Consider the following 69,036-nt stretch of genomic DNA (forward strand, 5'->3'; position numbering starts at 1 on the left):
GTATTTTCCCGGCCTGCCCTGCCACTCTGGAGCCCCTGATGGATGACCTGCAGAGCCTTCTGAAGGGTGGTGGGTGTTGGCTGCCTGCTTGAGGGATGAACTCAGGCCTTGGGCTGCCTCAGGTCACAGAGTTTTGGCTGTGTGGCCTGTCACGGCCCCTGTAACTGCACAACATTACTGCTTTTCTGGGGTAAGGTTGAGAAATGTAGGCTGATGCTTTTCCATGCCCATCCCACTCCCAGAAGGGGCACAGTAGGAAGAGCAGGGGCTTCTGGGTAGGAATCCTGACTTCACTACTTCCTGGCTGTGTGACCTTGATTAAGGGACATTATCTCCCCTGAGTCTCCGCGGCCTTGTCTGTGCAATGGAGCTGGTTACACCTAGAGCACAGAGCCGTTGTGAGGATTGAGTCAGATGATGTAGCTGAAGCCCTTGGACAGCTCCCGGCACTAAATAAGCGATTAGCGTGTGTGAGCCCCTCTACTCCCCGATGTGCTCTTTCCCCCCACCCCCATTCACACTTCTCCCTCAGGGGAAGGGGTGAGAAACTCAATGTCAATGTCACAGAAGTTTATAGGATGGCTCAGTAGCCAAGTGAGACCAGGACTACATTTCCATGGAGCCGAGAATCTCCAGAAAAACAATGAGATTCCTATGATAAAATTCCATAGTACAAGGCGGGAGGAGAGATCTAGGGGCCAGTGTACCTCAAATCCCAACAAATAGGCTATTATTTATCCTACCTAGGCACAAGCCCAGCGCTGATGCCCCCATCCCCGAAAGAGCTCGAATATGTGTCCTCTTGAAGCTTTGGCTGTGAGAACCCAGGCTGCCCTTACAAACCCCTGGGCTCCTCCTCCGGCACCACGGGCCCTCAGTCCCTCACTCTTCCGGGCTCAGTTCATCCCAGGAACCATCAAGTTCTGAGGGATGGTGCTCGGCTCCCCTCCTTCCTGGCCCAGAATAAGAGAAAATGCTCGATAGGGTGAGCAGGTTGCAGGAGGAGGCATAAAGGACTCAATATTATTATCAATAACAGTAGCTCTATGAATATAGAGTTATATATTGTTGATAACTGATAATCATCGCAGTTGCTCAGTGCTGGGTACCAGGAGAAGCTTTCTGTTGCAGCATCTGTAATATTGATGACCCATGCAGGCATTGTTAACTCCCCATTTGAGGAAACAGGCTCAGAGAAGTTCTGAGACCTACCCTCTTGGATCTGGAGAAACAGGCCCATCTTCTTGGAAAGTTACTCCCAGCCAGTTACATGCCTCTCTGTCCTTCAGGCCTCGGGCCATCTGCAGTCCTGAGTCCCCCTCCATCACCTCCCAGTCCCTTGGTCCATCAACTGCTCCTAACTCAAGCAAGACCGCTGGCCGTGCTCTGCGCCCCTCCCCCACTCCCAGTCTCCTTCCATCTGCTTGGCTCTGTTTCTCCCAGGGACCTTTCCGAGTGAACTCTTCTCTGCCGCTCCAGTCAAGACACAGGCATCAGCATCAGACTGACCTGGCCTCCAAGCTTACCATGCTGCCTGCTGGCTGTGCATCCCTGGATAAGTCACTTTGCTTCTCTGAGCACGGTGTCCTCAGCTATGGCGGCCACAGGGTTATTTGGAGGCAAAGCTGAGAGAAGGCTCCTTAGGCTTTCAGCCCCAAATCTGCCTTGAATTCTGTGAGTTGCCCCTGGACCCTTCAGAGAAATTCCCTCTTTTGCTTAAGCTGTCTTGAGTTGGACTTTTACTTGCTACCAAACCAAAGCAGACTGAAAAACCTTTGATTAATAAGCCTCCCATTACTTCCTGGATAAAGCCCAATCTTCTTAGCATGATATCTAAAGTCCTTCGCAATTTGACCTCAGCCTACTTAAAAAAAATAACTTTAAAAACAACTTTGTAGAAATGTTTAAACACAAGACTCCGCCCATTTTAAGTGTACAATTGGATGCTTTTTGACAAATACGTAATCAACCCCACAGTCGAGATACAGAACATTTTCATCACCCCAGCAAGTTCCCTCCTGCTGCTTTCCAGCTCATCTGGCCAGAACCGGGCATCCCCTCAGGCTGAGAATGTGGCCCGGGATGGAAGGTTCTGGAGGAAACAGTTGCCTGCGGTGACTTAGGAGAAAATGTAGCTATCGTGTTATGCACTGAGCCCTCATTAGTAGAATAAATAAAAAAAAAATGACAAGAATGCAAATAATATCATCTTAAATTGAGGTTGGTAAAAGAAATGCTGGTCTGGAAATTACTGGTATTTTGCCTTACAGGAAAAATGACAGTCAGCTTACTAATTCCCACTCTGGTCTGGCCCAGGGGAGGCCTCCCTCAATAAGAGTGCATAGAACAGATGGTGCAGCCCCTGTGGGAAACAGTCTGGCTGTTCCTCAAAACGCTAAACATAGAATTGCCATATGAACCAGCAATTCCATTCCTAGGTGTGGACTCAAAAGAAATGAAAAACGATGTCCACACATAGCAGTATTATCCATTATAACCAAGGAGTGGAAACAACCCAAGTATATATCAACTGATGGATGGATAAACAAAATGTGGTACAGCCATGAAATGGAATGTTATTCAGCTATAACAGAATTATGTAGTAGAGAACTGAACCTTGCTGGTTGTCTAGGGCCGGGCGGTCTTTTAGGTCTTTTGCAACCAGTCGATTGCTGGTTGTCTAGGGCCGGGCGGTGTCGGGGATGGAAGGTGAGTGCTAAAGGGCATGAAGTTTCTTTTGGGGGGGTGATAAAAAGTACCCTAAAATTGATCATGGTTGTCAGTTGCACAGCTCTGTGAATGTACCAGAAACTACTGAATTGTACAGAGTAAATGGGTGAATTTTATGGTATATGAATTATATCTCAATAAAAATTTTACCCCCCAAAAAAGAGTGTGAGTGGAATTGAAGCTCCTAGAAAAGGGAATTTGCTGTGTTCACTGGTGTGTCCCAGTGGCTGCAACCCCTCCAGGAGGACAGGTGCTCAATAAATATTGGGCAATAAATATGCCAAGTGACTCCTGGCACTGAAGCAGGGCCCTGAGGACTCCCAGTCTGGAATTTTCCAGACCACTCCCCTTTGCAAAAACAAGAGCTGTTCTTAGAGCATCTGTACCTCCACTCTGCTTTGGGACCCAGCCAAAAGGCTTAGCCAGATTGCGTTGAGGCCTGTGGCCTAAGAGTGAAGGCAAGACAAAGAGGATGGGAGGGACATCAAGAAGATTGACCTACTGTGTCCCAGGCATGGGATCAGCCCCTCCAGCCTCCCGTGGGTTAGCCCAAATACCCACATCATCGAAGAGATTCCTTGGGACGAAAGATTTGAGTCTGAGGCTCTCAGATCCATGGGCTGTGAGGAGAGAGCCAGGCCTGTCTCCTTTGGAAGGAGTCTCAGGCTTGGAGGAAAGGGTATTGAAGGCTCCAACCAAGCTCAGACAGGAAGAGCCAGGTTCAAGAATTGACTCCCACCATTTCTCTCTGAGACTCTCTGATCCCTCCCCAGATGCTTTGGCCCCATCTGGGGGGTGGCCTGGCCTGCCCTCCCTCATCCCCCTGGGAATGTGTAAGGAAGTGAAATTCACATCCTGATTCTTCATATTCTGTTACTCAGGCAAGATAGTTATCATGTGTTCACTCAACTAACGTCAGGCATCTGTTCTCCTCCACGCATTGGGCAGTGTCCATGGGACAGGGAGTGAGTAAGGCGCTGTTCCCTCTGCTGGAGTTCAGTCTAGCATAAGAGCCAGACATGGGCATCACCTGCCAGAAGACCCCTAAACGCCATCACAGCCGCTTGAGCAGAACAAGAGCCCCAGGAGTCCAGGGCAGGGCAGGGATGGGACCAGAGAGGCCTCACAGAAGAGGAATTGCCAGAATTGGACCCCAGGGGGGATTTTGCTGGGCAGAGGAGCAGAAAACAGCTCATTCCAGACAGAAGGAACAGCACAAGCAAAGGCAAGGTGTGTGTGTGGTGGGGGTGTGTGTGTGAGGGTGCAAGACTGTCCAGGAGGCCACTGGAGTCAAACAGGTAGAGGGCTGGACAGGTACAATGAGGCAGGAACAGCAGGAAATGCGGCTGAAAAAAGTGGATTGAAATGCAAATGGTCAGAACAGGGGAAAGATAAACAAACTGTGATACATCTCACAAAGGAAGAGTACCACTCAGCAAGAGAAGAGAACAAACGGCTGAGATGCTTAACAATACGGAGAAATGTCAAAAACGTGATGCTGAGTGAAAGAAGTCAGACGCAAAAAGAACACACTGTTTGATGCCATTTATATGAATGGCAAAACTAAAATAAAATAGGCAAAACTAATCAATGGAGATCAAAGAAAGAGAAATGGAGCTGGAGGAGTCGGGCTCCTGGACTTCAGACTATACTGCAAAGCTACAGTGGTCAAGACAGTATGGTACTGGCACAGAAACAGAGGTATAGATCAATGGAACAGGATGGAGAGCCCAGAGATAAACCCACGCACATATGGTCACCTTATCTTTTTTTTTTTTTTTTTTCCGGTACGCGGGCCTCGCACTGTTGTGGCCTCTCCTGTTGAGGAGCACAGGTTCCAGACGTGCAGGCTCAGCGGCCATGGCTCACGGGCCCTGCCGCTCTGCCGCATGTGGGATCTTCCCGGACTGGGGCACGAACTCGTGTCCCTTGCATCGGCAGGCGTGGACTCTCAACCACTGCGCCACCAGGGAAGCCCTGGTCACCTTATCTTTGATAAAGGAGGCAAGAATGTACAATGGAGAAAAGACGGCCTCTTCAATGGGTGGTGCTGGGAAAACTGGACAGCTACATGTAGAAGAATGAAATTGGAACACTCCCTAACACCATACACAAAGGTGAACTCAGAATGGATTAAAGACCTAAATGTAAGGCCAGACACTGTCAAACTCTTGGAGGAAAACATAGGCAGAACACTCTATGACATAAATCACAGCAAGGTCCTTTTTGACCCACCTCCTGGAGAAATGGAAATAAAAACAAAAATAAACAAACGGGACCTAATGAAACTTAGAAGATTTTGCACAGCAAAGGAAACCATGGACAAGATGAAAAGACAACCCTCAGAGTGGGAGAAAATATTTGCAGATGAAGCAAGTGACAACGGGTTGATCTCCAGAATTTACAGGCAGCTCATGCAGCTCAATGTCAAGGAAACAAACAACCCAATCCAGGAATGGGCAGAGGACCTAGAGAGACATTTCTCCAAGGAGGATATGCAGATTGCCAACAAGCACACGGGGGAATGCTCAACATCGTTAATCGTTAGAGAGGTGCGAATCAAAACTACCGTGCGATGTCATCTCGCACCGGTCGGAATGGTCATCGTCGAGGAAGCTGCAGGTGGTGAGTGCTGGAGAGGGTGTGGAGAAAAGGGAATCCTCATACACTGTTGGTGGGAATTTAAAAAATAATAATAATTTTTTTAAGTTTATTTTTTCACGTTTAATGTGAAAATGAAGATCTCATGAAGTTTACATATCACAGTATTAGGCATCATATAATATCAATTTTGATAGCTATAGTTACATCATCTAAAAATTACATGACGATTGGTGGCACGTTATGTGCTTTTCAAAACTGCAGTAAAACAGAAATAACGTGAATGCAAATACATATTACCAAGGACCTAGGGATCGCACTTAAATGACTGGATGGCAAACTTTACATGTTAGCAAGGTAAAAAGAAATTGCTAAATCTTTTCTTCCCCCTGTATTGAAATAATGAGTCTTAGATGACCAAATAACAAGATCCAAGATACCTTAAATCAAAATATTTACCAAAAGTTCAATAATGTTTTAGAGCAAACAAAAAACAAAAAGGTGAAATTAAGGAGATCATTTGTATTCTAAATTTAATTTTTTCTGTTCTTAGTTCCAAGCATTTCAAAGACTCTTTAAATAATACTTTTAAACTCCTAGTTAAAATAAAATGAGGTGAGGTAATATTTAATTAAAGCAACAAGTTATACCAGTTACGTAAAAATGTCTTCCTGTTAATTTCAGAGATATTTTGTACCATTCAACAAGGAAGAATCTTGAACAATTATCTCAAGATAATGCTGTGTCATCCGCGGAGCAGTGGCGAGATGCGGTCGTGCGAGACTCCTGAGGCCCGTGCAGGGAGAGGGGAACGAGAAGGAGGTTTTTTTTTTTTTTTTTTTTTTTGCGGTACACGGGCCTCTCACTGTTGCGGCCTCTCCCGTTGCGGAGCACAGGCTCCGGACGCGCAGGCTCAACGGCCATGGCTCATGGGCCCAGCCACTCCGCGGCATATGGGATCCTACCGGACCGGGGCACGAACCCGTGTCCCCTGCATCGGCAGGCGGACTTTCAACCACTGCGCCACCAGGGAAGCCCGAAGGGGGTGTTTTGACTGAAGTTTTGCTGGCAGGGAACTCCCTCCTGTCCTGTGATCCCCAGACCCATGAGGAGAAGGAGGACAGCTCCCTTATCGTGGTATCACAAACTAACAAATGCCTAATGTGTCCCTTTCCCAGCTCCCCCCTCCAAATGGGGGTGCCTCTAAGAGGGATGTTAGCCTCAAGTCAGACCCAGGAGAAGCAGGAAGGAATTTGGCGTTGACTTAATAAAAGTGTCTGATGAATAGATAAATGACAAGGACCGACTCTATAGGGAACTATGTTCAATATCTTGTAATAACCTATAATAGAAAAGAATATGTATATAGGGCTTCCCTGGTGGCACAATGGTTGAGAGTCCGCCTGCCGATGCAGGGGACACGGGTTCGTGCCCTGGTCCGGGAAGATCCCACATGCCGCAGAGCGGCTGGGCCCGTGAGCCATGGCCGCTGAGCCTGCGCGTCCGGAGCCTGTGCTCCACAACGGGAGAGGCCACAGCAGTGAGAGGCCCGCGTACTGCCAAAAAAAAAAAAGAATATATATATAACTGAATCACTTTGCTGTACACCAGAAACTAACAGAATATTGTAAATCAACTGTACCTCGATTAAAGAAAAGAAAGAAAAAAAATGTCTGATGCAACATTATATACATATATATAACTTAAAATTCATAAAAAGAAGCATCTTTCATCATGCGGGTCAGCTGTTTTTCCACGTCCCTGTGTAAGGAGAGGGCCGTCTCTCCCCTGAGTGAGGGGACGGAGCTGACTCCTCTTGAGGGCATCAGCTCTGCCCCTGCTCTCAGAGGCTGTGCCAGGGGCAGCGAGGACCAGAGACCCTGGAGCCCCCAGCTGGGTGTGGCCAGGGGCCAGTCATGGACCTCTCTGGGCCTCCTCATCCTCAGACACCAAATGGAAGCCCCCTTCGCAGGGTGGGCACTAGAGAGCACAGATGGGGCCATCAGTTCTTGGCGGCCTCTTCTCTTCCCTTCGGTCTGGGGGCACATTTATCTGCTCTCCTCTGGGTTCCCTCAGTTCTTCCTGCTGCCCTGAGTCCATAGCTACCTTCTCAGGCAAGAGGCCTTGGAGGTCGTCTCTGCATCCAGCTGCCCGGCAGTCCTCACCTGTCCACGCCCCAGCCCTAGTCTAATGACCAAGGGCCTCAGGCCACATCTCCTGCTGACGATCCCTTACATGCACCTATTGCCAGCCTTGGCTGTAAGTTGGAATCCCCTGGGGAGCTTTTCAAACTTCTTTTGCGTGGCCCCGCACCCAGAGCCTGCACCCGTGTTAACCAGTACCCACTTGATGACAGGCGCTGCGCTAGGTGCTGGAGTTACAGCGGTTAATAAGATACATTCACCGTCTTCAAAGAACTTCACAGGTGTGGAAATAGGTATTTATTTAGTGGAATAATGAACATTTCAAGAAATATCTATCAAAAGGTTACCTCTTGGATATCCCTGTTGGCAAGAAGGTTTTTATCTCCTTTATGAGCAGAGCGGAAAGCGGTCTCCTGAGATACACAGATTGATGGAGTTGGAAGGGAATTTAGTTAACTAGTCCCTGTGCCCCAACCTCCCATTTTACAGATGAGGAAACCAAGGCCAAGAGGCTGAGTTTTCTGTGTGGGAGGAGGAAAGCAGTCTCCGAAAGCCAGAAGGCTCTTGCATTGTGGCATCCCCCGCCAGGTGCTCTTGAGAGCTGCTAAGCTGTTCTCAATCCAGTATCTGATGCCAAGTGAATAAAAGATTTAGGGCGCATTAGTAAAAGTATTTTAATCAAGTCTAGATACATTCAAGATTAGATTAAGCTGTGATGGATAACAGCTAAAGACTAGCAAGAAAGGTTACAAATTGTTTCTAGGTATTTATTTCTTTTAAGGCTGAGGATTATATGCATAAACTTAATCTAAGTCAAATTTACATGTTATTTAAGTTCAGCTGTTTTTGTGAGTTATCATATTTTTGTAAGTTGAAGAATAATTGATGGAAAACTAAGCAAATCTCTTTACTAACCAAACCTACTAAGCCTGGCTCTGCCACTAGCTTGCTGGGTGATCCTGGGCAAGTCATTGAACTTCTCTGGCTTTCAGTTTCTTCATTCATAAAATGAAGCTAATAATAGTAGCTATGAAGTGAGGTGCAGCATGTGTAGCAGAGCCCGAGGCCAGATGACCTTGGGTCAAATCCCAACTCTACCACTTAGGGTAATGCCTCTGCACTCAGTTTCTTCATCTGTAAAATGAGGTGATAGTATTCCCCGCCTCAACATGCAGTTATGAGGCTCAAATAAATTAATACATGTGAAGAGACTGGAACTGCGCCTGGCAGTGTGCTTACAAATGGTGGCTCTGGTGGGGATGATGTTTAGAGCTCAGAGCATCAGCCCACAACGGTAGGATAAAAATTTAAACTACGAGCAAGGTCTCTGAAAATCGAAGAATGCAAATCTAACCAGTGGGGTGAACTGTGACTAAACAGATGCTCTAGACTCAGGGGAAAGAAAAGATGTCCTGCATTTATCCTAACCCCAGCCTCCTTTCACTCCTTCATCTTTGACCCTCCCCCATTCCTGCCCTGTCCAGGGTCTATAGGGGCACTCAAAGGCACTGTTGGCTTGTGGGAGTCTCCAGCAATGGATACTGGGTTTTTGGGTTCGCTAGCAGGACTTCCTCCCACTCCCAGGGTCTGCACTGCCTTTTGCGAGCTCATCCCCACTCTAGTGATAAGCTACTTATTCCTGGGCCCCTTACATGGTCCCCACAGCAAAGCCCTTGGCACCTTGGTTGGGCACTGGAGGAAGAGGATAAGAGAGGTGTGTGGCACAGATAGGGCTCGGCAAGATGCCACTAATGGGTGTGTGGGCAGCAGGAAGAGGACATGCTTTCTGTACCAGATACCTGGGGCTTCAGAAGCCCTGGGGTGGACCACCGCCTTCCCCAGGAGGACCTGAGGCCAGTTATGGGTACATCAGATAGCCAGAGACAGAGACTAACCACCCACTGCCCAGCTGGCACCTAGTGAGAGCCTACTCAGACCTACTCCCAGGAAGGAACCACATTTATGGGGCACTTTCTGTGTGCCCGGCACTGTGGCAGCCACTCTCTGTCCTCTCCCAAGGCGGAGGCTGTTATCCCTATGATGATGAGAGAATTGAGGCTCAGAGATGTTATGTAACTGGCCGAGGACACGTACACCACGTGGCGGAGCCAGGATGTCAGCACAGAACTGTCTAGTTCCAGAACATCCCACCCCATGGGGTTGTGGCAGAGTAAAGCAAGGAGGCACAGCAAAGTGTGAGTGTTGGGCCGGGTGGGGAGTGGAGAGGAGGGCCAGGAGGCTGCTTTCGGGGGAGGTTTTGCACCTCCAGACCAGCAGTCTAACGTGGGTGCAGGGCAGGTTGGTGTGTGTCTGGTGGTGGTGGTGGTGATGGTGGAGGACGTTTCAGGCTGTCTTGAGGTTGTGACGGGAGCAAGTGGTCAGGACACTCGGTCCTCCAGGGAGGGTTTGGTTTGGTCCTGGAGAGGAGGCAAAGCTACCTGTCTAGATGCCCTGTTGAGACTGGGATTGAAGAGAGGGTAGGGGCGCAGCTTTTTCTTTAGAAATTTGGTTTCCAAAGTGGGGAATGCACCTAGGGGTGCATCAGATGATCCTTTAGGGTGTGGTAAGAAAATATTGGAACTTCTATTCATAGTTTAAAAAATAATCATGAAAAATTTTTGGTGCGTGAATGATTTTTAATATACATATTAGTTCAATAGCATAAATATAATACATAAACATAAATATACATACAGTGACGGTTCCAAACTTTATTTATTTTTTTACTGAGAGCTATACAGCCAATAGAAAAGGCTTCCAGAACAAGACTGGCGATTTGCAGGGGTCGGGGAAAGAGATCGGAGTGGGTGGGAGTAGAAACAGAGACTGGGGATAGCTGTTGGCGGCCCCTGCTGGTCATCACCGGAAGTGCAACATCACTCAATACAGTACCCTTCAGAAAATCCACTCCGAGTTTTCTTTCTTTCTGTGCCTTGAATCCCAAAGCCTTGGAATGAATATCCACCAGAGGAAAACCTTGATTTTAGGGGAAGCAGAGACACTGCCTGCACCATTGTGACCTCTGGGGCGGGGGCAGGGAGGAAGACAGAGCTAAATACAGAGCCCAGAGGGAGAGGACTCTTTCCCCTCACTCCCCCCATGCCCCCCACCCAACTCCCCCACTCTCCCTTACTCCCCCCACCCCCCCATCCCTCGGCCAGAGGGGCAGCCCCTAACTGCCATGGGATGCATTGTGGACCCCTCAAACCTGCTTCCCGCCCCAGCAATTCTATTTCCCACTAGTAGCGCCCTCATTCCTTTGGGGCCCTGCTTAGAACACTTATTGCACCTCTGTTATGACATTCAGTTATACAGCCAGAAAGTGATTTTTGTGTCTGACACCACCCCTCCCCGATCTCCACCTTCAGGAATCACTGATGCTGGCGCTGAAGCTGGTATCTGACTCACTATCACTGAAGCTGGCACCCTATCTAGAACAGAATAAGAGCGTCCTACTCTGTATCAGGAAATGTTTCTCCCTTCTCTGTAACCTCATGGGGCTGTTGTGAGAATCGAACAATATATCAATTGTAAGATTCTGAACAGATGTGAGGAGCTGGCATTCTATAAGGCCCTTATAAGAGAGATGCTTGTTGACTGACTAATGGGGGGAGGCAGCTTGTAAGGGTAATGAATTGGGCTCCACCTTCCTAGAGGGCCAAAATCTGGGATCCCACCTTGTCCTGGTGACCTTGAGTGAAACTGAAAGTTTGCTGTGTGTTGCTATGGGGTAATAGTCACGTGACTGAGAAGAAGTAATTAATATTTTGGAGAGATTCAAGATCCTTCCACTTCCCAACCAAACGCAAATAGCCAAGTGATTCACTGCCCAGAGGTGGACAGGTGAGAGTGGACAGTAGCCTTCATAATGGGAAAGGGACTTCTTCCTGAATTGAATTAGGAGGATCTTCTGGCTTGAAGGCAGAAGAGAGGGCTGGAAGCATCGTGCTCCAGCAAGCTCTTTGGTTGGAGACAGAAGCCTGCAATTCCAGCCCCCGCCATCTGGGGTCGCTAACCAACGTTCTTCTCCTTCCTCAGTAACAAGGGCAGAGAGCACCAAAAAACATCAGGGTTTTCAGTCGAGTTTGGCCTGGTTCTGTGCCTCTTCCTTTTACCGATATTCAAACCTATGCTCTCCGGAGCTCAGGGGCGAGTTGAGTCTCCTGGACCCGGGGATCAGTCCTATTCTTCCAGGATGGATTTCCAAGTCAAACCCACTTCTGAGTTTTCCAAGCAAGTTTCCAGGATGAAGTTCATTTCTGATCTTAGGAGCCCTGCATGTTCTAGAGGGCAGCTGGAGGGGTTGGGGGATACTGCGGCCAGAGTAGTACCGCGGCTGGCCCTGAATGCTCCGCGCACTTAGCGAAGGGTGGTCTTGGGGCTGAGCCTCCTGTATTCCAAGGCCAGAACTAAGTGCAGGTCTAGGGTGGAGCCAGAAGCCGGGCGAAGGCGAGCAACTGGATTTAAGTCTTTCTTTATTTCTTGAGATGGCACTCTGAGCAAGGGTTACCTCGTTCTGTACTCCGTAGACAGAGGTGTGGACCAGCTCTCCGGTCCAGGCTTGAAATAGGGTCTCGACGTTTCCCCCTTTTTTTTGCGAATTCGCCGAGAGGATCTGGGATCCAGGTAGCCACCACTGAATCCTTAAAAGTTGCCCCTGAGCCCGAGGCCCTACGGGGGTGCGTCTCTTGCTCTTTGGGGGTTTCCCTAAACTCCTCCTGCTCCCTTATCCAGTTGGGAAGCAGGATAATGAGGAAAGGTGAGGCACGCTTGGAACTGGAACGCGGGTCTAAGCTGAGAGAAGGGGGCGGGTAATCTTTCACCATCGCCCTTTTAAGGGATCGCTGGGCGCCGAGAGTAGGTACAGGTCCCAGTCCTTGCTTCCCCGAGTAGAAGGCAAGTTGGGGAGGAGGGTAGATCCTGGACTGTGCAGTGTCTCCCAGACCACCACCTCCCGGCCTACCCACTAGCTGCTCGGAAAGGCTACTTTCCTCGGAGTGGTCCCGCGGCATCCATATCCCCCTCCCCTCCTCTCTCGGTCTCCGCCCCTTCGCGCAGAGAAGGCCTCGCCGCTTTAAGACCGGGGGTTGCGATTGACAAGCAATAAACGCGGAGCGCCGGGCTGCGCTGGAGCAACCCCGAGCTAGGGGCCTCTCGGGGCGCAGGTAGGCGCCCCCCAGCCCCCGAGCCAGCACCCACCCGAGGGCCCTCTTCGTCCTGGCACGGCACTTGTGGCCCTTTCTCTGCGTCCCACCTCCCCTGGCCTCTTCCCTCAGGCCAGTCCCCTCCCTCTCACCCTCCCGCCCCCACCCCCCTTTCTCGGGTGCTCCTAGAGAGAGACCAAACCCCGCTGCCCATTTTTGCTGGCCCCCGCCCCCGCGGCGAGGGCTCCTAAGTGACGTCAGGCACAGAGCTGGTGGGCTGTGAGGGGCCTGGGCGTCCGGGCGGCTTCTCTGGGGGCCGTGCGGATTCTGGGGACTTCGGAGCCAGGCATTACGTAAGAACCGCGCTGTTAGCTCTTCCGGGGTTGGGGGCGCAAGACAGAGGTTGCGTTGGTCCCCTTGGCTCCCCCGCCACCTTGGGAGGCCAACACCATAATCTTTCCTGGGAGGGTGTCCTGGGAAGGGGGTGTGATGCTTCTTCGCTTCCCAGGTTGTAGAGGGGGCGGGTCTGGGTCGGGGGCCAAGGCTAGGATCTGGAGACCTGGGAAGGGATCGGTGCCAGGAGCGAGCAGCCAGGGCCAGAAAGTTAGGTCAACTAAGGTGGGGGGGCGGGGGGAGAGTGAGGACGGGGTGGGGGTGGGGGCGCAGCCATTCAGTGACCTCATCCCCTAGTCTCCGGCGGGCGTGCAAGCAAAGAGCCTACTTTGATGGCTCGCAACACACCCCCCTCCTCCCAGGTCCTAGCGCCCAGCGTTTTCGGGCTGGGCTCTTGGAGCGGGGTGGGGCGGGGGACGGGGGCGCTCTGATAGTCGGTGCTTGCAGACCCGCCCGGCCACCGAGACCCAGTCTGTCTACCCCTCCCCACGACCTGTCGGTCTTCAAAGTGCCTTTGTCAGACCTTTCTCCTCTCCATCTCTTTGTACGGGTATTGACGGAGCTTGGAGGAAAGCTCCCCCTTTCTCGGTGGGCCCACATCATCTACCGACCCTGGTTAGTGTGGATAGCCTGGACGTAGGGGTGAGAGGGCTCCTGGGCCCAAGGTTTTGGAAGCTGAGGTGCGGGTTCCCAGATGCCTGGGCTCCGGACCTTGGCTCAGAGCCAGGCTGGCTTGCCTGGCACTGCTGTTCTCCTGTGGGCACAGCCGGGCCCCGCCCTCTCGGAGGCTTGGGTGGGGGGAGGGCAGAGCTAGCCGATGCCGTGGGAACCGACTCCCCAGAGGGAAAACCCAGGCAGGCTAGGCAAGACTTCTGGGGACAGGATCCTCCCTGCCTCTTCCCACCTTCCACCCTCGGGGGAAGGAGGACATCGGGAGTTCTCTTTGCCAGCAACCGTCAGGGAGATTAGCTCCAGCCAGGAGAGGGCTGCAGGTTCCAGGTCCTTGGGACCTGGGAGGGGGCAGGAAGGGAGCCCTCCTCGATACTGTGTAGGAATAGGACAGCAGGGTTTGGCGCCCGGCGCACTAGCTGGTACAGTGGATCCTGGGCATTGCTCCCAGCCTGGGTGCTAGCCTGACAGGGGGTGCCCTTCCTCTCCCCGAAAGCTCCTTTCTTCCTTGTTCTCAGGGGCAGATGCAGGAGGAAGGGGAGCCATCCTTCCACTTTTGTAATTTCTGCTACTTGAGCTCAGATGACCAGCTCAGGCCTGGGAAGGTGATAGGAGGAGAGAAGATTTTATTAAAATCAGGTAGTGGTCCCTCTAGGGACCTTTTGGTGGGGGAGGTGAAGTTGTGGCTCCCCCACCCCCAGGGCCCAGTAGCATTCAGTCCTAAAGTGGGCACTGCCAGCTGCTTCCCTGCACTCCCCCACCCCTGCTGTGAGCCACCGCCTCCTGTTGTCAAGGCAACCAGGAATTAGGGTTTTCTCCAGCAGCACAGGCCCAGGAAGGCAAAGTGGGGAAGAATGGTGGGTTACCCACCTGCACCCTCCCCTGGAGAATGAGAGATCCAACCCCAGCTTGGGGAGGACCTGGGATGGGAACTGGGTCTGTAAACTCCATGGCTGGTTCTGCCCAGAGCCCCTGCTCTCCTTGTCCCAGCTCCAGCTAAGAAGGGGCAGGGGGAGAAAGAGGAAACAAGAGAGGCCTTGGGGATGAATGACATCATTTCTGTCAGACAGATGGACAAACGTCTGTGGAGCATTTACACCGCGCTAGTCTGGGATCCAGAGGCAAAATAAAACTGATGCGGTTCTTGACCCATGGAGCTTCAAGTCAGGGAACACCCATCTTTCCTGCTTTTGACTCAAACTGGACTTTTTCCCACCCTTTCTCTCTCTCAAAAAAAAAAAAAAAAAAAACAGACAGATGGTAGGCAGAAACAATTTTTTTGAGTCATAAAACCTGGGTTTTCATTGTAGCTCTCTTTATTAGCTTTGTGACCTTGGGCAAATCAACTAACCTCTCTGATCCTCTGTCTCCTCCTCCTTGGAGAAATGGGCATGTAATATCTGCTCTTCCTGCCTCCCAGGACTGTGGGATCATTTAGTGTCAGGGCAATGCCCTCTCCCCTACCTCGCTGGGTGATCCTGAGGGCGAGGCCCTTCCTAATAACTTCCCTTGCTTTGCCCTCATGCCTTCTCAACCTTCTGTCTCCCCTCCTCCAGGAGAGCCATTTCAGAGCCCTTGCTGATTGCACCATGCCAGTTGCCGCCACCAACTCTGAGTCTGGTAAGAAGGGAGTGGGGATGTCAGTTTATATCAGTGGTTCAGAGGGTGGGGAGCAGCAATCAGGCCCTCGCACAGCTCCCCTGGAAGAACAAACTACCCCTGCCGCAGCTGCTCCACCCAGCTGCTTGGCCATTTCTTTGGCAACTTCTATCACCCTGCTGCACCCGCCCCAGGGTGGGGCTGGAGACACAGCACAACTCACCTCCAGGGAGGCCAGGGGAATGCATGCTCTGGAGAAGTCCACGGTGCAGTGCCCACCAGATGGGTAGAGTGGACTGTCACGTGCTAAGATGGGAGTGTGTGTGTGCTGGGGCACAGGAAGCTGTGCGTGGAGAATGCCAGGTCAGGAAGCCTTGACTTAGTTCTATAGGAGGTTTTAGGGCAAGGGTGTGGGTCACCCAGACCAGCTAGGAAGCCTCAGGAACAAGCTGCTTAAATTCCTGGAGCCTGCGTCTCTTCTTCTGTAAAGAGGTGTAAAGGCTATGACAGAGAACGCACATTAAGAATATTCACAGTTGGGGCTTCCCTGGTGGCGCAGTGGTTGAGAGTCCGCCTGCCGATGCGGGGGACATGGGTTCGTGCCCTGGTCCGGGAAGATCCCACATGCTGCGGAGCGGCTGGGCCCGTGAGCCATGGCCGCTGAGCCTGCACGTCCGGGGCCTGTGCTCCACAACGGGAGAGGCCACAACAGTGAGAGGCCCGCATACCGCAAAAAAAATAAAAAATAAAAAATAAAAAAAAAAAAAAAAAAAAAAAAGAATATTCACAGTTATTATGCTGTGCTGCTGAGTTGTTAACCTGTGGCCCTGAGCCAGTCACCTCCCTTTTAGGACCTAGGTTTCCCCATCTGGAAGATGAAGTGTTGGGACAATATCGGTGTTTTTAACTTGTATGGGTCCTGAATCCCATTGAGAATCTGATGAAAGCCGAGGGTCTTCATCATAAACAAAGTCTTCTATGCACAAAATCTGCATTCTACTCCAGGGCTTCAGGGATGCCCCCTTAAGTGCATTCAGAGACCCACCAGGTGAAGTGCCCTGTGCTAGAGGCTTTCTAAGGGCCCTAATAATTGTAAACTGCTCTTGTATTGCTCTGATTTCTCTCCTCTGACAAACTGAACTAGGAAAGTGAAGGGTGCTGTGAGTGGGCCAGAGCCTAATCTGTGACACCCTTGTCCCCCAGGAAGGGCCTGTTCTCCATGCAGTGGCGGGACTGTACCAACGTCCCCCAGCTTCTGCAGTCTTGGAGGGCTCAGTGCCTCCCCCTGCTGCTCCAGCCTCCCTGGGCCCCTGTGTAAGCTGCTTAGGGGTTAATTAAGCCCATCCCTGAGCCTGTGATTAAAGGCCTCTCAATCTGGGACTGTCCAGTAAACCCATTAATAGTGCCTGGGAGGGGTGTAGAGGGAGGGGAAGGCCCAGGATTTAGTTTCCCTGCTGCAGGCCTCTTGATAAGCCCTGGTGGGGTGGGGGACAGGGCAGGGAGTTGAGCCCGGTGGGGGGGGTGAGGGCCTGCTTCCTCTGAGGACTCCTGGGGCACCTGCTGCCTTGGGTGTTGTGCCACGGGCTGCTTTGCCTTTCCATATTCAAAGGAAGAAGGATAGGAGCAAGCTGCATTAACCTCTTGGAGCCTGTGTCTGTAAAGAGGTGATGGGAGACTCAAAGCATAGGAGTCTCGTCTTTCCCTCAGGTGGCCCTCTGTGCCTGCCCTGGGGCTGGACTTGGCTCCTGGCCTCGAAAATCTAATGGTGGGTTCTGCCCCTCCTCATTTGGAGGTCATTACACTTCCCATGGGCCTGACAGACAGCTGCGCCCATGCCTCTAAGGTCAGGTCCATCCTCCCCGTCCCCTCTGCCTTCCCCCAGAGGTCCTTGCCTTGGGCTCTGCAGACAGTGAAGCTAGCAGGGTCTTTCTACCCTTATCTACGTGTCAATATGGCCACTATCATTGTGGAGAGAGGGAGATGGTGTGGGTGTATTCCTCTAGCAGAGAGACCCCAACTCTATTCCTAGTAAGGTGGAGGAGTCCTTTTCCTGAGGGTTGGAGATACACGGGTGTTGGCATGGGCTAAGAGTTTAGACAGCTTACCGCTGGGCTCCAGTCCATCAGCTCTGCCCTCTCTTCCCCCTTCAGCTGGTTCCCTCCTTTCTTTGAATCAAGGCTAGGATGTGGGGCTTTCAGTTGGAGCTGTCCCTTTAAATCTCTGGGTTAGTGTCCTAGTGTGTAATCCTGCTTGCTGCCATGGCAACCATGGGTGTGCTGTGACCTGGTGTCACTCCTCAGGGAATGGCAGTCTGGTGGCGGCGGCAGCGCCTAGTGGTGGCCTCATGGGTACAGGGTCTCAGAGGAATGAATGGTGGCTCTGGGCTGGGGTAACTTTCAAATCGCCATCCACCCCCTCCCCCCCGGACCCCCTGGTCTCTGCAGCGTGAATGCTCCCTCACCTTTTCCCTTCCCCAACCCCAAGATGCCTGACTTGCCCACGGGCATCACCCCCTTAAGCAAGGGGGAGCGCAACTGGGAGATGGGGAGGGAGAAGCTGCTGCTGAGATGTGGGGTCAGAGGGCTTGGGGCGCCCTTCCCTGCCCACAGTGGTGTCACCCCTTTCCCTCCTTCTTCTCCCCCTCACCGCTTCATGGCTAGCAGCTGGGGGAGGCATTTGGGGCTTGAGGTATTTGTCCCATGCCAGAGTGTTGCCACAGCCTCCTGGCGGAGGACCGAGAGTCGTTCTTGGTGGCTTCCTTAGATCCGGAGGGGGTCATTGTAAAGGAAACTGGGCTTGGAGAGGGGACTGAGAGGAGAGGTCGGAAGGCTCAGGAGGAGGTGGCATGGGGTGTAATAGAGGAGGGACTTGCAGGAGGCGGGGCGGGAACAAGATGGGGCCAAGTCCCCACCCACCTTGGGTTTCTCACTGCAGGGCTGGGAGGGGAGGGTCTCTGAGCACCGCTCCCGTCCTGAAGGGGCTGCATGCTTAACCCCTTCCCCCTGCAAACCTTCTCTCAGCCGCTTCCTTCCCTTTTAGTGGTAGGTACTAAAACTGGGGGATCCTGCCACCCGTGGGACAAGGACCCTCCCACCGCCCCTTCCCCGCCTCTCTGCTACAGTCGGGGCTTTGGCCAATCAGCAAGGCGGTCAGACAGCTGAGCCTTGCTATTGGCTGACCCTGCAGCGGGCGCTCTCTGAGTCCCGCCTCCTCCAGCGCTGCCAGCCTCTGACTGGGAAGGCGGCGGCGGCGTGGAGGCTACTCCGGGAACCCTGGGCCGGGTCGGGGGCAGCCATGGCCGGCAGCCCGGGCTGCGGGGCCTCTTTGGAGGGTATATCCCTGGGCTCCTCTGAGGAGGCCGAGCTCCGGAGGGAAGGTAGGGAAAGGCGGGGTGGCGAGGCTGGGGGCTGGTCCTGCGGGCTTTGGGGCATCTGGAGAGAGTCCCTAGGAGCGGGCTCTCTGGGAGCCTAAGGGTCTGGGGGCGCGGCCCTCCGGGAGCGCTGGCCTGGGCTGAGGGCACCAACTACCCTGGCTCAGTCCTCCCGATGGCTGGCAGGCTGGGGAATCTCTGTGTGAGGATGACTGGAGAGGGAGGGTCCCAGGATATCCTGGCAGAGCGGGAAGGGTCCCTGCCCTGGCCTCTTTCTGAGCCCACTGAGGGCCTTGCAGGTGTCTGACCAATGCCAAGCCCAGGCCTGAGCAGAAGGGGTCTGGAGGGCAGGTGTGGGTGTCTTTTCTGGAGAAGGTGGGAAGGATGAGGGGGAAGAGGTTGGGAGGCCAAGAGTCCCCGGACAGTAGCTGCCAGCCCCAGTCTCAAAGCCTCCTGCGCCCCACCCCCATTCCGTCCTGGAGGAGGGGGGCACTGCCGAGAGCCGTGAGAGTTGCCAGGGACTGTACCCACCACCCCTCCTCCTCCCCGGTTTGGGTGCTGTTATGCGGACGTAGGCATGGGTAGCAGGGTGGCAGAGTAATGATACCCCCTGCCCATCTCTGCCCCCAGCTGGGCACACTCTGCCTCTCCCTTCCTTCCCCCAGAACCTGCCACGGCCAGGAGCTCCCACCTCTGCTGGTGAGGGAAGACAGCCCCCACCTCAGACCTCAGCAGTGGCCCAGCTTCAGGTGTTCTCACGCCCTTGCTTATGTCCCATCCCAGGCTGAGGGTTTGCTGATCCCTGGGATGACTTGGTCTGCCCTCTGCCCTTGGGTTTCCACAACCATCCCAAGCCCCAGGGTGCCTGTTTCCCCAGCTCCTACCAGTGTTCTGGGCCTCAGCCCTGGCTTCCTATGACCTGTATTAAGTTCGGGGTCATTGTCTTTCAGAGCTGAAGGGCCTGTAGATACCAACCAGTTTAATCCACCCATTTTACAGGAAGGAAAGACTGAGGCCTGTGAGGGACAGTGACTAGTGCAAAATCACTCTGAATTAGTGGCGCAGCTGGTACTGGATACTGGGTAGGCCCTGACCTCCTGCATGGCTGCCTGCTTGACTTGCACTCAGGGGCGTGCTCCAAGCGCCGTTTCTCATCCCTGAGCCCACCACGTGCAGGTGGCTGAGTCCTGTGGCTTCAGCCCATCCAGAGGTTGAATGATGTGGTTCTCTGGTTTAGGGCAGAACCTGGAACCTGACACCCGCTTTCTTTTCTCCCCTCCCCCCACCTCGGAGTCCACTTCCTGGTGCCTGGAGCCTTCCACCTGCCCAGGCTAACATTACCTAGGGCCAAGGAAATTGCCCCTCCCTTCTTAGGGCCCCTGCCCCAGGCATTCAAGGAGTCCCAGGAGTGCCAGGCAGGGAAGTGTGTGCTCCCGGGGAGGCGCTGTCTTCTGTGGGATGTGGGGTAAGAAGGGCAGGGTTTCCATGGTGTGTTTGGGTCCCCTGTGCTCAGCTGGTACTTGTGTGTCTCACTGCCTGCTCCTTCCCTCCAGCCATGCAGCAAGTCCTGGACAACCTGGGATCCCTCCCCAATGCCACAGGGGCAGCCGAACTGGACCTGATCTTCCTTCGAGGCATTATGGAAAGTCCTATAGTGAGATCCCTGGCCAAGGTAGAGTGCTCCAGCGAGGCTGGCACAAGGGCACTGTGCCTGGGGAGGCATAGTGTGTGGGGGGATGTTAGCCACAGGGGTGCTGGGAATGGGGCACGTGGCACCGGAGACCCCCAGAGGGGGGTAAGCATGGACATCCATGCCCAGGTGATGAATCTGAGACACTGCAGGTAGGGAGGCTGCCCCCACGCCTGACTGGTGAGTGTGTAGATGTGCCCACATGGATGGGTGTTTGGTGACTGCCAACTTGTAGAGGGTATGATTGGTTAGGGGTGAGCATGCCTGTGATTTGGAATCTCCAGAGTTCATCCTGCTTAGCTTTCTGCCTTTGGGCATTTTGTGCGGACATCTATCTAAGGTCACCTGCCACATATCAGGTGGGGGAGAGACTCACTAAAACAAAGTTATAAAACACTTTGGTAACAGCAGTGATAGAGGCAGATGCGCTAGGCATTTGGGGAGTGTAAGGGACAGATGCCTGACCCAGCCCGGGGCGGGTAGGGAAGACTTCCTGGAGGAAGGGCCATTTGTGCTGAGTCTTGAAGTATGAGAAGGAGGGGCAGGGCATTCCATGCCATGGAATGTTGCTTGAGCAGAAACAGGGATGAGAAAGAGCCAGAAGTGTACAGGAGCTGCAAGTGTCAGCGTGAGGCCGGAGCTTTAGGTGTGAGACAGGGAGTGTGAGCTGTGGAGATGTTGGCAGCTGTTGGCAGCTGGTGAAGGGCCCTGGGGGCTATGCCTGGGGCTTGGGCATCGTCCTGTGATGTCCTGTGAGCAACCTGGAGCCTTTTGTGGGTTTTAAGCATGGGTGTGATGACGGCACACAGGTGTTTTAGGAGTATCACTCTGGCAGCCACAGGAAGGGTGGTTGGAGGGTCATGGCTGGAGTTGGAGAGGCCAGTGTCAGGGATGGCCCTGAACTAGACCTGTGGTAACAGGGCTTGAGGGAGGGGAGGATGAAAGAAATATTTAGGAAGTAAATTGTCAGTACTTGATATTTGGGTGTGGAAGGTGAGGGGTGCAGGTAGCCACGCACCTGGGATTCTGCACAGGGCAAGTGTAAGGCTGGTGCTGCCTTCACGTGAGATAAGAAGCAAGGATAGACTGGGGAGGGGGCGATCCTTCACTGCGGAGGATGAGGAGGACTCCCAAGGCTGGGAGTCGCAGGGAGTCATGCTAATGGCTCAGATTTCTCAGGGGAGGCGGGCAGTCTTCAGCTGGCCATCAGGGGTCAGGGGTTGAGTGGAGCGGGGCGGAGGGGGGGATTTGGAAGTGAAGGTTCAACTAATTAATAACTGAAGGGGAGAGAGGGAACCCACCAAAGCCGGGGAGCGGGATCGACAGGGCTCCAGACTGTCTATCTCAGGGTGGGGGTGACTCAGGCCAGAGGCACAGAGGGTGGCTTTGGTCCAGGGCTTGTGCTGGATGGGGGCTGTGGGAGGCTGAGATGCAGGGAGAGGTGAGAATGGTCCAGAGCATCACCTCTGGGGCCGAGGTTGGGAGGGGAGGGGAGAGTGGCCAGGAGCAGACAGAGGGGCAGGGAGAAAACGGAGGTGAAGGCCTGGGGGCTCTCCGGATTTGGGGATAGAGTGTATAGCTGGAAGAAATGAAGGCCGAGGTCAGAGAGAGGGTTGGGAAGTGAAAGATTTCCAAGGAGGACAGTTCTGGGGGTGACATGACAATCTAGGATGTGGCTGCAGTGGACGGGAAGGTCATCGATGTTAAAGAAGTCTAGGAATTGGGACTTCCCTGGTGGTCCAGTGGCTAAGACTCTGTGCTCCCAATGCAGGGGGCCTGGGTTCGATCCCTAGTCAGGGAACTAGATCCTGCATGCCGCAACTAAGAGCCTCCAGGCTGTAACTAAAGATCCAGCATGCCGCAACTAAGACCTGGAACAGCCAAATAAGTATTTTTTAAAAAAAGAGACATCTAGGAATGGAGGGCTCGTGGGAAGGGGTGTCTACACAGGTGTTGTGGGGGGGGAGACTAGAGGCAGTTCCAGGGTCTCCAGTGAATGGTGGTGAGCGTAACCAGGAAGTTGGCAATGACAGTGATGGCGGGGAGGGGGAGGGTGGTACAATCAGGTGATGGGTCTTCCACAGGGTGAGGGTGGGGACTCTGTCACAGGACAGCTGTGGTCGGCCCTGACATGGGGCGTGGAAGGGGACTAGGCCCCCTTGCTACAGGGGATGCTGTGTCCCGGGGACACAGCCTGGTATGTTATCATCTGTGGAATGGCTGAAGACCAAGGGCAGTCGTTAACGATGGAAGATGAGAGGTGTGAGAGGGTCGCTAGTGGGAGGTTCTGGGGAAGAGAAAACTGAGCAGATTGTAGGGGACTGGAGAAAGGCAAGCTGCTTCTCATTCGGTGGTCAAGGATTGGATTCATGTGTTAAAAATCAAAACAAGGAATTATGCCTGTTTCATACAGAGAGATTACGAGCTTCTTGAGGACAGGGATGTCTGCTTGATTTGCTACTGTATCCCCAGAGCCTGGAACAGTGCCTGGCACATTGTAGGTGCTCACTGAATATTTATTGAATGAGTGAATACAAGAGAGTGTGTAGAAAAAGCACATAACAGACCTCTGAGTACCCACCTCCAGGATGTGAATGCCGGCCATGTTTGCTTTAGTTCCTGCTCTTTCTTTTTAAGAAATAAAAGCGTGATCCAGTGAATGCCTCTCCCCTTTTCCTCATTTCCACTGCTTCCCCTGCCCACAGGTGACCCCTGGCTTGAGTCGATGATGCTGTTCCCCTGAATGTGTGCCTGTCTTGCCTACACATGTATTTAGATGTAAACAACGTGCCCCTCTTTTTTTTGTGTGTGTGTTTTTTAAAATTTTTTTTTTTAATTAATTAATTTATTTATGGCTGTGTTGGGTCTCCGTTTCTGTGTGAGGGCTTTCTCTAGTTGTGGCAAGCGGGGTCCACTCTTCATCGCCGTGCGTGGGCCTCTCACTATCGTTGCCTCTCTTCTCTGTGGAGCACAGGCTCCAGACGCGCAGGCTCAGTAATTGTGGCTCACGGGCCCAGTTGCTCCGCGGCATGCGGGATCCTCCCAGACCAGGGCTCGAACCCGTGTCCCCTGCATTCGCAGGCAGACTCTCAACCACTGCGCCACCAGGGAAGCCCCGTGCCCCTCTTATATGTGGTTTTAAGCTTTGCGTGATGGAATGATCGCGTAAACAGCTATGGTTTTTGAGATTTCTAGTTCATATAAGTAATATAGTTATTGACATGCGTAGAGATATAGATTCATTTGAACTGTTGTGTGGTATTCCGATAGGTGAAGAGAGCCCAGTGTATTCATTTACTGGTTCCCCTGCTGGGAGACAGGCACACTGTCGCTGACTTGCCTCTGTAAAGCACAGAGCTGCCGTGGACATCCTCATACCCATCTGCTTCTGCACATGCGTGAGAGTTTCTCTAGGGTGGGCACTTGGCAGCGGAGTTGCTGAGTATGCACATTTGAACCTCAACATCTGTAACCTTCCAAAGCTGACTTCACGGTTGGATTTATTAAACCACATCATCTCTGAGTCACTCTAGCTATTGCTTCTATAGCGGGACAGCCAGTGAGATAAGGAGGGGCTCTCGGGATGCAGAACCTCTGGGTTAGAAGATCCTGTAGCCAGCACCCTGCAAGGTGTGACCCTCCCACCCCCACCCCCATAGCATTCCTCTCTGATGGCCTTGTGGAACCCATTTGACAGCTCTCCAAAGATGGGATTGCCGGCTGGATGGCTCTGTCCTTCACTTAGTCATTGTCATCCGTCCTCTATTCAACAAATATCTATGGCACAATATCTATGGCACAAATATCCAAGTCCCAGGCACAGAGCTAGGGCTATGGCAATGAACTGTCAGAAAGTTTATTCTTCTCCCGAGAGAGCCCGAGTCTGTCATTTTCTTACTGAGCCCTGCAATGTCCCAGTCCTGGGACCCCTGCCTGATTGAGAAATTACCAATGTGCTGTGCCAGACCGTAAGTAAACTCCCTTCTCCAGAAGTGTTCTTGGGGTAAGCCGGCCAGAATTTCCTCCCAAGAAATTCCTAGAATGGTTCCAGTTGTGCATTAACACAACAGAAGGTAGTGTGGACATGTCTTCAATGCTGAGACCCCCGTAAGAGGCTCAGGGGCTAAGGGAACCCAGTGACTTCTCTCCATCTAGCTGTGAAACAAACAGGAAGTGAATCTCCATAAAGGCCCATCTGAGCTCAGTAGAAATCTTTCCGATCACTTTATGCGTGACCCTTTACAATGCAACTTTGCCAGTCCTCTCATCAAAAGGGAGAGTTTCTACTCTTCAGTCTGGGCTTGACTGAGTGACTCGCTTTGGACAACAGGACCTACTTCTTACTCTTTCTCACCTATTTTAATGATTATGTACACACAGATCAATTTCAAACCTATTAGACAAAGTACTTTGATCAAAGGTCCAGCTGCAAAAGCTTGGTGGCCCAGAAACCCACAGGAGCGGAGTCCAGTCGGAACCCCCATGTGGTAGCTATTCACCTCCTTCCCTTACCCTGATGACTCTCCTCTCCAGGGATGTGGCAGATGATGTGGGAGGGGCTACACTGGGTAGATCTGGGACCAGGGAGGAGCAGGTCCCTGAGGGGACAAACCCAGAGAGTTACAGGTTCTGAAGGAAGTCAAATTTGGCAGGCAGATCACAAATTCAGAGGGTTGGCTACAGACAGCACGTGGCAGCCCTGGCAGGTGGGTGACATCTGGGAGCTCTGACATGGACCCAGTAACAGGTGTTCCAACAACGGACAAGGCCACGGCGAGAAATCAAAGGCAGATGACAGTCAGAAATTTAGGTAAACTGTTACCAGTGGGGACATCTGCCAGCTGGGGGGCCTGTGAACTAATCCACGTGAGATGAAGAAGAAAAAGCACAGGGTTTGGAGTCAGAAGATGCACTGGCTAGCTGTGTGGCTTTAGTAGGTCTGAGAACCTCTCTGAGCTTCAGTCATTTCTTCTGAGAAGCGGGGATAACGATGCTTACCTCTCAGAGTTGTGGTCGGGATAGCGGGAGGTCATGGATGTGGAAGCATTTTTAAACCATGAAGAGTTGTTCTAATGCAGTCTTGGCCATTGGACTAGAGTTCTTAGGGAAGACTCCAGTCCTGTGGCAAGGGGGAGGTGAGAGAGCTGGCAAAGCAAGGCAGGGCCTGACAAGAATGAGGGGCCAGGAGGGTCACTAAGATGGAGCCTCTGACCAGGGGACATGACAAACAGAGGCTACAGTGGTGGGGAGCCCAGTGCATCAGTTGGCTTTCGCTGTGTAACAAACCACCCCACAGCACAGTGGCTTAAAACAACTTTGATTTATGTCTCATGACTTTGTGGATTGGTTGGGTAGTTTTTCTGGACTGAGCTTGCTCAGTTGGGATGGGGTAGTCTAGGATAGCCTCAGTCACATGTCTGGTGTCTCAGCTGGGAAGACTGCAATGTTTAGGATGGTGTGGTCTCTCATCCTCTAGGAGGGTGGCCCAGGCTGCTTCACATGGTGGTCTCAGCAGCAGTGGAAGACCAGCCCCCAACCCCTCGGCACTTTCCAAGCCTCTGTTTTGCATCACATTTGCTATTGTCCCATTGTCCAAAGCAGGTCACGTGGCCAAATCCAGGTTGAAGAGTCCCTTTACTTTCTGGCTTACCACACTCTGGACTTTCAGATTTTGAACTACTTAATTATGAGCCTGGGCTTCAAATGAGAATTCTGTCTCCTGATCAGAGAGGTTGGAGTGGGAAGGCAGAGGGAAAAAGATTCTCCAAGAAAGGCTGTGTGGCGTTTCTACATCTGCAGCTTACATCCGGCTCTGGATCGGGAGCTGAAGGATCTGGGTTTAAGGGCCGGCTCTACCATCGGCCAAGTGTGAACCTGGCCCAAGTTTCTGCTCTATAAGGAGCTTAAGCCCCTGCTGTGCTGAGGGTGATTTTTCAGAGCCGAATTAAGCAAATGGTTACCACAGAAATTCAAAACCACTCTCCTGGCTGTGGGGCCTTGTGCCTCTAATACTGTAGTGTGTGTTGTACAAGAGCACGCGTTCTAAAAACAGGCGCCCAGAGTGACATCACAGCTGTGGGGACGCTCAGGAAACTTTGACAGGAGTCCCTGCTGTACACCCATGAGCTGTGAAAAGGAATTCATTTTACCCGTTAGAGCCTCGGATACTTTATTGGGAAAATGGCCTTGATACTATTAATCTCACAGGGTCATTGTGACATTTAAGTGGAATGTCTGTCAAGTGTGTTATTTTACCATCAAACATGTATATACCCCCTGGCCCAGCAATTCTGCTCCTGGGAGAAACTCACATGTGCACCAGGAGACATAGACTGGAATGTTCATAGTAGTACTGTTTGGAATGGCAAAAACCTGAAATGACCCAGATGCCTTTCAAGGAGAGAGGAGATGAATCAGATATGGCATATCACACGATGGACTACAATACAGCCATTAAAATGAATGAACTAGGACTTCCCTGGCTGTCCAGTGGTTAAGACTGCACGCTTCCACTGCAGGGGGCGCAGGTTCAATCCCTGGTCAGGGAACTAAGATCCCACATACTGTGTGGCATGGTCAAAAAAAAAAAAAAAAAAAAGAAGGAACTAATGTGATATGGGAAAAAAGAATGAATCTTAGCAAAATAACATTAAATGAAAATTAATATTAAGTGAATATGTGTTCACCTAATATGAAAAATAAGAGTAAATCTTTGCAAAAAAAATAGTAAGTGAAACAATTTTTCACTTAATGCTAAGTGAAAAAAAAATCAGGCCTCCAGGAATCATATATAGCACAAGTCCCTTTTTTTAAAGGTTAAAATAACTAAAAACAGTATTTATTTTAGGAATATACTGAATACATATAGATACAATAAAACGATGTAAAATGAGAAGCCAGGGCATGAGGAACACAGGGAATCAAGATGGTGGTTTCTGAGCGGGAGAGGTGGGTGGATGGGTGCGCGGGGCATGTGATTAGATGTAGGATATGGTCAAGATCCTCCTTTATGATCTAAGTGGTGGCTACTTAGATCCTTGTTGTATTATTACAAAAGTACCTCATTTAATACCAACCAACTAAAAGGAGGCCGTGCACAAACCAATGATGAGAATACATTATGAGCCGAAGACATGATCAATCCAATTCTGAGTTCCCAAAGCCCCTGGAAAGCTGCTGCAAATCGTGACACGTGTTGGGTGTTCTCAGTATTGGTCAGTCAGCTGTTTGGGTCAGCCTGCTGGTAGTGTTTCTTTTGTATTTGAATGATTAAATGTTTAAAGTTTCCTCTGGCCCAGGAAGGTTGAGCTTGGAGAGCTGTGATCTTCCATCTGTGGGTAAGACATCCGGGGGGGGGGCCACAGGCAGAGGAATGGATCGGCCTAGGGGGAGGGGTCATTAAGTCAAAGGTGGGAGGTAAAAGGCGTGGGAGACACACTGGCTTCCTGCTTGGTTAAGTGAGGGCTTCTGGGAAAACTTGTCCTCTTCATCCATGGAGCAGAAGATGCTAAAGCTAAAATGGGCAACCTCTATGCTTCTCACGTAACCTGGGCCACAGCTAGCTCCCGTTAACCGGAAGGAGCCTGGCCAGGGTCACCATGGTGAGACGGCTGCAAGCCTGAGTGCCTTTCTTTATTCTTGAAACATTTCCTGGGGCCTTGGGCTCTCAGCATTGTCTAGACACTGGTAACGGAGTCAAGCTCTGTGGGCTGTGCTGAGCTTAATGAGTGAAGATCTCATAGGGTTTGGTGGAACCTTCTGGGTCATGTCTCTGCCCTCTGGCTTCTGAGGATCATCAAGGCATAACGGGGCTCCGAGTACTACTCCTTTGCCCCTTCAATTGTCTTTTTCCCCAGCAGGGAACCCTCTGCCCAGCCAGACTGTAGGAGTCAGGCTGAAATGCTGCTCCCCCAGCAGAGGGTGATTTAGTGACAGTGGGGCCAATATGCGTCCCTGTGTGGGATGCTGTTTCCCTGGCCCGTTTGGGGAAGAGAAGACAGGAAAGGAGCGAGCCTTTATTGAGCACCTGCTGTGTGCCAGGCACTGTGTCCATCTCACCAAATCCTCAGAGTATCCTTATGAGATGTTATTAAAATCTCCCCATCTCATGGGCTTGAACAACTTTCTATTATGGAAATTTTCAAAAATGTTTCTTGAACCCCCATCATCCATTATCCTACTTCAACATTTAACAACTCATGAACAATCTTGTTTTATGCATACCTCCACCTCCTCCTCCTCTGTCTCCTGAATTATTTTGAAGGAAATCTCAGACATAATTTTATCTGTATTTCAATTTGTATAGATAAAAGATAGATTCTTTTTTTTTTTTTTTTGCGGTACGTGGGCCCTCTCACTGTTGTGGCCTCTCCTGTTGCGGAGCACAGGCTCCGGACGCGCAGGCTCAGCGGCCATGGCTCACGGGCCCAGCTGCTCCGCGGCATGTGGGATCTTCCCGGACCGGGGCACGAACCCGTGTCCCCTGCATCGGCAGGCGGACTCTTGACCACTGCGCCACCAGGGAAGCCCAAAGATAAAGGTTCTTTAAAAAAAAATCACACTATCATTATCACACACAGAAAATTAAGGAATAATTTTCTTATGGATTTTTATTAAATGGTATTGGGATACCTGGATAGTCATTTGGAAAGATATCAGAGTAGGTCCATACCTCATACTGTACATGAAAATAAACTTCCAAGAAGATCAGAGATTGAGAAAACAAGCCATACACATTCTAGAAGGAAACATGGATCTGTGTGTAAGGAATGCCTTTTTAAAAAACTATGCCTCAAAATTCAGATGCATAAAATGTTAATAAATTTAACTACATTAAATATATATTTTTTGCATTGACAAAAAAACATAAGCTGAGTCAAACGACAAATGACAAACTGGGGGTAAATATTTGCAAGACGTATTACAGATAAAGGGCTTATTTTCCTAATATAGAGAATGTTTAAAAAAGTGAGAAAAAGAAAGAAACAAGATCTGATGGAAAAATTGGCAGAAGACATGAACAGACAGTTCACAGAAAAAGATATACAGATGGCCTTTAAACATATGAAGAGCTGCTCAGTTTCACTCATAATAAGCAAAATGCAAATCAAACCCCACTGAGAGATGGTTTCTCATCCATGTGATTGGCAGACATTCAAAGGTTTGATCACACACTCTGGTGGCAAGGCTTCAGGAGAGTTTCTCAGCTAATGCTGGTGGGATGGCAAAGTGGCACAAGCCCCATGGAGGGGAGTTTGTCAATATCTAACAAAACCACATGTGTATTTCCTGCTTGACCTGAAAAAAAAAAAAAAAAAAGCCCTGAAAGACTAAGAGTCATTGGAGTCTGTTCTAGATTAAAGGAGAATAAAAAGATGTGACAACCAAATTTAACATGTGATCTTGGTTAGATTGTAGATCAGAAGAATAAAGCTATAAAGAATATTTTTGAGACAATAGTGAACATGGACGTGGACTGTCTACTAGATAATACTATATCGGTGTGTCAGTGCTGAATTTCTTGCACGTGATAATGGCACTGTAGTTTATATAGCAGATCTCCTGTTCTTAGGAGATTCATGCTGAAGTACTTTGAGGCGAAGTACTTTTTTTGGGGGGGGTACGTGGGCCTCTCACTGTTGTGGCCTCTCCCGTTGCGGGGCACAGGCTCCAGACGCGCAGGCTCAGCGGCCATGGCTCACGGGCCCAGCCGCTCCACGGCATGTGGGATCTTCCCGGACCGAGGCACGAACCCGTGTCCCCTGCATCGGCAGGTGGACTCTCAACCACTGCGCCACCAGGGAAGCCTGGCGAAGTACTTTTTGTCTGCAACTATCTTTCAGATGATTCAGAGGGAAAAAGAAGTCTGCATGTATATCCCTGAAATGGGACTCCTTTCTTCCCACTTAACATAACATAACTCTCCCCGCTGGCCTCGTCACTGGCAAAGGCTTCCTTTTCCCTTTTCAGAGCACCTTGTCATGGAGCCCATGCTCATTGTCATGGAGCCCAGAGTCAGTAGAGCAACAAGGAGGTGCAGGACCTTCTCCTGGTACCATGTACTGATATCTTGTCCCCTTCTTCACTGGGAGCACTGGGCTCAAGGCTTGGAGACCCAAGTTAGAGTCCCTGTGACCTTGGGCAAGCTACTCCACTTCCCTGGCTTCCTTAATCTGGGCTACGGGGTGTCCAAGACCCCACCCAGCCATGATGTCTGTTGGAAGAAGCTGTCCTTGAACTCAGATGCTTATAGGGTTCTGGAGGCTGGGGAGTTTGATGATGTTAATGGTCGTCTGTGGCAAGAGATGGAAATGAAATTTTATCCTTTGGATTCTCTCTTCCCTAAAATGAGTCCCAGTCGCTGTTTTGGGGGAGAAAGGAGAGAGCAAGGCACCTGTGCGCACGTGTGAGTGTGCTTGTGTCTGAGTGAGTGAGGCTCTGAGACTGATACCAGGAGCAGTGCTGTGGATGGGGTCTAAAGTCAGCATTTGGGGGTGGGAAGATGCCTGGGAGCTGGTGGGGGGGGCACTGTTTGGTACCCCAGGGCTCTTGGGGAAGCGTCAAGTTTCACCTGTCCCGCCCCCACCCCCAGGCCCATGAGCGGCTGGAGGAGACGAAGCTGGAGGCCGTGCGGGACAACAACCTGGAGCTGGTGCGGGAGATCCTGCGGGACCTGGCGCGGCTGGCCGAGCAGAGCAGCGCGGCGGCTGAGCTGGCCCGCATCCTCCAGGAGCCCCACTTCCAGGTTTGGTCCTCTCCCGGGCTGCTGGGGGGGTGGCGCCGGCAGGAAGTTAGAACTGGGGTGGGACGGGACCTCGGGGCACTGCCCCATGGTCCCTCCTCTTCCCCCCGCCTCCCCAGTCCCTCCTGGAGACGCACGACTCTGTGGCCTCAAAGACCTATGAGACACCGCCCCCCAGCCCTGACCTGGACCCCACGTTCAGCAACCAGCCCGTGCCTCCTGATGCAGTGCGCATGGTGGGCGTCCGCAAGACGGCTGGAGAGCATCTGGTGAGGGCGCTGGGCAGCGCCAGCGGTGGAATCTCGGGAGGGGGGGTTGAGAGTAACCGGCGGGGATCAAGTCTGATCAGGAGAGGGCTGAAGATGAAGACGGGATCAGCTCTGCCCAGGGTCGGGCGCCAGCACACCCAGGAGACCGCAGACATTGTGACTCTCTCCATTCTGCCCACTTTCAGTCCACTGGTGCCCCCGTAAGTAAAGAATTTGGGCAGAAGATGGCAGAGCAGGTCGCTGTGAGGGCGGGGGTGGAAGGGTAGAATGGAGGGGCTCTTAAGAGACCCATTTGAAGATTCTGGCTTGGAGCAGTTGGCGCCTCCTCATACCCGCCCTCCGTCCCCCAGGGCGTGACATTCCGCGTGGAGGGTGGCGAGTTGGTGATCGCACGCATTCTGCACGGGGGCATGGTGGCTCAGCAAGGCCTACTACACGTGGGCGACATCATCAAGGAGGTGAACGGGCAGCCGGTGGGCAGCGACCCCCGCGCGCTGCAGGAGCTCCTCCGCAACGCCAGCGGCAGCGTTATCCTCAAAGTCCTGCCCAGCTACCAGGAGCCCCATCTGCCCCGCCAGGTGGGCCCCTCCACCAAGCCCCTCGCCCAGCACAAGGCCCAAGGGGTGGCTGAGCTTCCCGGCGGCCAGGGTCACGGGCCTCCTGATGGGAGCCCCTCCTCGCCAGCCAGTGTAGTCAAAGCAAGAGGCATCTGGCGAATGCGGCTACGCGCTTGCCATAGTCTCGGGCACTCAGGCGCACGTGTAAGGGATGTGTGCGCATCTAAAGCCTGGAGTACCTGAGTGTACAAATGAACTCCTGCATCGTGCGCAGCCCTCCGTGTGCCGGCGTGTAGGCACAGGTGCCCAGAACTGGGTTATCGTGTGTTCTATACAGATGCCTTCAGGTTGGTGGATTGTGGAGGTCTCGCTGCTCTGCTCACCTCTCCTATTGGCTGTCTAGCCTTTTGCCAGAGCCCTCTCCTCCGAGGGAGGGTGTAGGGGGATGGAGGGATCTTGCATTAGGTGCCAGGATCGTGTTCCTTACCAGATGATCCCACCTTCCTGGTGGGTAGGGCCAGGGCCCCAGGCCTGAGCAGACCCCCCATCCTTCTGAGTCCTTTTGTTCTGGATGCAAAGGGAGGCTGGTACCAGGGAGGTGGACCAGGCAGGCCTGCGGCATCATGCCTTTAAATGGGCAGTGCCAGGGTCTCTTTCATCTTTGTGAGGGGAGGGGGCAGAAGGTGAACTGTGTGACACTCCCATCCCCCCACCCTCGGGGTAGGGGTGGCAACAGGAATGGGCATCGCCCCCTCCAGCCTTCCCCTGCTTCTTCCCTTGACCCTTTGCCAAATCCCTGGCCCAGGTATTTGTGAAATGCCACTTTGACTATGACCCAGCCAGAGACAGCCTTATCCCCTGCAAGGAAGCTGGCCTGCGCTTCAATGCTGGGGACCTGCTTCAGATTGTAAACCAGGACGACGCCAACTGGTGGCAGGTGAGCCCTGGGCACCCACGCTGTCTCTCCAGGTATGGTGTCGGCAGGCAGTGAGGGCTTACTCAGGCACACCTTTGTCCCGCGGTCATTTCAGGCGTGCCACGTGGAAGGGGGCAGCGCTGGGCTCATCCCCAGTCAGCTCCTGGAGGAGAAGAGGAAAGCCTTTGTCAAGCGGGACCTGGAGCTGACACCCACCTCAGGTACAGTCCTGCCCCCAGACCTCTAATCTGGGACCTGATGTGGCCCTGCCTGGCCTCACTTGCTCATCTCCTCATGGCCAGGGACCCTGTGCGGCAGCATTTCAGGAAAGAAAAAGAAGCGAATGATGTATTTGACCACCAAGAATGCAGGTGGGTGTTGGGGGCCCCTTCCCCCATCCTCCTTCAGTGCTCCCTCCGTCCCCCACCAATGACTTGTGCATCTCCTGGTTCTGATGCTGCCAGTCCTGTCCCTAAGCCCTGCCCTGTTTTTCCCTCCTGCCCTCGGCCCCAGCCCTCTTATCCTTGGCCTCCCTGAGAGCCCAGCCCCACCCCCTTCACCTGATGAGCAGTGACATCTCCCTGTGTCCAGAGTTTGACCGCCACGAGTTGCTCATTTATGAGGAGGTGGCCCGCATGCCCCCCTTCCGCCGGAAAACCCTGGTGCTGATCGGGGCTCAGGGTGTGGGCCGGCGCAGCCTGAAGAACAAACTCATCATGTGGGATCCGGATCGCTATGGCACCACAGTGCCCTGTGAGTGGGGGCTGGGTTCTGCCGGGTGGGAGGCAGGGAGCAGGGGCTGCCCTGGGGGCCAAGGCTGGGTCCACTGAATGGGCATCTGCGTAGGCCCCAGGTTAAGTGATACCTTTGGGTGTGAGGTGTGTGGTGCGCGCCCTCTGTGGGTGGATTTGGGAACTGCAGGCTGGGGAGGGCGAGGAACCATTGGCCACGTGGGTGGTGCTAGCCTTACCTTTCCTTCTCTCATGTTTCACTTGCTAAAAGCCCAGCTGGGAACCCATGTGAAACAGGGCTATGAGCTGTGTGTGGCCTTGTGGAAAAGAGGGCTTCTGGTGACAGAACCAGAGGCAGGAACCTGAGTGCTGACCCCAGGTCTGCTTGGCCTTGCTGTGTGGCTTTGGGCTGCATATTGCCCTCTCTGGGCTTCAGCCTCCATCTGTAAGCACTGGGTTACAACAGTGATTTCTGAAGGTCCCCTCAGTATGGACGTCTCGAGTCTGTGGGTGCCAATGGTGAGGGCGAGGGCAAGGTGTGCGGGAAGGCAGCAGGGCTGCTTGGTGCAGGTAGAGCACGAGCACATGTGTCTGAGGTGGTGTGGCCTGCCTGTGCCCATTCGGCCCCTCCTTCCCCCTAGACACGTCCCGGAGGCCCAAGGACTCAGAACGGGAAGGCCAGGGTTACAGCTTTGTGTCCCGTGCGGAGATGGAGGCTGACATCCGTGCTGGGCGATACCTGGAACACGGTGAATACGAGGGCAACCTGTATGGCACACGTATCGACTCCATCCGGGGCGTGGTCGCTGCCGGCCGGGTGTGTGTGCTGGATGTCAACCCCCAGGTACTGCCTGGCCTGCTCCTTCCCAGCCTGCTCAATACCTCTCTGGGTACTCTGCTTGCCCCCCAGTATTACCCCATATATTTCCAAGTACCCCCCTATAACCCCTCAACTACTGCTAGGGACCCAGCCCACCTAGAACCTCTTTCTCAGCCTCCTGGACCCCCAGTCACCCCATCCCTAGCCACCTGCCAGCTATTTTGCCATTCATCCCCAGGACTCATGTCCCAGAGCCCCAGGTCCACATTCTCATCTATTCCCAGGTACCTGTTCTCACCCCCATCACCCCAGATGTACATGGGGATAAACTCCTGACCCTCCTCTTCTGCAGGCAGTGAAGGTCCTGAGAACAGCTGAGTTTGTCCCTTATGTGGTATTCATTGAGGCCCCTGACTTTGAGACCCTGCGAGCCATGAACCGGACGGCGCTGGAGAGTGGGTTGTCCACCAAGCAGCTCACGGTGAGGGCCTCTAAGGTGTGGTGGTGGGGGTCTAATGGCTGATTGGGGTCGTGTGGGGGGCCAGCCAGAGCCGAGGAAGAGAAGAAGGTGGTGTCGGGAAGGGGAGAGGCGCCCACCTGAGGTACCACTGAGGTTAGACTTGCGAATGCCACTTTATAGGTGTGGGAATGGAGGTCTGAGCGAGGAAGTGAAGTGTAGAGTCAGGGACACAGCTGGCCTGGGGCACGGGAGCTTCTGCCAGGCCCCCTGCTCAGTCCATTCTGTGGGAACAGGGTTCCAGGGGAGCCCAGAGGGCCGGTGGGCGATTTGTGGGCAGAGGTGGGCTGTTTACAGCTGGGGGTAAGGCTGAAGGGAGGGAGGAGGCCGGAGGCTGGAAGGCTGCCTGGAGGGACCAGTTAGCATCAGGGAGGAGGCAGTGCAGGGAGGAGAGGCTTCAAGGCAGGTGTTGCAGGACTCCAGGGCACCCTTCTCCCGCCAGGGACCCCTTGGAACAGCCTTCCCCAGCAGGTGTAGGGTTTGCAGAGCTCTGAACTCAGGGGTCCCTCTGCTGGCCACTTGTGGTACTGCAGCTCTCAGGCCCAGGTCAGGGGCTCAGACCCAGGAGAAAGGTCCGGGCTGGGCTCCCCACTGCTGCAGCCTGCTCTGGCCACAAACAGAGCCTACTGGAGCCCCCGGGACACAGCTGGGTCAGTCCTAGAGCTCCTGCCTCGGCTTCTGTAAGTCAGTATTCCCTTCCCACCCTTGCCGGTCCAGCTTGGGCTGTGTCTGGAGAGGGGGTTGCCTCGGGCCCTTGTGGGTGGCCCTAGGACCAGGCGTGGCAATTGCTTTCAGGCTGTCTAGGTAGGGGGGCCTAGTCAGACTGAAGGGGGCGCTGGCTTTGGAGTCAGGCAGACCCCGTTCAGCCATTGGCTGGCTGTGTGGCCTCTTTGTACGTCAGTTTTCTCTGTTGTAAATGAGAATAATTAGTCCTGCTTGCAGAGCTGTAGTGAAGATTACGCTGGTTGCCAAGTGTTTAGTGCAGTGCTTGGCACTTCCTAAAGGTTATTTCCTTCCTCCCTTCCCACCACCCATCTGTCTGTCCACGGTTACAGGAGAGCTGCCTTGGGGCATGCAGGGAGGGGCTGCTGCCTCCGCAGCCAGGGGGTCTGTGCCTGCCATGGTTGGTACTTTGGGCTTTGGGGAGGGGGCTAGACGGGGCAGGCTGTGGGTCCCCCTGACGCTGGGGGTGCCAGGCGGATACTGATGGGCGGGAGGTCCCCTTGTGCTGGCAGGAGGCGGACCTGAGACGGACAGTGGAGGAGAGCAGCCGTATCCAGAGGGGCTACGGGCATTACTTCGACCTCAGTCTGGTCAATAGAAACCTGGAGAGGACCTTCCGTGAACTCCAGGCCGCCCTGGAGAAGCTGCGCACGGAGCCCCAGTGGGTGCCCGTCAGCTGGGTGTACTGAGCCTGTTCTCCTGGACCTCGGCCCTCTGGGTTGGGACCCAGAACCCTGAATCCGTCCCTTTCCCGACCGTGAGCCCCAGCCATGACCTTCAGCTCCCGTTCCCGGCGCTCTGGCTCTCCCTGGGTCATGGCCCTAAGTCTGGCTTCAGCGCAGGAGGCGTGCACTGCCAGGGAGGTGGGTGTTCGTGGGGCACGTCTGTGCCCAGGTGCTACCCACTCCCGACGTTCATTGGCCACCAGATGTCCCTCGCTGAGGGCCGAGCCGTGCCCCGGAGTGTCGGAGTCGCCTCCATAATGTTCAGTCCAGAGAAGAGAAAAGCTGCTTTGGGACCACGTGGTCAGTAGGTACACTGCCCCCACCCCTCTCGCCAGTCAGTTTTTCTCCTCTGGACTGGCCACCCTGACCCCACTCCTGGGCTGCTCCTACTTCTCGCCCCTGCAGCCTAGGAGCAGGCCTTAGGCTGGTTCCCTGTGGCCAGAGGGCTACGTGGCCCCCTGGCAGCTAGGCAAGCCCAGGTACGGTGCCAGCCTGGTGCCATCCCGAAGGCTGGAGGAGCCGAAGCGCCAGCCAGTTGCCGCAGCCAGGGAGCAGCGCAGTTCTCTGCCCCCTCAGAACGGGGCTGGCTCACGTCCTTCCCTCACGCACAGCTTTTCACTGCCGAAGTCTCTCCACAGACTTCTCCAATGTGCCCCTGACAGGCCAGCTCTGCTCCCCGCAGGTCAAGGGCGGCAGGGGCTGAGGGCTCAGCCCAGGCAGGGGTGGGCTGGAGGCCGAGCCCTGTGACGAGGAGCCTGACAGGAAGCTCCCAACCCTCCGTGGCCCGTGGTGGGGACGTGTCTGGGCTCCCTGTCCGTGGTCGGTGTCCATTTTGGTCTCTGTGGCCGGGTCCAGGTGCCCACTCACATGAAGGCGGCCTGGGGGCTGGGGAAAGGGGAGGGCTGGGCCACGGGGCATGGCCTTGGAGGATGTTTGCACCCCAGCAGACTCCCCGCACACCTCCATGGGGCGCCATCCACACTGGAGTCTCCACAGCTTATCGTTCCGCAGGCTGCAGTGCCTGGTCTGTGTTTCTGCCACTGGCGTGTGTGTCAGGCTTAGTTTTTGGAGAGGGGAAGCAAAGCGTTGTTGAGCTTTGGAGGTCACTCTTTGGGGCCCCGTCTTCGGGCTCCCCATCAGCCCCCCATTTCTTATGAGACCCTTATCCCAGATTCCAGAGGCTCGGCCTTCCCCAGATGTCTCCCTCCACTCTCCTGTTGTCCCCCGACCCTAAATGCCACCCTCCAGTCCTTGAGGAGGGCAGCTGTGTAAAATAGGAGAATCCTATTCTTTAAATAAGAGAATCCCTTCTTTAAAAAGTCTGTTGTCCAGACATCCCTGTGACCCTTCCTGGGGTGAACCTGTCCTTGTAGGGGAGCCCCCCATGACCCCACCCCCAGCCTGTGTGCTCCCCAGTTCTTCTGTCTAGTCAGTCTTTGCTGCAATGTCAGCCACGCTGGCCCCTGAACCACTGTGTGCCCATTTCCTAGGGAAGGGGAGGGAGAAGAAACAGAGTATTTATTACAAAGTCAGAAATATATTTATTATATTAGGGATCTCATTTGCATTTGCCTAGGATATGCAAATGAGATGTAAAGGTCAAATCTACTTCCATCTCATTTGCATAGCTCTGCATCCACTATGCAGTCAGCTTTATGTTCCTCTTTTCCCTTTAGTCAGTGTTCTTTTAATTTATCCTCAATTCAGCTCTCTCTTGCTTCACCCTCACCCTCAACCCAAGGGGACCGGGAGTGGGAGGAGAACGGGGTGTTCTCGTGCTGGCCCAGGGCCATGGGGTTCTTTGTTCATACCCACGTCACCCAGGAGACTTGGGAATAGAGGCAGCTACCCCCTCCCCCTTGGTTAACCTCCAAAGCACTCTGATTAGAAGACCATTCTCTTTGATGGGAGGTGGGGCTGGGCACCTTGCTGAAGGGTTGGCACATGGCCCTTGAGGGTGAAGCTCCAGTTACTGTCTGGCACCTTCACTTCTGGTGATGCCTGTGGGTTGGGCCCCTCCCTTCCCGTCTCTATTCCTCTCTGAACAGCATTCTACCTCCCCTGCCTTAGCCGTACTCCGGGGACCCGTACTGGGTTGGAATGGGTGTGTGTGCCCACCGCGTTAGCCCTCAGGCTCCAGCCTCCCTCTTCCCACTGTGGACGCTTGTATTGAGGAATCTCAGGATTATAGGACCCTGCCGCCCTGTCCACACTCAGTGCCAGCCCAGATGTGCTTCTCCCGTCCCCTCTCTCAGCCATCCAGTTCTTGAGCTTTCTCTCTGATTGGCTTTCTTTTCCTGTGATTAAATGTGCAAGCAAAGCTTCTGGGCTCTGTTTGTCTTTCACTGGGGTCGGGTGGATGGCTTTGGGAAAGGTTGAGAGAGGGGAGCACAGCATAGAAGATTCTGGAATGGAAGCTGGAGTGACATGTCTTGCATTCTGTGATGTCTTCTGAAATTTCCCGTCTCGCCACTCCACACTCCCCACCCCCAGAAGATGCTCTTGCAAATGCTTGTATCGAGGAGTCTGTGAGCGTCCACGGGGGCCAGGGGACTCAGGGGCCCCATGGCGAATCCACTCAGCCTCACCTGGAACTTGCTGTGTGGCCTTAGGCAGGTTCCTCTGCTTCTCTGGCCCTCAAGTTCATCCTCTGTAAAGTGTCATGGCCTCTCCCAGGACTAATGCTAGGATTGATTCTAGGTGCTTAACAACAAGGGCCATAGAGAGCTGGTTGAAATGTCACCCCGATGTCACTATGGGTGTGTGGTTGAGGGGTCAGCCTTCCTTCCCACCTGAGTTCCTCAGGGGAGCCCAGAATGCTCACTGAGGATTCTCAAGAGGGGGCTTTGGCTTCTCCCTGTGATGACCTTCTCCCTGTGATGACCAGGTGTGGAACTGGCCCCCTTTCCTTTGACTTCCCCGCAAGCATCCGTTCACACAGGGACGAGTGTGGAGCTAATTTGACTGGTGATTTGGAGGCAGCCATAGGGGTCTATATCACCCACCTGACAGCCCTGATGAGAATTTAGACCTGAATATTAAACACCCCGATTCTGAAATGTCCCTTGACCATTCCCAGCACGTAGAATGTTTTCCTGGCCAACTTTTTGTTCTTGGGTCCCCCTGCTTCCCTCCGTGTTTCTGGGCCCTCTCCTGCTTTTTTCTCTCATTTCTGGACAACTTTCTCCCCATCTCCTGGGGCACCCCAGGAAACTCAATATTTCTTTACTATACCTAGCAACTCCACACTTGTAATTCTGTCCTAATCCAGTGGTTCTCAACCCTGGTCTCACATTAAAATTGCCTGTGGGGTTAAAAAATACAATTGCCTGGACCCCAATCTAGAACAATTAAATCCGAAGTTCAGGAAAGGCTAAGAGCTTAGCAACTGAACAACTTTATTATTCATTTCTTTCTCACAACACAACTGATGGAGATTGGGTGGCACTCCTTGCAGTGATTCAGGGATCCAGTCTCCCTAGTCACGGGGCCCTGGATTACTGCAAGTGAAGCTGGGAAATGTAGTCTTCCTTGGTGCTCCAGAAGAGGAAACAGCATCTAACCAGGACATGGGTTTGAGCCCTGGGCTGGGAAGATCCCACGTGCCGTGGAGCAACTAAGCCTGTGCACCACAACTACTGAGCCTGCGCTCTAGAGCCCGCGAGCCACAACTTCTGAGCCCATGTGCCACAACTACTGAAGCCCATGCCCATGCTCTGCAACAAGAGAAGCCACCGCAAAGAGAAACCCACGCACTGGAACCAAGAGCAGCCCAGTTCACTGCAACAAGAGGAAGCCCATGCGCAGCAACGGAGACCCAACACAGCCCAAAAAAATTGAAAAAAAAATTGAAAAAGACCACATTAAATAAATAAGAGCTCCCCAGATGATTCTAATGTGTAGCCAAGTTTGCCAACCACTGCCCATCTATTTTGGACGTAACTTTGTGGTGTGGGGAATTTCCTTTTAGTCCCAAACTGGCATCAGTTTTCCTAATAAAGGCAGTTAAATTTCTAAAAGGAATTCTGCCAGTTTTTTAAAAAATCCTTTTTCCCTCTTGGCACAGTAGCATGTGGTTAGTAGGGCAGAAAGGATTCTTATCACACTATAGTTGGGAAGACTGGCCTAGAGGGGCAAGGGCTTTGTCTAATGTCACACAGAAAATTGTTCGCAGAGCTGGAACCAGGCTCTTGGACTCTTGGCTCCCAGCCAGGCTTCCCTGCCATGCTGCCTTCCAGAGATGGAGGGGGATTGATCAGAAATGGGGGTAGGGTTGTGCTTGGGGAAGGAGGCACTGTTGGAGGAGAAACATGGGCTAAGAAAGGGAACCACGAGGGATCGCGTGGGCTCCCTTGCCATCCCCAGATTCAGCTCCTCAAGAGACCCAGGGGGTTGAGAGCATCACCTTTAGACAAGCTCACTGGCCCGGCTTCCTCCGGGCTGGGTTTGGTGGGGACCACAGAGTTCTGGGAGAGACAAGTGCAGGCCATGCCAGCTGGTAAGGAGGGCCGTCTAGCTTGTTCCATTGATCTGTTTATCTAGCCTAATTGCCACGATCAGAGTTTTAATTCTTTAGAAACTTCTGTTTTACTATCTAGTAAGGAAAGTTTCCAATTAATCTCTTTTTTTAATTTATTATTTTTAAAATAAATTTATATTTTTGGCTGCGTTGGGTCTTCGTTGCTGCTCACGGGCTTTCTCTAGTTGTGGTGAGCGGGGGTTACTGTTCATTGCGGCGCGCGGGCTTCTCACTGCAGTGGCTTCTCTTGTTGCGGAGCACCAGCTCCAGGAGCGAGGGCCTCAGTAGTTGTGGCATGCGGTCTCAGTAGTTGTGGCTCTCGGGCTCTAGAGAACAGGCTCAGTAGTCGTGGCGCACTGGCTTAGTTGCTCCGCGGTATGTGGGATCAGACCAGAGCTCGAACCCGTGTCCCCTGCATTGGCAGGCGGATTCTCAACCACTGCACCACCAGGGAAGTCCCTGTGGCTGTAACTTTTGCAGTTTGAGGTGTGACAGCAAAGCTGGCACAAATGTTTTTCCTTCTTCACAGTTTCCTGGATAGATTTGTTCTTAGACCGTTTGATGTTTTTTGTTTGTTTGTTTGTTTTTTGGCCGTGTGGCTTGTGGGAACTTAGTTCCCTGACCAGGGATGGAACGGGACCCTCCACAGCAAAAGCTCGGAGTTCTAACCATTGGACCACCAGGGAATTCCCTTTCTTTCCTTTTGAAGTTGAGCACTTTCACCTTTTCCCTTAAAGGAAGCACGTTACGGCTTCTCTGTGGCAGATCCGAATTGCCAACATCACTTCTCTGGTACTTTGGGGCGATTTTGAGTAAAATAAAAGTTACTTGAATGCAAAGCGCTGTGGTAGCAAGACAGTCGATCTAACTTAGAGGGCTACTAAGTGACTATCAGGTGAAATACGCTGGACAAAGGAATGATGTGTGTCCTGGGCAGGACAGAGTGGGACAGTGAGAGGTTTCATCACTCTACTCAAAATGGCACACAATTTGGGGACTTCCCTGGTGGCGCAGCGGTTAAGAATCTGCCTGCCAATGCAGGGGACACGGGTTGGAGCCCTGGTCCGGGAAGTTCCCACATGCTGCAGAGCAACTAAGCCCGTGTGCCACAACTACTGAAGCCCGTGTGCACCGCCACAAAGAGTAGCCCCCGTTCGCCGCAACTAAAGAAAGCACGGGCACAGCAATGAAGACCCAATTCAGCCAAAATTAAATAAATTTATTTTTTTTAAAAAAATGGTACGGGGGCTTCCCTGGTGGCTCAGTGGTTGAGAGTCCGCCTGCCAATGCTGGGGACACAGGTTCGTGCCCCGGTCTGGGAAGATACCACATGCCGCGGAGCGGCTGCGCCCGTGAGCCATGGCCACTGAGCCTGCGCGTCCGGAGACTGTGCCCCGCAACGGGAGAGGCCACAACAGTGAGAGGCCCGCGTACCGCAAAAAAAAAAAAAAAAAAAAATGGCACGCAATTTGAAACTTATAAGTTGTTTATTTCTGAAGTTTTCCACTTAATATTTTTGGACAGCGGTTGCCCATGGGTAACTGAAAACGCCGATAAGTGGGGACGACTGTATTCATTCAACAATTATCTACTGAGCACCTTTGAACAAGGCGGGGTCCCTACATCCAGAGGCCCAGAGTTTACGGGAGCAGATAGGAAGAGGGTCCTGATCCGGACTCTGTAATGAGAAGCTGTTACGGCAGCACCAAGAAATGGCTCCTCAGTCAGTCCGTGGGAGCATCAAAAAGCATTTCCAAGAGGTGCTGATGCCGGAACGAATTCTCAAACATACGGGGATGTTTGCTAAGTGGATGAATAAATGCTTGTTGCACACTGAAAAGGAATTGGTATTTTGGTAATATTTTTGATCTTGAATTTCTTTTTCTACTCTAGAATCCTGCCTATGAGTGTGTGTGCACATCTGTGAGGGGAGGTGGTGGTCGTGGGGTTTTTGCTTAAGGCACAGATCACCTAATTCCCCACTACCTTCCGTTTACAAATTTCCAAGTTAGGAAGGGAGCATCCCTCCCCTTAGTCTGTCGTGCTACCTTGGCTTAGGGCCAGACTTAAGATACTCAGACTTGCCAGATTAGAATACTGCCCCTTTTTTTGCCTACTGGGGGGCTAAGGTGTGTCCTCATATACTGTACTTAATGCAGAAAATAAAGCTGTGTTCTCTAAACAGGGACACAAGACTGGGAGGAAACGAGAATATAATAAGCCAACCTCTGAAATGTTATGCTGTCTTTAGCTCTTGTTTCTTCTCTGCTACACGGACTCCCGGGCCAGTGGGTCCACAGCATCTGTTACCTTGTACACATTAAGACTCCCAAACCCTATTTTCAACTGCTCATGAGACATATCTCCACCTGGATGGACTTCTTAGAGATTTTCCAAGACCCAAAGCCACAGTCGCACGTGCCTGCTGTTCACTTTCCATGTGACTCTCCAAGAACCCCATGGACCCCCTCGGGACACTGTGGTCATTGTTTATGTGGCTCCCCGCCCTCCATAACCAAGAGTTCCTAGAGGGCAGAGGCCAAGATTTCTTGTCCTTTGGCACAAGGCTTAGTACAATTATATCAACCAAAAACCATTTCTTTGAACAAATGAATACTGTCAGCTGACATGTTGACATTTTCTTCCCTTAAAAAGTTATGAGTTGGGCAACAGCCTCTGAATTTCTGAACAGGAAAGAGCTTTATAAGATGCAGTGTCATGTCATTTTACATGGAGGAAGTGGACCCTGTGTAAGTTTTGAACCCAGAAACCGGTTAGGAACAGAGGCTTCATTCTCTTTAACACCACTAGCTTAGTCAAACGTCAGCATAAATTCATGATGAAGGATCTAGAAACAACTTAAAGTATGAGCTTTCCGGGACAACACAAAAGGATAAAGGTAAATTTGGCCCCAATGAGACAAACTTTAAACACACACACAAACACTCCCAGCTACAGCCCCACACCTGGGAGGGGTCCCGTCAACTAGAGGGATGTTTCCATCTACTTGTTAATTTCAATAATGACTGTAATTGTTCTGGATAACAGATTGATAGACATTTTCAGGACTCTTGGCATGAGTGAGTTAGAAAATTATTTTAGGCTGAGGAATCAAGGAGAAAAGCTATTGGGAAGTGAGACTGAGCCTGAGGAAGAGTGTATGCAGAGTTGCCAGAAGATCGAGCTGACGGTTAAGAGAATTCATTGAACCCACTTAACCGAGGACATCTTTCAGTTGGTGGGAGTCCAGCTCATGGGAGCAGCCAAATATCCTCAAAAAAGGCCGTGCTGGAGCCACAGTGCACTGTGGGAACCAGATGTGCCAGGTGTGAGGCATGAGTGCGCACCTCTGACCACCATCCCCACCTAAGGAGGAGAAAGTGCAGCATCCGGATGTTTATATTTGTATCCTCTCTTATTTCATGTTTGCGAGTCTTGGCACAGTGCCTGACAGTTTCAGGAATTATCTAAGTGTTTAAGGCTGTTTCCACCCATTTTTTTCAGGGCTCGGTTTTCCTTCCAGAAACAGATCTTCCTCTCTCTGCAGTTTCTCATAAACCTGCCTTTATACTGTGTAGTACCGGTACCCAAGTGTTGGTCTGTGGACCATTTCATCTGTATCAAGTGAGAAAATTAAGTACAAGAGGATAGTTTATAATTAAGCTGAATATATGTAATTTTAAGGATTACCCTTTATTCTGATGTGGTGACTGTGAATTTTTTCTCGTCACATGCCGGTATAAGCAACACCCCATTACTTTCCTAACTTGAATAAAATCTTTCCCTGAGTGCCTGCTCACCAGAGTGGAAATAAATGATACCTCAATCCTGTTTGGGAAGACTTCTTCCCTTCCCTAGAGTTACATAAAAATCTAAGGGCCTTACATGGTGCCTGGAAAATGGGAGTCAGGGTTTTAGTGCAGACAGAGTGAACAAGGTACCTTGTGCTCTTAAACGATGAGATCCTACGTGAAACATTTTTTTTTATTGCATTGCTGGGCTTGTGGGAAGGGAAATCTCAAAGAGCTCACAAAACAAAAGAAAACAGCCCTCTTAGGCATGGTGAGTGGACAGGAAAGGTGGAGTTGTCCTAAAGGAAAATGCCAATATTAGCATCTTAGTTGGTAAGTTAAACATAAAGCCAGGGTCAAGGTAAGATAACCTGAGATTCTGGTAAGTTAGGGACCTGGTTCCAAGTTGGTATCTTTATCCTGGACCCATCCTGACAGAAGCAAATGCAAATCGTTTCTGGAGGAAGGTATCCTCAATTTAAGCCCCCAGATTTTCCGTAGATTCATCCAAACATGAGCTCACAACAAGAGATCACAAAATTCAGAGAAACGGACCACCATGAACAATAGTCAACATAAACAACAACATATTTATATGTCCAAGAACTTCTGATATTAGGCACAAAATGTAAACTAACCATGTGCGTGTAAATGTTTAATGAAATAAAAGATGGCATTACAAAAATTAACAAGCAAGAAGACACTAGAATGGACAGTTAGTTTTGAAGGAGAACCATCCAGAACTTATAGAAATAAAAATACAATGATCAAAAACTAATTGGAGGGGGTTAACAGCAAATCAAACACAACTGAAAAGAGATGAATGAACCAGAAAGGTGCTCCCCTAAGTATGGTCCTCAGATTAGCATCATCATCGGCCTGGGAGCTTGTTAGAAATGCAGCTCTCAGGCCCCATCCAGAACTACTGCATCAGATTTGCAGTTTAACAAGATTCCTTGGTAATTAATAGGCATTTTCAAGTTTAAGAAGTACTAAACTAGAAGATAGAGCTGAAGAAATTATATAGAATGAAGAACAGAGATAAGGAGAAGGGAAATATGAAAGAGAGGGTAAGAGATATGGCAGTTACAAAGATAAGGTCTAAAAAATTTTTTATCCTGGTCAATGGAGACATTAAAAAGAATGGAGTATAGATAAATATTTGAAGAGAATTTTCCAGAACTGATGAAAGGCATGAATCCACAGATGTAAGGATTTACACCAAACAAGAAAAATTTACTCATGGTCAGGAGTAAAACTGCAGAACACCAGTACAAGTAGAAAGCAGTCTGAGAAAAACGATCACATCACTCAGTCTGACAGCAGACTTCCCAACAACAACACTTATAGCTAAAAGACAAAACAATAGTATTTCCAAAATGCTGAGAGAGAATGGCTGTAAACCTAGAATTGTATACCCAGCAAAACTCTTTCAAGAATTTTTATGAAGTAGAGCTTTTCAGATAAAAGCTGACAGACTTTACCACTAACATGACTTTTTAAAAAGAAAATCTGAAATGTAAGAATCTAAGTAAACATTGTCTGTGTAAAATAGCAATTAACAATAATGTCTAGTTTGTACCTTCCTACAAAGAAAATTCTAGGCCCAGATGCCTTCACTGACGAAGTCTACCAAACATATGAAAAAGAAATATTACCAATTCTACACAAACTCTTCCAGAAAATTGAAGAGGAGGGATCACTTCTCAGCTTACCCTGATACCAAAACCAGGCAGAGAACTTAACAAGAAAAGAAAACTACATACCGGTACTGACCAAGTCAAGTTAATCCCAGGTTGGCTTAATGTTAGAAAATCAAAGAATAGAGTCATATTTGCAGACTAAAAAAGAAAAAACATATAATCATCTCAATAGTTGTTGAAAAATCATTGATAAAATCAACATCAATTTCTGATTTAAAAAAGCTCAGTAAACTAGGACTAGAAGGGAAATTTCTCAACCTGGTAAATGGTCTCTATGAAACACACACACACACACACACACACACACACACACACACACACACACACATATATATTCTTTTTCAGTTTTTTTTCCATTCTAGGTTATTACAAGATACTGAATCTAGTTCCTTGTGCTATATGGTAGGTCCTTGTTGTTTCTCTCTTTTCTATGTAGTAGTGCATATCTGTTAATCCCAAACTCCTAATTTATCCCTTCCCCACTCTTCCCCTTTTGTAACCAAAAGATTGTAGAAAATCTCTCTTCAATAGGCCTCAGTGGATTAGGATCATAACATCCAATTCTTTGTCTAGGGGTTGATTAGGGAAGGCCTATCTTAAAACATTCATTTTCCCATCGACACTCTCTTTGGTGTTAAAATATTTCTTTAAAAGAAACTAATGGGAGGATAAAGGGTAGTTTATTATTATAGCTAATATCCCAATTTGGCAAAACAGAACTTTAGCAATGCTGATGTTCCCCTAGTTTTTACCTCTCAGCAAGTTCCCAGGCTGGAAACCCTTGCTCTTGGGATGGGTGAGTAGCGACTTATTGCAATTCTTTTGTTCAAGGGCCTCTCATAGGTACACGAGATCACAGAGCTGAAGATGTGGGTGTACAAATATAAAACCAAGGTGTATCAAGATGGGGGACTGCAGAGTGGCAGCTGGTGAGGGAGTAGACTTCTTCCCCTGCCCAGGAGGGTGGCACTGGGCCAGCACTGTGGCAGCACTGGGAGCTAGGACAGTGTGCCAGGGTCTATGAAGGATGCTTGAGTATTTAATAAATCCACGGAAACTTGGAATCCAGTGGATGCCAATCCTAGGCTGCCTTGGAGAGAGCTCTGCTTCACAAAAGACACAGATCTCTTTAGCAGGCACATGGTCTGAAATCAGGCAAGGGGTGGGACTGGGATGACCCAGCTGAGCATTCCTGGTCCCCCAAAAGCTGCTGTAGGTGACAGGCTGAGAGGACAGGAAATTTCTTTCCCTTCTGAGAAGCCCCTGTTCTCACCAGCCTCCAGCTGAGGGATTTCTCATGGGGGAAGCCTGCTTTGGAGGAACTTCTGGGGTCTCTGAGATGACCTGAAACTTGCTAATTCCTACTTCCCCCAACATCTGGGCACACACTGTGCCCAGATCCTGGGCAGAGTCCCTAGAGCTCAGACTCGGGTCTCCCTTTCCATTCACAGAAGGTAAAAAGTGCTCACTACTTCACCTCCCGGGGAACTGGCTGCCACCTTCTGGTGAGTTTCCCTTGCATCTTCAGACCGGCTCCACCTTGCCCAGCCCCCTAGGCCCTCATTCCATAGGCCTTACGGGTGGTTTCTCCTCCCACACCCACTGGGATGGGTGCAGAGGCTGGTGAGGACTTTGAGAAATGCTGACTGCTAGGCCCTGGTGGGGGTGAAACTGGTACTGCCATTTCTCAAAGCTGTTTAGCAATGGGTATCAGTAACTTCAGAACCGTTCACACCCTCTGACCTGGCACTTCCACATATGCACATCCTTCTGAAAGAAATCTCCAGATGCAGGCAAAGCTATGTGCCTAGATTCACCATGCTGTTATCTATAGCAAAAATAGAAACAAATTAAATATCTAGTGAGAGAGAACTGAAATAAACTGAAGCATACCAATCTGAAATATTATGCTGCTGGTCAACATTTAATTTATAAAAGGTTTGTAAAAACATTACGCAAAAACATGCTTATGATATAATAATTAAGTGGGAAAAGCAGGATATAAATTTATATGTACAAAATAATTTGTAGAAGCACATCAGCAAGTGATGTGGAGAAAAAAGACTGGAAAGAAATACAACAAGTTGTAGTCATTCTGTCTCCGGGTAGCGGGGAGACCATGGGTGACATGTGTTCTTCCTTTTATCCCCCCATCTTTCTAGGTTTTGTATATTGAGCAGCCCCCGGTTCATTTTTCAAAAACCCAGTCGTTCTGTTATTCTACCTTCCCTCTGCCCACTCCAGGGGACCAAACTCCAGGTCACCGTCAGGTTCCCCTTAGGGTCCTGCCCTGCCCCTCCCTCCTCCCTTTTAGATACCTACCTCCACCTGCACCCTGTGTTTTCCTACCCCCTCCCCAGCTCTCAGAACCCACAGGTAGTCAACCCTTTCTTTTTCTTTCTTTTTTTTTTTTTTTTTTCGGTACGCGGGCTGTTGTGGCCTCTCCCGTTGCGGAGCACAGGCTCTGGACGTGCAGGCTCAGCGGCCATGGCGCACGGGCCCAGCCGCTCCACGGCATGTGGGATCTTCCCGGACCAGGGCAGGAACCCGCGTCCCCTGCATCAGCAGGCGGACTCTCAACCACTGAGCCACCAGGGAAGCCCTCAACCCTTTCTTGACAAGGAAGGAGCCGTGCTTTTTTCCATCCTCCTTCCAAAGCCTGGAATGCATGGCTAGGTAGGGAGATCAGAAAGACAACCGCTCCCCGCCAGTCCTGGGCTCACCCCTTCCAATGTGCACTTGACCTGGAACTGGACTCGGGCAGGTCCAGGAAAGCCCCCAGCTGGGTCATGGTGTCATGGGCAGAGCAGGCCCTATAGGGGGCAGGGGGGAGACTCCACACACCAAATGTAGACTCTCTAAACTGGAGGGGCCTGAGAGCTCAACCAGCCCACTGGTGCTCAAACTCAAGAGTTAGAATCACCAGTGCACTTTTTAGAAATGCAGAGTCCTGGGCCCAGCCTCAGAGATGGTTTTCGTAGTTCTTTTTTTTTTTTTTTAATTATTTTTGGCTTTGTTGCTGCGCGCGGGCTTTCTCTAGTTGCGGCGAGTGGGGGCTACTCTTCGGTGCGGTGCGTGGGCTTCTCATCGCAGTGGCTTCTCTTGTTGCGGAGCACGGGCTCTAGGCGCATGGGCTTCAGTAGTTGTGGCGTACGGGCTTAGTTGCTCCACGGCATGCGGGATCTTCCTGGACCAGGGATCTAACCTGTGTCCCCTGTGTTGGCAGGCAGATTCTCAACCACTGCACCACCAGGGAAGTTCCGTTTTGGTAGTTCTTGATGGGGCCCAGGAATTATCTTTTTAACCAGCTTCCTGAAGGACTGGAACGCAGGAGGTTCACAGCCCGGCTTTGAGAAATCAGAATCCGGTCTAACCCAGCAGTCTCCCTCCTCACCAGCTTATGTAGGAGAACTTGACCTTGCGTCTGAGGATGGAAGGAAGGGAAGAGAAGGTGGGATCTGGAGGGGGAGTTAGGAGCGGCCTGTGACTGGGCACCCAGGCCCAGGGGAGTTCCCGTAGCAGATACAAACTTGGACCAGACCCCCTGAGCCCTGCCTGGCCCCTTGAGGGTCCAGCGGCTGCACACTTTGCCCAGGAATGTGACCATCTTGGGGAGGTCCCCGTCTCCAGCTGGAACTGTGAAGCCACCACTCCAGGCTCCAGTGCGGACGAAGCCTTCTGGGTCAGCTGGGGCATGCAGGAGGAAAGCTTGGGGAGGGTGGAGGAGAGCCCTGGACTCTGGCAGGAGGACTCTGAAGCCGTAGCAGAAAACTTATCCGAGTCAGTGCAAATTCAGCCCTTCCAGAGATTCACGGAGGGTGTTAGGCGGCTAGACTGAGACGAACTTAGAAAAGTCTGGCTCTTCCCCAGACACAGGGAGGGGAGGGCCTGGGGTCATGTCTCCCTCAGGGGTCTGCCACGAGGCTTCGTCTTCCTTTGAAGTCTGTAAAGACAACAGTAGGGGTTGAAAAGCAGAGTCCGGCTTGGGGGGGTCTCCAGGTAGCTGCTGGGTCCAGCCCAGCCTTTTCTGCATATTCTGGGCCTGTCCGTCTGGGGGTCACAGGACTAACCACTCCTTTTTCCCAGAACCCCCAGGCTTTGATTCATTGCCCCCCCCCCCGCCCCGCCCCACACACACCAGGCGCCACTCCCTGGGAGATCAACCTCATGGCCTCGGGCCCAGTTGTGGCTGCAGACGTGGGGATCCTGCCAGCTCAGAACTCTTTAAGCTGTCACTGTCACCATGCTGTTCAAGAATTTTCTGGATCAGAAGAAATGAGGACGTGAGGTCAGGAGGCCTGGCTTCCTGGGTGAAATGGTCTAAGCTCTGGCTGTGATGCGGAAGGTAGGTGGATGCTGAGGGCAGAGACCTCCCCCACTTCCTTGCATTGTCTGAGTGGAGCCAGGCTAGGTGGCTCCAGACCCCCAGCGCCCTCTGTCCACACCTGGCTCAGGCACCAGATCTCCACGTTGGGGCTGGCAGGAGGCCCAGTGGGCCCTGCAAGGTCGATCACAGCATACTCTGGGACCCCGCTGTTCCCCAGTGGCTGAAACACAGACTCAGTCAGAACGGCCTGTTCTTGGCAGCAGGGATGGTCCGCAAGCCAGAGGAGGAGGAGGGAAAGGCAGGGGGTGGATTTTGCAGAGTCAGAGTCCTTGCGGCCCATTCACTATGTCTCAGCGTGACCTCAGGTGAGCCACCTAAACTTCTCTGAGGCCCCGCTTCCCAAGCTATAAAATGGGGATAGAAAGTTTTCCCTTAGGGTTATAATACATATTTCTGATAATGCTTTTATCACTCAACAACTGGGAACTCCTGGAATGATTAATTTGTTTCCATGATTATTATTTCTATCCTTGAAGCGGGAAGAACGTACAGGCTGCAGGATCTTTGTAATAGGCCCGGAGAGAGCAAAGTTGGACACCTCAAAGATTCACCAAATAACAAACAGCACAGGAAGAATTCTTTAGGGATCATGGGTCTGAGCAATCCCTCCCTGATCAGATGAGAAAGCCGAGGCCCAGGGAAGCGAGGTGGGTAGTCCAGAGCGAGTGCGGAAGCCCGTCTCCTGGCCTGGGCTCAGCTGCCCCCGTGGTCCTCAGGTCAGAATGCCGGGCCCCTCCGTCACCTGCTCCCTTGCCCAGCAGCTGAGCAGAGCAGAGGCTGGAGCTGGCCAAGGCCCCCAGCCATGTCTCCTAACAGCACAGCTGCCCTGAGGTGGCCTGGCCAGCAAACCCCTGGCCTGATAGGCACCGAAGCCAAGGAAAGAAGCTCCCATTTTCTGGCTAACTACGAGGGTCTCATCTCACCCGTTCCTAAACACAGTCTCGTGAGATGGGGAAGCCGAGGCTCAGAGCGGTGATGTAACTTGCCAGATGTCACACAGCTGGTGAGTGGCTGAGCTGGGCCTTGTCTTCGTGATTCTTTGGTCTCAGACTCTTTCCTACACCTACACTCTTTCCTGGTAGGGCGTCCTGCACACTTCTCTTTGTGGCAGTGTCCCTTGTCTACTAACTGGGCCCCTGCTTCTATCAATACCCTAGGTGGGGGACATGGGGGCAGAGGTAGATGTTTGAGCCACCTCTGGTGACACCTTCAGTTTTACGGGGACAAGGTAAGAGTCAGAACAGAATCCCTCAGGTGAGATGTGACTGGGGGGATGAGGGCCTGAAGGAATAGGGGAGGGGGAGGGAGAATTCACAAATGCTGTCACTCACGGCCCTCCTGCGTCCCAGCCCTGCCTGTGGGGAGGACATGGCAGAGCTGGGGTTGGGCCAGAGGACTCCTGACATCAGGTCCATTTCCCATGAATCCCATACTGACAGCTTTCTGATTTGGTCGAAACCCAGCCACTGCTGACCGCTGACCACCAACAGCTGCAGAAGCGTCACCTTCTCAAGGGTGACAGAATTTGAGGAAAGAACCTCAGGGGACAGAGAGCAAACCACACATGTAGGCTGTGGCCAGGACCGCTACCCTCTGTCCAGGGGGGCGTCTGCATCTCTCAATGGTCCCTCTGCCCACGCAGTGGACCCTGGGCTGTTCCAGCGAGCGTGGAGGCATTTTCTGGGTTGTTGACTATACGAGATCTATACGAGAGCCTCTACTTCTAGGCACTAGAAAAAACGGTAGCAAGGCATGGAGGTTCTCCCTCCTAGCCCAGCCCCTCTTCTGGAGTTGGGGGAGGGGTGAGCCTCAGGACACCGAGCCAGGAGGAGGGCCCCGGCAGTGGCCGTGGCAGCCCCTCCATCTGTTTCCATGACCTTTCCCTCACTCCTGTCCACCTCTTTGGTCTTGCTGAGCTTCCTGAGATAACAACAGCTGCTTCCTAAGTGAAGAAAGGCTCGGTACCCCATCCCACCGCAGCCCCTCCCTAGGGGGATCGGGCCTGAGTGTTTTGTCCCTGCTGGCGCCAGGAAAGAAGGCAATGGCAGCCCCCCTTTCCTGCTCCAGTGTTTAAGGGAATCAGGGTAGAGGCATCTCAGTAAACAGCTGAGGAAGGAGAGGCTGGGGACGGGGGTGTTGGCGAGGCAGATGAGGCAGTGACTCTCTCCGTAGGAGTGCTGGTGTGGGAAGAGGGTCTCTCTTTGCAGGGGTCAGGGAGGGGCCCAGCAGCAGGTAGACTCAGGGCAGCTTCCTCTCTCCAGGATGATGGGCACAGGGACCCCCATTCTGTCTGTCCCCCGGTCTCCAGAGCACCACCCGCAGCCCGAGTGTCAAGGTAGCTACACCACCTTGGTCTCAGAGCCAACGAAAGCTCAGAGAAGGGTGTTATGGAAAGAGGAGAGATGGGAGTCGAGAGCTCTGGATCCTGCTCTGTATCTGGGCCACAGCCTGCTGTGTGACCTCGGGCAAGACTTTTTCCCTTTCTGGGCCTCAGTTCTCCCTTCTGCAAAAGCAGACTAGAGTCTATTGGTAGTCACACTCTGGTGTGCTATCAGAATCCCCCAGGGCAGCATTTAAATTTCAGGTTCCTGGCCCCCACCCCAAGAGGTTCTGGCTGGGACCGATGTCGGGGAGAGTGTATTTCTAATAAATAGCCGCCCACACACACCCCAAGGTGTTCCGTAGGGGATTTTGCACCAAATTTAGAGAAAGGCTGGACTAGCTGATATCAAAGCCCCCCTGTGGAGCCAGCTCCAATGTTCTCTGATTCTAAAAGGGGAGATGGGAAGAGGGCCTTGGGCCTGGAGCAGAGCCCCACTGGCACCCGGTGGGAAGTCTGGGTGAGGAGGGCAGCCTGAAGGGCTGATCTCGGGGCTCACACAGATTCCCTGGATGTGGGAAGCAAGTCCTGCCTTGAGGTCAGCCGTGGAGGACCAGGCAGGGAGCCGGAGAGGCAGGGCCTGGGAGTCGGACGCAGAGGGATCTGAGCTTGGGCTTGCCTCCTTCCTTACCAAGTGGGAGAGATGGACCTTCTCCTTCCTCTGTGTCTCCGTGGCCAGTTGAGCTGAAAGAGACCAGAAGTGTTAAGGGAACCATTGACTGAAACCGCCCACCCTGGCCAGGCCTGTTAGTAACCACTTGCAAGAGTTATCTTAAACAGGAGGTCCTGGTAAGGAATGCGGAACTAACAAGCTACCACCAACCAGAAGAATTCAGGAAAGGTCAAAAGGAGAGAGGAGACTCCAGTCCGTATGTCCTACCAACCTCCCAGAATCCTTCTCGCTGGAATCCATCTTGAGTGAGTGATGCGTGGGCCACCAGAAAGGACCCTGAGTCAGAATGATTGGCCAGAGACAACCCGGAAACTAACCCCATTCCCATAAAACCCGAGACTGCGAGCCACGTGGCAGAGCAGTTCTCCTGGGTTCCCTTACCCTCCTGCCCTCCGCCCGGGTGCCCCTTCCCAATAAAGTCTCTTGTTGTGTCAGCATGTGTGTCTCCTCAGACAATTCATTTCTGAGTGTTAGACAAGAGCCCACTCTCGGGCCCCGGACGGGGTCCCCCTTCCTGCAACAGAAGGAGCACCTTGAAGCCAGGAGTAGCTGGGAGTCGTTTGCAGCTGCTCCCACATAGGTGGACCGGGTTCCTTGCACCTGGGGCTTCCCAGAGGGAGCTGGCAAGCAGATTGGGCCGAGAACCCCAGCACCTCGGCAATGACCTGGACTTTTGAGATTGGTACATGGAAATCCCCTCGCGTGGGCCAGAAACTGGCTAGGGAAGTGATCCTGTATGCCAAGGTCATTGCTTCTTAAATCTCAGTGTGTGCACAGGACCTTGGGAAATTTTACCCAAACACAGATTCTAATTCAGTAGGCTGAGGTTGGGGCCTGAGGGTCTGAGTTGCTAACAGGCTACCAGGGGATGTTGCTGCTGCCAGCTGGGGACCACAATTGGAGGGAGAGGCAAAGCGCTAAGAGGCTCTGAGGTTGTGATGGGAACGTTCTCACCCTGTGTGCTCCTCCCGACTCCTCTGAGGGGGCCTAGGGACGTGGGCAAAGCTGACATTTCTTCCTGGGGGCCACACAGAGGGGAGTCACGTAGCAAGCCCAGCGTTCCCCACCACGGCCACCAGTGCTGGGACAACACTGCCAGTTTGCAAAGTTGGTTTCCTGGTTCTGCCACTTTCCAGCTGTACAAACACAGGGCAAGTTGCTTAACCACTCTGTGCCTCAGTTTCTTGCCCTGTAAATTGGGGGTATTTGTACGTGTTGAATAAGTAGTTCCTAACTCGACAGTATTGAGGAGATTAAAGGAGATAAAAAGAACATAAGCCACACCACTGCGCTGGGCACAAGGCAGCTCCCGTTACTGTTACTTCGGTTAAACCCTCTTAATCTGTGCCGTCCACCACGGGAGCTACACACGGCCACTGAGCACCAGAAATGTGACTACTCTGAATTACACTGGGGTTGAAAGACTCAATTGGAAAAAATGAACGTAGAATGTGTGTCAGTAGTATCTTTTTTTTTAAAAATAAATTTATTCATTTATTTATTTATTTTTGGCTGCATTGGATCTTCGTTGCTGCATGCGGGCTTTCTCTAGTCGCGGTGAGTGGGGGCTACTCTTGGTTGCTGTGCGCAGGCTTCTCACTGCGGTGGCTTCTCTTGTTGCGGAGCATGGGCTCTAGGCACGTGGGCTTCAGTAGCTGTGGCAGGTGGGCTCAGTAGTTGTGGCTCGCGGGCTCTAGAGCGCAGGCTCGGTAGTTGTGGCGCACGGGCTTAGTTGCTCCGCGGCATGTGGGATCTTCCCGGACCAGGGCTCGAACCCGTGTCCCCTGCATTGGCAGGCGGATTCTTAACCACTGCGCCACCAGGGAAGTCCTCATTAGTATCTTTATATTGATTCCATGTTGAAATGATAATGTTTTGGATATATCATATTAAATAAAGTGTATCATTTGAATTAACTTCACTAGTTTCTTCTTTTTCTCATGTGACTATTAGGGAATTTTAAATCACACGTGTGGCTTCTATTCTATTTCTGTTGGGCATATATCTGAGGAAGCTGAGGCTCAGGGAAGTTAGATGACTTACCCAAGGTCACACAGCTAAAAAGTGGCAGAGCTGGAATTTGAAGCCAAGTCTTGAAAGGAGCTGAGCACCTCTAGAGACCCAGCGGCAGGTGCGGGGCCATAGCACACATCCTGCTCAAGTTCAAGTGCTCAGGCCTGCACTTCCCCCTGTAATCAGTCCTCGTACAAGAAGCAGAACCTACAGAGACTGGACATGGATTCACTGGGATTGACAGGGAGAGAAGTGGCTGATGAGCTTGGTCGGACAGACCAGAGCAAGATGAGAGCCCCCCAGCCTCTTGCTCCCCCATTTGAATTGCTTGTGCCTGGTGTGGACGGCCCTGCGGGTCCCTCAGAAAAGAGGAGCAGGGCTCCTGATGCCCACGTCTCGGACGCATACGCCGAGGCCCGCGAGGTCTCTCTGGGGCGGTAGTGGGGACTGTGGGTCTCAGCGAGGCCCCTGGCTGACAGCTTCTCACCCCTCCTGTCTACACTGCTCACCTTTCTTCCTCCATTGGAGCATGTAGCTGCCGAGGGTGGCCAGGCCTGTGGCCAGCAGAAGGGCCAGCAGCACCAGGACTGGGGCCAACATGCGGGTCATCGGGATGGACACCCTGCGGACGAGATGGAAGGAGACTGGTGGCTGTCATCAGATGTTGGCAGCACACTGGGCATTCTCATTCTGAGTCCCAGTCATATCCCTCATCTCTCCCAAGGAGGTCAGAGGGTACCAGGGACCACAACATCTGGTTAGTCCCAATGGAAGGGACCTCAGCCCCCATCGCCAGACCTAGGAGGCACTTTCCGCTGGGTCTGAACCTGTGAGTAGTTACCTGGCCACCAGCAATGGAGGGCAGTTATATATAAAGACCCAAGAGCCAGTCCTTCAGGCTGGGATTCCAGTTGGGTAAGAAAACAGCACATTGTTTGGTTCTACAGTTTCCTACTTAGCACAGGGCCCAGTGTAAAGTGCACAAACGAGAACTACTGAACTGGGGTGGCTGTCCCTGAAGCCGGGCAGGGAGCGAGGTGGGGACTGGGGCCATGGCGGACCCTTCACCTTGGGCGGGCCTGCATGTCCAAGGCAAAAGGGCTGCTGGCCCCCGTAATGTAGGTCATTCACTGCTCCAGGGCCCTGCTGGGTAAGGGGTGGGATGGGGGCTGAATCTGCCCTCTCTGCATGTCTGTGGCCACGACAAGAAGCTGTGTTCTCCCAGAGGAAGGAGTATTGTGTTCTTATTTGCTCAGGGGCACCTTATGGTTCAGTGATGACCTGAAAAGGTGGCCTTGGTTGGAGCTGCTCACCTGGTCTTCGAGCTGCTTCTGATGGGGACAAAACTGGTGTCCTCTGTTGAGGTAGAGTCTAGCCGTGTGGCTTGGCGGGAGATCCCTGCAGGAGGAGAGGTTGCTGGGTGAGGAGAGGTCCTTGCATTTGGAAGGGTTGCTGCATACGGAGAGGTCCTTGCATATGGAGAGGTCCCTGCATACGGAGAGGTTGCTGGGTGAGAAGAGGTCCTTGCAAATGGAGAGGTTGTCGGGTGAGGAGAGGTCCCTGCATACGGAGAGGTTGCTGCATGCTCGGATGGGGAGGTCCCTGTGAATGGAGAGGCCTCTGCCCCTGTCTTCCCCAGCTTGGCTGTGGTGACTGTCGGGTGGAGACCAGCAGAAGCTACAAGTCCAAAAGCAATGCCTCAGCACCTGCCCTGATCCTTGATTCCCAGCATTCCCAGACCTCTGACCCTTGACCCCTGAACCCTAATCTCCCCAGGACCAATTTCTCAGAACTTCCCCAGCTACACCTCAAACAGAGGCCTTGAGGAAGCCATTTTGAGCAAGCAGGTCATATCTCAGGAACACCCCAAACCTGTGCGTGGCTCTCAGCTCCCCCCCATTTGAGCTGCAGCCTGTCCTTTATTGTGGGGAGGTGCCATCCTCCAGCCCCCACCTCCATGACCCTGAACCCCTCCCAGGGAAGGAGGGACATTTGTTACCTGGAAAGACGAGCAAAGAAACCGAGAAAGTCTTATCGAAGCCCACTCTTTTGACCCCACACCAGTACTTCCCCACGTCCTTCAGGGTGAGGTTCCTCAGGGTGACCTCAAACCTGAGCTGCCGGGGGTTGTCGTGGACGGACACCCTGCCTTCCTGGCCATATTCTCCAGCGTAGACAGTCCCAGAGCAGCGGGAGATCAAGAACCCGCTCTCCCTGCACCAGTATTTCCTGTACTTCTTCAGCTCTTCCCCGTAGGTGCACTGCAGGGACACGGTGTCACCTTCAAAGCCGCTGATCTCCTTCGGGCCCTCCAGGGCTCCATAACCTGAAACCACAGCAGGGATGAAGGTTGGAATTCCCTGATTCAAGTACCCAGGATCAAGACCAGAAGGCTTTCCTCAGTCACTCCCTTCTTGGGGCAGCCCTGGTAGGAGCTGGTACTCCACTCTGCCACCGAGGGATCTTGGGACAGGACTGTTACTGTTTCTCTACACCTGGCATATTGAAGGCTGGTGATGGGGAAGATCTAGATTCATACAGCCCAGAGTCTGAATCCCAGCACTGCCACTTAGTAGCTGTGTGACCCTGGGGAAATTGCTTGACCCCTCTGAGTTTTCTCACCTATAGATGATGACAATGTCCTATTTCATTGAATTAAGATGCTATCATATGTAAGAGCCACCATAATTTTATAAAACATTAAGAAAAAAACACTGTCATTTGACCAACTGACATCAGTTATAAGATGCATCCTAATTTTTTATGTTAAAAGGTTAAAAAACGAAAGAAAGAAAAAAAAGAAAAGCAGGCTTGTGAATTGACGAAACAGGATAATTTATCTCTCGGGGCTGTTGTGAGTGGTACAGCAGAGGTTTAAGAAATATTTGCTGAGTTTAATGTGGCAACATTAAATAAGGGGTGTCTTGTCTGTCTCCAGGCTGGCACAGAGTCAGGAAATGAAGACAAAAGAGGTAAAGGTACTCTCACAGCCACTTGGACATGAAGGGTCTGGAGCCCACAGGTCTGGGGGAAGACCTGGCTCTGGGTTCCAGAAACAGCAAGAGCCCGCACCCTCTGAGGGCTGAGGACGAATGGGGAGGGGTGAAACCTGGAAGGATCAGGCGGCTGGGCTGGGTCACCCCCACAAGGAAATGTAGGTTCAGTAGGTCCCTCTCTTGCAGACCCAACGGGCAATAAGAATAAGCAATAAGGACGTTGGGGATAAGCCCCACATCCCTCCATCCCCGTCCCGCATCTCACCATCCCCGCCCTCCATCTCACCTGGGAGCACGAGGCAGCCCCACAGCAGGACGAGGGGCCGCATGGTGAGCGCTGGCCAAGCGGGAGTGCACGCCGGGAGCTGGGAGTTCCTCTCCGGGCCACGCGGGACTTTAACTTCCTCCAGAGGCAAAATCGAGAGAAGGAAGGGAGGGGAGGGGCCGTGTGGCTCCCCCAACCGGGGGAGGCGCCTCTGCTGATCCCTTCAGTACTTACCCTTGGTTCACAGCGACCTGCACCCGAAAACCCACCGAGCGCTTCTCCCAAACCCATGCCCTTTCAGGGGGTCTTAACCATGCCCCCGGCCGCGCACCCCAGAGGGCCTCTGTGTAGAAGTCAAGGAGCCCATGAATCTGGGCGGGGAAATAGTACATCTTGACTTTTCACTAAACTTTACGTAATATTTATATAGCTTGAAATACTGTGTACGCACCTCACTACTTGGAAAATCATTAGTTATTAGATCTGCCACTGGAGTTGTTATTTAACGTGCTAATTTTAAAAAGCACATTTGGGCTTCCCTGGTGGCGTGGTGGTTGAGAGTCCGCCTGTCGATGCAGGGGACACAAGTTCGTGTCCCGGTCCGGGAGGATCCCGCATCCCGCAGAGCGGCTGGGCTCGTGAGCCGTGGCCGCTGGTTCTGCGCGTCCGGGGCCTGTGCTCCGCGGCGGGAGGGGCCGCAACAGTGAGGGGCCCGCGTACCGCAAAAAAAAAAAAAAAAAAAAAAAAAAAAAAGCACATTTATTACAGTATTACACAATTATATTTTGATAACCACTTCATTTATTATTGGTTTTCTTTCAAGCATGTGTATAGTATTTTATATGTTTTAAAAGACCATTATTCTGAGGCGTGGCGCATAAGCTTCACCAGACTGCCAAGTGGTCTATGGTACAGAAGTTAGGGGTCCACAGGCAGCCGCCACGGCTTCTCCTCCCCATCGCCTCCCGGAGGGCGCAGTACCGCCCTGGGCCACAGGGCGGCGGTGCAGGCGGAGGGTGAGGGAAGCTGTCCGGCTGGGCTGAGCCGGGTACCTGGAGCCACCAGCAGGCCGAGCACAAAGGCTAGGGAGCCGCGCTGAGGTGTCTTGCCTTTTAAAAAGTTAATTAGCGGCTTCCCACCGCGGAACTGAATCCTTCCTGAAAGGAATAGAACAAACACGCACACTAGAGGGAGCCCTGACATACCGTTTTTCCAAAATAGTTCTGTTTGTTTTTTCTGATTGCAAAGGTCACACCGGTTGCAAGCAAAATTTTACACGGTGCAGATATGTTTAAAAAAAAATGGTAACGTTTCCTGTTATTCTCCTCCTCTCTTAGAAAACCACTGTTAATATTTTGGCATATATACTTCCATATGTACAGGTGGAATTTTTACCCACTTGCTGGGCTAATATTTGAAGCATTAACTCAGTGGTTCTGGGAGGGGAGATTGTGTGTGTGTGCGTGTGCGTGTGTGTGTGTGTGTGTGTGAATGATGTGGGAGATATGTTTGAATTTCACAATGTTGGCGGCTTGGGGGGCGCTGCTGGCATTCAATTGGCAGGGACAGGGGTTCACATGGGTGAAAACTCTTATCACCTCAGACTACAAAAGGTAATCACAGTTTTTTTAAAAAAATTAATTTAGACTGCATTTGGTCTTCGTTGCTGCGCGCGGGCTTTCTCTAGTTGTGGCGAGCGGGGGCTACTCTTCGTTGTGGCCCACGGGCTTCTCCTTGCAGTGGCTTCTCTTGTTGCGGAGCACAGACTCCAGGCACGCGGGCTTCAGTAGTTGTGGCACGCGGGCTCAGTAGTTGTGGCTCTTTGGCTCTAGAGCACAGGCTCAGTAGTTGTGCGCATGGGCTTAGTTGCTCCACGGCATGTGGGATCTTCCCGGGCGAGGGCTCGAACCTGTGTTCCCTGCATTGGCAGGCGGATTCTTAACCACTGCGCCACCAGGGAAGTCCCGGTAATCACAGTTTTAAAAACACAGATTAAAATAATGTTTATTCTAGTGTTTAATAGTATATCTCTGCTCTTTTATTTTTTGGTTCTTATACAGAATAATTTCTGATCTTCTTGCTTTCGTAAACCCTAACTTATTTGTTATAAGCAGGGACAAGCATCTGACACGTTATTGTGTTTTCTAGTGTCATGAGGCCTCAGCATCCACACCTTGAGTATGTGTTATTTGGTTACAAATCGTTTTCCTTCGATTTTTTTCCCCCTCTATTACAGCTCAGGCACTATATTGTGATTTTTAAAAATTGAGTATGTGAGAAGGCATATTATTGATGATTGCCATTTCGGGAGAGTAATGGAAGCATTACCCCAATTTTTATTTTTATGAAGAGGGTGTGGGGTGTACTGTGCAACACTCCTGATGCCTTCATGTGTATTGTGAGGTCCTTTTCCTCCACCCCCGCCAGCCCCACACCTAGCCAGGAGTGAGGTTCCGCGGAGCGGCTGGGCCCGTGAGCCATGGCCGCTGAGCCTGCGCGTCCGGAGCCTGTGCTCCGCAACGGGAGACGCCACGACAGTGAGAGGCCCGCGCACCGCAAAAAAAAAAAAAAAAGTCTCTCTAGATGTTGTCAAATATTTCCCTGGGAGGCAAAATTACTCTGGGTTGAGAACCACTGCCTTAGATGATGCATGAAACTTTGGGGAAAAAAACAGTGTCAGTTGTGTTTACATAGGTACAGTAACCAGGTTTTAGATGTAGGAGAGTGAGCTCTCTACTCCTGAACCTCAGAGTTAGGCGCACTATGCACTCACAGGCAGTGCAGAACACAGTCTCTGCAGGCGAGCCAGCTCCCAGGAGGAAGGGAAGTAAAAAGGGCTGGGCGACACATGTCTTGTCCTCCTTGCAATTCATCTATCAAATAAGTAAAGGTGTGGGGAGAGAGCAAGAGTGTTACACCCAGCAAAGATGGGCGAACCAAAAGCTGGAAAGAACCTGGATCCTTGAGTCACCGCTTGGAAGAGAGCTGACTCTCTTCCATGCCGGCGGCAGACTTGCTTTTATGAGCAAGAGAGGCTTTTATGTGTTTAGCCACTGAGATTTTTTAAAAAGATTTATTTATTTATTTATAATTTTGGCTGCTTCGGGTCTTAGTTGTGGCACACGGGCCCTTCATTGCGGAGCGCGAGCTTCTCTCTAGTTGTGGTGTGCAGGTTTTCTCTTCTCTAGTTGTGGCACGCAGGCTCCAGGGCATGCGAGCTCGGTAGTTGTGACGTGTGGGCTTAGTTCTCCCGCAGCATGTGGGATCTTAGTTTCCTGACCAGGGATCAAACCTGCGTCCCCTGCATTGTAAAGCGGATTCTTTACCACTGGACCAACTGGGAAGTCCCTAGCCACTGAGATTTTGCAGTTTGTTTGTTTCTGGGGCATAGCCTGAGCCAACACAAAGTTTTTTGTTTTCTCACATACATTTCATCCTCTATTCCACTTACAGTTCCCCCATCCCCAGCCAGTGACAAACTCAATTGTTCAACTTCCTCCACTATACAAGTCTAAAAACTGCTTTCGAGATTTTTATGTTGACTGTTTAAAGGATTTTTAAAAAAAATTTCTAGGAATGCCAGTGAAACAATGGGGGAGGGCAGCAATGCAAGACGAAGTAGGACCATCCTCCCTCAGAAGCTGGATGAAATAGACATATATTTTAAAATATTCTCAAAAACATTTAAGGCTAACTGCAACGTGGTGTCTTGGATTGGATCCCAGAACAGAAAAAGGATATTAGAAAAACTAGCGAAATACTAAGAAAGTCTGGATTTTAGTTAATAGTAATATACCAATGTTAATTTCTTAGACGTGACCAACGTACATGGTTATGTAAGATGTTAACATTAGGGGAAACAGACAGAGTGAAGGGTATTCAGAGACTTTCTGTACTAATTTTGCAACTTTTCTGTAAATCTAAAATTATTCCCTAACATAAAGTTTATTTTTAAAAAAAGCAGTGAAGAGCTAACAAGAGTGGGAAGGATTACCCGGCTGAGGTCTGCAAGTAAAACCCCAGAAAGATGAACTGAGTAGGCAAGGTCCCTTTGTCCTTGGGAGCATTTACTGATTCAGAGGAAGCAACTAAGGGGATGAGCTAGGAGTGGGGGGCCCTCCAAGGGTGAGAAATCTGGTCTATATGTAATTTTTTATCACCTTAGGCTAGGACCCCAAAGAGCTGCACTTTGGGAGAAGACTGAATTGCAGATAAACCAAGCCACATGGACTTCACTCAGCTTCCTGTCTTTTGGGTGTCCCAGGAAACCTCAAACTTTGAACTTGAATTTTAAATGGTCTTGGTCCGACAAGAGCTTAATCTCCAAAATATACAAACAGCTCATACAACTCAACAACAAAAAAATAAAGCAGAAAAATGATCAAAGAATGGGCAGAAGCCCTTAATAGACATTTCTCCAAAGAAGACCTACAGATGGCCAGTAGGCATGTGAAAAAATGCTCAGCATCACTAATTATTAGAGAAATGCAAATCAAAACTACAATGAGCCATGGCCACTGAGCCTGCGCGTCCGGAGCCTGTGCTCCGCAACGGGAGAGGCCACAACAGTGAGAGGCCCGCGTACCGCAAAAAAAATTATAAAAAGATGCCTTGAAGAGCGAAGAGACACACCCACAGAGAGGGAGAAAAGGTCAGCAACGCACATGACAGGCAACATGGATAAATCATAAAAAAAGATGACGTTGAGTGAAAGAAGCCAGGCATACAAAAGACTGATTTCATTTAGATGAAATTTAAAAACAGACCCAACGAAATGGCATTGTATTGTGATATATATATACTTAGAGGGTAAAACCAGAAAGCAGAAGTGATTCCTATAAAAGTCAGGGTAGCGGATGTCTTTGTGGGAAGATGTTGTGCTCTCAGGGGTCACATGGGGGCTTCTGGGGCTGGAAGGGTTTATTTCTTCATTGGGGTGGTGGCTACCCAGGTGTTCGTTTTTTATTAATTTGTGAAGTTGTCTTGTTTATGCCCTTTCCTGCGAGCATATTTTATATCACAAATCTAAACTTTCTTTTTGAGATGGAGTAACAGAAACAACAAATAGGAAAAGTTATCAGAAATCTCAAAAAACAAAACAAAAACAAAAACCCAAGGTTACAGTACTTTCCCTAGTTCTCACTGAGATGTAAACAGGCTGAGCCCGCCCTTTCTTCAGACCCTCTGACTCACTCTCTTTGTCTGGGAGTGAGCCCATTTCTCCTCTTAGAATTATTCTTCTTTCTCTTCGGTGTCTGGGCTGAGTGCCAAACCAAACGATGCAGACCTGTAGCCTGAAGCAGAGATTCTGTCACCTCTAGGAGGATAAAGGACCATTGACATTCTATCTTTGCCAGAGCGTGCCTCCTCTACTTTCTCTCCCTGCAAAGATGGACCCCCAAGTTATTCATTCCTCTGGCCTCAAGCTCATCTTTCTATTCCATCTGTGGCTGCCCTGGCTGGAGCACCTTGACCAAGGCCTGGGTGGGTGAGGTGACCCTGCCTGGGCTTCCAGCTATCTTGGCCACCGCCGCCCTGAGTTATCTGCTCTGTCCTGGGGTTCAGCCCTCTCCTCAGCTCCCCAGCTCTAAACTCTCATTCATCCAAACATCTAACACTATGTTAGTTTCAGGTGCACAACACAGGGATTTGATATTTCCATACATTGCAAAATGATCACCACAATAAGTCTAGTTACCATCTGTCACCATAGAAAGTTACTACAATATTATTGACTATATTCCCCATGCTGTACATTTCATCTCCCTGACTCATTTATTTTTGTACCTGGAAGTTTATACCTATGAATCTCCTTCACCTATTTCATTCATTTCCCCACCCTCTCCCCTCTGGCAATCACCTGTTTGTTCTCTGTATCTATGAGTCTTTTACTGTTTTAGGTTTGTTCTTATGTTTTGTTTGTTAGATTCCACATTCGAGTGAAATAATATAGTATTTGTTTTTGTCTGACTTATTTAACTTAGCATAATACCCTCTAGTTCCATCCATATTGTTGTAAATAGCAAGATTTCATTCTCTTTTATGGCTGAGTAGTATTCCATTGTATATATATATATACCACATCTTCTTATATCCTTTCATCTATTGATGGACACTTAGATTGCTTCTATATCTTGACTGTTGTAAATAATGTTGCATTGAATATAGGGGTGCATATATCTTTTTGAATTCGTGTTTTTTTCTTCTTCAGAAAAATACCCAGGAGTAGAGCTGCTGGATTGTATGGTAGTTCTATTTTTACTTTTTTGAGGAACCTCCATACTGTTCTCCATAGCAGCTGCACCAATTCTCATTCTCGCTAACAGTGCATGAAGTTTCCCTTTTCTCTCCATCCTTGCCAGCACTTGTTATTTGTTGTCTTTTTGATAGAAACCATTCTCACAGATGTGAGGTGATATCTCATTGTAGTTTGTTTTTTTTGTTTTTTTTTTTTGCGGTACGCGGGCCTCTCACCGCTGTGGCCTCTCCTGTTGCGGAGCACAGGCTCCGGACGCGCAGGCTCAGCGGCCATGGCTCACAGGCCCAGCCGCTCCGCGGCATGTGGGATCTTCTCGGACCGGGGCACGAACCCGTGTCCCCTGCATCGGCAGGCAGACTCTCAACCACTGCGCCACCAGGGAAGCCCCCCTCATTGTAGTTTTGATTTTCATTTCCCTGATGATTGGTGATGCTGAGCCTGTTTTCCTGCACCCGTCGGTTTTCTATATGTCTTCTTTGGAAAAATGTCTATATCAGTTCTCTGCCCATTTTTCAATTGGGTTGTTTGTTTTTTTGATGTTGAGTTGTATGAGTTTTTTGGTATATTTTGGATAGTAACCCCTTATCAGATGTATCATTTGCAAATATCATCTCCCATTCAGTAGGCAGCCTTTTGTTTTATTGATAGTTTCTTCTGCTGTGCAAAATCTTTTTAGTTTTTTTTTTTTTAAGATTAAAAAAATTTTATTTATTTGGTTGCGCCGGGTCTTAGTTGCGGCAGGCAGCCTCCTTAGTTGTGGCAGGCGGGCTCCTCAGTTGTGGCATGCAAACTCTTAGTTGCGGCATGCGAACTCTTAGTTGCGGCATGCATGTGGGATCTACTTCCCTGACCAGGGATCGAACCCGGGACCCCTGCATTGGGAGTGCGGAGTCTTTTCCACTGTGCCACCAGGGAAGTCCCAAAAGCTTAGTTTGATGTAGTCCCATTTGTTTATTTTTGCTTTTGTTTCCCTTGTCTGAGGAGACATACCTAAAAAATATTGCTAAGACCAATGTCAAAGAGTATGCTGCTTTTGTTTTCTCCTGGGAGTTTTATGGATTCAGGTCTAACATTTAAGTCTTTAATCCATTTTGAGTTAATTTTTGTATATGGTGTGAAAAAGTAGTCCAGTTTGATTCTTTTGCATGTAGCTACACTATTTTTTTTAGTAATTTCTCCCCCCCAACTGATTTATAATGTCATCTTTCTTAAAAGTTAAATTAGCATATACATGAGGAATATTTCTGTACTTTCTATTCTGTTTTATTTGTCTAGTTGTTGATGGTTTCTTCTGTACAAAACTTAAAAAAAATTGTTTTCATATCAGAAATATTTCGTATCTGATAGGTCTAATGCCTCCCCACCCCCCAATCTAGTCCCATAACTTTTCTTTTTCAGAATTTTCCTGCTATTCACCAATGCTTATTTTTCATGAAGAACTTCTGTATCATTTAATAAGTTCCCTCTGCAAATCCTCTTTATATTTTAATTGAGATTGCATTGGGTTTGGAGATTATTTTAGAATGAATTGACATATTTACAGTATTCAATTGTCCTTTTCCCTGAGTTATAGTTTGTTGTATATGTCCTTTACTAATGTTTTAAAGGTCCCCCCTCCCATATCAATAGGTCCTTTACTTTTCCTATTCAGTTTATAACTTGGTATTTAATCTTTTGATTGGTATTTTAGTTTGGAATTTTTTTCTTACATTATGCTTTTTTTTACTCTTTTTTTTCGTTTTCGTTTTTGCGGTACGTGGGCCTCTCACTGTTGTGGCCTCTCCTGTTGCGGAGCACAGGCTCTGGACGCGCAGGCTCAGTGGCCATGGCTCACGGGCCCAGCCGCTCCGCGGCACGTGGGATCTTCCCAGACCAGGGCACGAACCCGCGTCCCCTGCATCGGCAGACGGACTCTCAACCACTGCGCCACCAGGGAAGCCCGATATGTTTTCTTCATTAACTGATTCCCTCATCATTATGAAATATTCATCTTTATGCCTGGCAATAGTCCTCGTCTTGAGGTCTACTTTGACTTGTATTAATGTAGCCGCTTCAGCTTTCTCAGTTAGTATTTCCATGGTAAGTCTTTTTTCACTCATTTTCTTTTAACATGCGTGTCTTTGTGTTTAAAGTGAGTTTCTTCTAGCTAGCACATAGTTAAGTCTTTCTTTTTAAATCTATCCTGACAATCTCTGTCTTTTATTTGGAGGATTTAGACCATTTACTTTATACAAAACAACTTTGAGATATAATTTACGCACCATAAATTTCATCCATTTAAAGTGTACAAGACAATAGTTTTTAGGATATTCACAGAGTTGTAAAACCATCACTATAATCTAATTTTAGAACATTTTCATCATCTTAGTAAGGAACCTCACGCCCACTTGCAATCGCTCCCAACCTCCATCTCTCCCAGCCTAGGCAACCACTAATGTACTTTCTGCCGCTATAGATTTGCCCATTCTGGATTTTTCACATTAATGAAATCATACAATATGTGGTCTTCTGTGACTGGCTTCTTTCACTTTGCATTATGTTTTGAGGTTTATCCACGTTGTGGCACAGATCAGTATCTCATTTCTTTTTATTGCTAAATAATATTCCATTGTATGGTTATACCCCATTTTATTTATCCCTTTATCAATCGACGAACCTTTGGATTTTTTTACACATTTGGCTGTTATGAGTAATATTGCTTCAATATTCTTGTGTAAGTTTTTGTGTTTTCATTTTCATTTCTCTTGGGTATATACCTAGGAGAGGATATATATGAAAACTCTATGTTTTACATTTAGTTCACCTTCACTTTTGAAAGACATTTTGAAAAACCAGCATCTGTGGACATAATAATATGAAAATTTCACTTTTTATTCTATTAATAGATTATTTTATATGGAGTTATAGTAACAGATTTCCAGAGAGTAAACCGTTTAATTTCCAAATATTAAACCATTTTTAGAATACACTCTACTTGATCATTTGTATTATTTTTCTGGTATTCTGGTGACACTGTCAGCTAATATAGCTTTTAGGATTTTTTTAATAAGTGAGACTGGTTTGTAGGGTTGGAGTGTGTGTGTGTGTGTGTGTGTGTGTGTGTGTGCTGCTTTCTTTGACAGGTTTTGGTGTCAATGTTATGTTCACTTCTTAAAAAGAATTTTGAAGATTTCCTTTTATTTCTGTGTTCTAGAGGAGTTCAAGGTAACTGTTCCTTAAATGTTTGGTAGAATTCTTCTGCAGAACTATGTGGTGCTTCTTGAAGGAGAAATTCTTTGACATCTCTACTCTATTAAAATCAGCCTGTTAGTATTTCTCTTCTGGGGTAATTTGGTAATTTGTATAATAATAATAAACTGGGTTTCTGGACCAGCCAGGTCAAGGCCTCTGAGTGCAGTGACAGCATCAAGATCACAACCCTCCAAGAATCATACAGTGTGTATTTTTCGTGTCTTCCTTCTTTCATTCAGTCTAACGTTTTGACATCTACCCATGTTGTTGCACGGTGGGGATAATCTTTGAATATTAGTTTTTTTTCACTTGTGAGTCAATATACCACTGTATGGACGTACCACAATTTATTTATCCATTCACTTGTCGGTGGAATCTGGATTGTTTCCCTTTTTTGGCAATTATGAATAATACTCACATGGCAGTCTGACAGTTTCAGATGCTCCCCGTCCTTATGTGTTATTCAGTCTAACACTCTAG

At 50.8% G+C, this 69,036-nt stretch overlaps 2 protein-coding genes across 4 annotated transcripts; one reads left to right on the forward strand and one right to left on the reverse strand.

Moving 5' to 3' along the window:
- The first annotated feature begins 12,583 nt into the window (after positions 1-12,583).
- Positions 12,584-36,663, forward strand: MPP2 (MAGUK p55 scaffold protein 2). 3 transcript variants are annotated; one of them, XM_065897191.1, is made up of 13 exons: positions 12,584-12,640; positions 15,238-15,301; positions 20,204-20,322; positions 30,932-31,084; positions 31,201-31,350; positions 31,701-31,928; positions 32,713-32,844; positions 32,939-33,044; positions 33,126-33,194; positions 33,415-33,576; positions 34,196-34,398; positions 34,727-34,855; positions 36,127-36,663. In XM_065897191.1, exons 2-13 carry the CDS (start codon positions 15,271-15,273, stop codon positions 36,301-36,303), a joined length of 1,659 nt encoding a protein of 552 aa, XP_065753263.1. In that variant the 5' UTR covers positions 12,584-12,640; positions 15,238-15,270; the 3' UTR covers positions 36,304-36,663. The 3 variants fall into 3 exon arrangements, with proteins under 3 accessions (XP_065753263.1, XP_065753262.1, XP_065753264.1); XM_065897190.1 differs by lacking the exons at positions 12,584-12,640; positions 15,238-15,301 and adding an exon at positions 18,575-18,656 and having other exon boundaries at positions 36,127-36,303; XM_065897192.1 differs by lacking the exons at positions 12,584-12,640; positions 15,238-15,301; positions 20,204-20,322 and adding an exon at positions 29,919-29,936 and having other exon boundaries at positions 36,127-36,303.
- Positions 36,664-50,181: 13,518 nt separating this feature from the next.
- CD300LG (CD300 molecule like family member g) lies at positions 50,182-59,145 on the reverse strand. Its single transcript, XM_065897226.1, has 6 exons — positions 59,088-59,145; positions 57,796-58,131; positions 57,119-57,257; positions 56,315-56,427; positions 53,751-53,803; positions 50,182-50,295 (listed from the first exon to the last, which is right to left on the reverse strand). The coding sequence occupies exons 1-6, from the start codon at positions 59,128-59,130 to the stop codon at positions 50,182-50,184; spliced, it is 798 nt and encodes a 265-aa protein (XP_065753298.1). The 5' UTR covers positions 59,131-59,145.
- Positions 59,146-69,036: the final 9,891 nt, after the last annotated feature.

Source organism: Phocoena phocoena, chromosome 19 (genome assembly GCF_963924675.1).
Source record: "Phocoena phocoena chromosome 19, mPhoPho1.1, whole genome shotgun sequence".
In the NCBI taxonomy this organism is placed as follows: domain Eukaryota; kingdom Metazoa; phylum Chordata; class Mammalia; order Artiodactyla; family Phocoenidae; genus Phocoena; species Phocoena phocoena.

Excerpts from the sequence above, each read along its gene's own strand:
- MPP2 (XM_065897190.1), top strand. The coding sequence starts at position 18,575 with ATGGCCGGCAGCCCGGGCTGCGGGGCCTCTTTGGAGGGTATATCCCTG. Across the intron at positions 33,577-34,195 it reads CTATGGCACCACAGTGCCCT|ACACGTCCCGGAGGCCCAAG; the intron begins GTGAGTGGGGGC and ends CCTTCCCCCTAG. Across the intron at positions 34,399-34,726 it reads TGCTGGATGTCAACCCCCAG|GCAGTGAAGGTCCTGAGAAC; the intron begins GTACTGCCTGGC and ends CCTCTTCTGCAG.
- CD300LG (XM_065897226.1), bottom strand. The coding sequence starts at position 59,130 with ATGCGGCCCCTCGTCCTGCTGTGGGGCTGCCTCGTGCTCCCAG. Across the intron at positions 56,428-57,118 it reads AGAAGCAGCTCGAAGACCAG|GGTGTCCATCCCGATGACCC; the intron begins GTGAGCAGCTCC and ends TCTCGTCCGCAG. Across the intron at positions 53,804-56,314 it reads GCTCCAATGGAGGAAGAAAG|CTCAACTGGCCACGGAGACA; the intron begins GTGAGCAGTGTA and ends GGTCTCTTTCAG.